Source organism: Temnothorax longispinosus, chromosome 12, assembly GCF_030848805.1.
Source record: "Temnothorax longispinosus isolate EJ_2023e chromosome 12, Tlon_JGU_v1, whole genome shotgun sequence".
Taxonomy (NCBI): Eukaryota; Metazoa; Arthropoda; class Insecta; order Hymenoptera; family Formicidae; genus Temnothorax; species Temnothorax longispinosus.
In genome coordinates, this window is record NC_092369.1 from 4,063,466 (window position 1) to 4,120,154 (window position 56,689).

The 56,689-nt window shown below is 41.9% G+C and overlaps 3 protein-coding genes, 2 long non-coding RNA genes and 2 pseudogenes across 5 annotated transcripts; 4 read left to right on the forward strand and 3 right to left on the reverse strand.

Annotated features, from left to right (window-relative positions):
- The first annotated feature begins 9,236 nt into the window (after nt 1-9,236).
- On the forward strand, nt 9,237-25,050 carry LOC139822968 (uncharacterized; annotated as a pseudogene).
- On the forward strand, nt 13,211-13,833 carry LOC139822970 (uncharacterized). Its single transcript, XR_011734660.1, has 2 exons — nt 13,211-13,518; nt 13,624-13,833. It is a non-coding gene; the product is annotated as an uncharacterized lncRNA (long non-coding RNA).
- On the forward strand, nt 21,606-23,487 carry LOC139823330 (uncharacterized). The gene is made up of 5 exons (XR_011734747.1): nt 21,606-21,878; nt 22,012-22,381; nt 22,497-22,592; nt 22,680-22,865; nt 22,936-23,487. It is a non-coding gene; the product is annotated as an uncharacterized lncRNA (long non-coding RNA).
- Nucleotides 25,051-30,037: 4,987 nt separating the features above from the next.
- Nucleotides 30,038-30,598, forward strand: LOC139822685 (uncharacterized). The gene has a single exon (XM_071794637.1). The coding sequence runs from the start codon at nt 30,038-30,040 to the stop codon at nt 30,596-30,598; it is 561 nt and encodes a 186-aa protein (XP_071650738.1).
- An 800-nt stretch (nt 30,599-31,398) lies between these two features.
- Nucleotides 31,399-32,192, reverse strand: LOC139822686 (uncharacterized). The gene is made up of 2 exons (XM_071794638.1): nt 32,068-32,192; nt 31,399-31,972 (listed from the first exon to the last, which is right to left on the reverse strand). The coding sequence occupies exons 1-2, from the start codon at nt 32,190-32,192 to the stop codon at nt 31,399-31,401; spliced, it is 699 nt and encodes a 232-aa protein (XP_071650739.1).
- A 1,489-nt stretch (nt 32,193-33,681) lies between these two features.
- LOC139822687 (uncharacterized) lies at nt 33,682-34,398 on the reverse strand. The gene has a single exon (XM_071794639.1). It carries the CDS (start codon nt 34,396-34,398, stop codon nt 33,682-33,684), a length of 717 nt encoding a protein of 238 aa, XP_071650740.1.
- An 8,389-nt stretch (nt 34,399-42,787) lies between these two features.
- LOC139823415 (uncharacterized) lies at nt 42,788-44,144 on the reverse strand (annotated as a pseudogene).
- Nucleotides 44,145-56,689: the final 12,545 nt, after the last annotated feature.

Genomic DNA, 56,689 nt, shown 5'->3' on the forward strand with positions numbered 1-56,689 from the left:
GCTAGTCATTTACACGGCGCGAGTCGCCCGTCAGTCAACCACAGCGCTAGACGCTTCACCGGCGCGAGTCGCCTATCGACTAATCACAGCGCCAGTTGCCCTCGGCAGCAGCACCGACACCTAGGCGCTTGGACGCCCTCGGCAGTAGCACACGATCGCTTGCCGCCCTCCTGGGCGCACGGCCGACCTCGGCAGTGGCGCACGGTCGCCGGCCGACTTCTTCGGCGTATAGACGCCTCCAGCAGTAGCGCGTGGACGCCTGCCGACTTCCTAGGAGCACGAACACCGTCGATGGAAACCAGCCTGAGGAAGGAAGGAATAAACGCGGCCATGCGGACCAAACGAAGAGGAGGCAGAATCATTTCCAAGCATAACGACGTTAACTACACTGACACATACACACCTGTATATATGTAAATACATATTAATAGTGTAAAATACAAACTTGGGTCATTTTCCTTGCTACCCCTTACGATTCACAACCTTTGGGCCAACTCCTACTCACGCACCAGTAGCAGACTAATTGTAAGCTAGAATAAGCCGTAACAGACTAAGGTAGATTACCGCTTTGAATAAAAGTAGGAGCGCCCATAATTATAATATATATTACATATTAATATATTACATTCTGTTTACGATTCTTGGTAGCGCGAGACAGGGAGATCGTCGCTGGTTTCGAACGCCGCAGATCATTCTCGAACGTCTTCTTTGTTACTTGACTTTGCCCATATATGGGCATTTTACTGATTCTCATTAGTTATTGGCTGAAAGGTGTTGTTTGGCTTTAAGACATTCTGCGGACGTTCGAAATAAACACTTCGCGCTCTCCCTCTCTCGACTCCTTCCAACCCGATTGACGACCTCGCGGACAGTATCGAGTCAGTCTGAGTTAAGCGATAGTCGAGAACTGTAATAAAGGACATTGCGGGAAAATTAAGTCTCTTTTGCCTAACCCACTCCGATCCAGTTATCTACACTCACGTTTCGCGAGACAATCAAGAAACCCGAGATTCTCGTGAACACATTCTGTACAACTAATTCTCATTTATAATCTATAAATAATGAAACTGCGGAGAAAATAGCAAATCTAATCGTTGCCGACTTTCCAACGGAGGTATCAAGTACGTATTATGTACCACCTATTAGAAAAAAAGGATTCAGTCTTAAAAAAAATCAATACCAGCACGTGGAAAAATATTAAATTTATGGAGAAATTGCACATTAGCTATTAAAAAGTTTGAAAGTTCAATGAAAACAATCCAGTCGACAGAATGTGATTCTGATGTAAATGGTAAGATTACTCAAAATGTATTCACAATTTGTAATCAAACAATTTTTCTTTATTTTTATTATATTTGTTCTTCAATTTTATCATATTTTTTACGTGTGTAATTTATTCACATTTCACTAGACTTGGAAGATAATCCTGAAGTACAAGAGAGCATTCAGTGGTTGTGTAATAATCAAATGCCGTGGAAACTTGTGTTGCAACACTGGCATAAAACGTTTAATATACGTAAAGAAAATATTGAAAAATCAAAAGAAAACACATTACTCGATACTTTTACCAGATGGCCTATTTTGAATTTGAAGCATTCACATGGCCATGAATTAATAATTGACGATTTTAAACATAAGTCTTTAAATGAAGAAAAAATAACAATAGATAAGTGGAACACATTTTTCCATCACATCACAAGTTGTGTGAAACCAAGTCAAAAAGATGATCAGTTAAATTTGCAGATGGAAACATTAAAAGATACAAACATTAATGAGGGTAAACTTTTTTAAATATATTGTATCTTGTTTAAGAAAAAGATAAACTTATTGTAATGTTCTTTTTCATACTGTTTTAATTATTTTAAAATATTAAATTTTTTTTCTTAGATTCTAAAGTTGCTTTACAAAAATTATGATTTTACCTTATTTGCTACCTCCAAAGAAAATGACTCGTGTAAAAACAAATTTTGGAAACCATCCATTTGGAACGCAAAGGACAGTATTATCAAGCACGCAGTGGTTAGTAATGTTTTGGTCATATTTTTATTCATGTTTTCATAATACGATTGCACTTTTTCTTTATTGCTCTTTCATCTTATTTTTTTTAATGTTGCGTTATTTTATATACATATATATTTTTTAAATGTTTTCCGTCTTGATGACAATGGCTACTCTTCACATATGTTGCAGTTTATAACTTACTGAACTAAAAATGTAAGAAGTTCTAGACCAACTACTGAATAATTTTTTACATAGAGCCAGTTAAACGCGATAAAGTCTTACTTTTTCATAACAATGTTGGAATGTTATTACTATTTTAAAAGGATAAAACGCTCGTATTATAATATTTGAGAACATTATTTAGTACTGATTCAATAATTCTGTTAAGGATACAAAGGACTCGTCCGCGTTCGCCGAAGGTGGCTCGCCCCACGCGTTAGCGCTTCGCCAATTAGAACGTTACAGCGCAAAGATCCCGGCTAAGTGGATTGTTTTGCGAAAAGCGACGCCAGTCGTCAGTATTCCGTGCCAAAAAACATTCGCACATTGTACATACACTCAAGCGCGTCGAGCATTCACGAGTAACGACGTGACGAATACGAGATCGAGCTCGGGTCCAACTTATTGCGCGATACGCGACTTTCCACGCAAGCCACCTTAGCCTCTCGCGAACGAGTCAGATCGCCGCGCGCATATGCGTCAAGTGCATCCTGCCCGAAGCGTGAACGGATAGCTTTGGCTACTCCGCTGGGGCGGTCGCTCTTCAAGCGAACGGCTTCGAAGTCGGTGGGTTCTCTCCACCTCGACCTTCACATTGTATTTAAATTTCTATCTGGACTGTTATTTAGTTAATAAACGCAGAGATTGTTAAACCTGGTGCTTGGTACATTTCGCCTATATTTTCGGTTGCGAGTCGGAACAGGAGTCTCGGTTGCCGAGTTCAAACGGCGACCTTCGCGCACACAACAAACGAAGCGACAAGGGACATATGCGTTCTCTCTGAACGGGCCCAGGGCAATTATGCATATTAATACCCCACCTGCCAATGACCTTGACCTTGACATATGTTGTCAAGGTTACCCTCCTGAGTGACCTTCAGAAAAACGTAATATTAGTCGTTTATGCCTTCCAATACTCAAAGTAACTGCTATATTTCCCAAACTTTTTTTGTTAATAACTTTTTAACGAATAACGACCGCCGGCTAAAAACTTCTGAAGGTCACTCAGGAGGGAACATATGTCAAGGTCAAGGTCATTGGCAGGTGGGGTATTAAATGCATAATTACCAAACTAATATTTATGGAATAGGCTATTATGTATCTACCCCAAGTTTGGTATGCATTTTACAGAAAAATGTTTTAGACAAAAGTAATTAAGTTACACAACAATTCCATAAGGAACGCATAATGATGAAATTATATGGTTTTAAAATATTTTCTCCACACAAATTTAAACTTGGATTTTTTTAGATAAGTACTTTTATTTTAATTACTAACACGCGTTCTATTCAATAAACTCATCAAAAAGTGGATACTTTAAGAAACATTTTACATTTGATATAAAAAAAATAAATACAATTCATTTTCAGAATTTTTATATATATTTATTGATTGCATAAGACATTTTACTGGAAAAAGTATTAATGTGACAATAATAAACAATATTCTCAAATAACACTGAAATAGTAATAATGCTCCAACATTGTCTTGAAAAAAAATTGTTTGTGTTTGATCGGCTGTATCTTAAATATAAAGTTAACTCTAATTAACCAAATTTAAAAAAAGTGTGCAAGTAGAAACTTGCACATTGCTTTCTCATAGTTTTTAAGTGTGCAAGTAGAAACTTGCACATTATTTCTTCATAGTTTTTAAGTGTGCAAATAGAAACTTGCACATTGCTTCCTCATAGTTTTTAAGTGTGCAAGTAGAAACCCGCACATTGCTTCCTCATAGTTTTTAAGTGTGCAAGTAGAAACCTTCACTCACAAAGCTCTTCTATGAGGAAACTTGTATTTTATTCGATGTATAATTATTAGTATTTAATTTGTTTTGGATTCCTCATAGAGGAAGCTTTGTGAGCGAAGGTTTCTACTTGCACACTTAAAAACTATAAGGAAGCAATGTGCAGGTTTCTACATGCACACTTAAAAACTATAAGGAAGTAATGTGCAGGTTTCTACTTGCACACTTAAAAACTATGAGGAAGCAATGTGCAGGTTTCTACTTGCACACTTAAAAACTATGAGGAAGCAATGTGCAGGTTTTTACTTAAACACTTAAAAACTATGAGGAAGCAATGTGCAAGTTTCTACTTGCACACTTTTTTTATTGTGATAAGCTTTATTGCGACTAATATCTGTTATATTAATATCTGTTACACTATTACGCGAATTAATTAAATAATTAATGTTTTTACTAAAATCCCTACTATCCAATCCAATGGCGCAACAGTCTGAATCGGACTTAGGCCTCCCCCAAAGTCATGTGCTTATGATGCGCACGTAAGTTATACATGAGCACATGGGACCGACAGTTTACGCTGGATCCGAACGGCAAGGTAGAGGGGGTTTCTAGGCAAGGGATACTCCTGACGGGCTGCCACTCCGTCAAGGAGGAGAGACAAGCGATACAATTTTATTTATTTTGGTTCTACCAGGACTGGATTCGAACCTGAGATCTTTGGTTTAGCAGACCAGTGCGCTGTCTGCTACGCTACGCTTGCTCTTATGATCCCTACTAACTACTACTTGTGGATATTTCTTATTTCTATTTTGTTCAATCGGTTAGTTAATTCTTCCACGGAAGTAATGTGCAAGTTTCTAATTTACACAATTTTAAATTATTTTTTCTAATTCCGTATCGCGTTGTATTTTGGCATTCAAGTAAGGTAGTAAAATTCTTTTATTTATTTTCATTTTGATAAAAATTTATACATTTTTATTTGATTTTAAGGAAGTTTTAATTTTTCCACAGTATAATACCTGTGGGTTTTCTAATTTCCGCAAATTTTGAGATATTGGGACATTTTTTTTTGTGTTTTGTTAGAGGTGGACTTTTTTAAATATATGAATATGTAATATTATAAAAAATGTAATATTTAAAATATTGGCAATTTTTCTAATTCTACTGTATTCTTCAGTTTTTTCTACCCCTATTTCATATATAATTCGTTAACATTTAGTTAATTAGTTGGTTAGACCCAGCTTTATAAAATTTCTATGTTGTATTTACGAATTCTCCGCAAATGTGTGTAACACGAGAATTGATCAATCAAATTTTAAAGAATTGTATATGAAATAGGGGTAGAAAAAAGACCTAAGAATACAATAGAATTTAAAAAAAATTATAATATAAAATGATCCCTACTAATTGCGGATATATCTTATTTTTATTTTGTTCAATACCAACCTTCTTTTAATGATACTCTATATAAAATTACATGTATAACTTATACATGTAACTTTTTAAGCAGAAATCGGTAACGGGCTTGGAAAAATTGGTAACTCTTCACTGATCCTCGCAAAATTCAAAACAACCTTCCCTTAATAATACTCTATATAAAATTACATGTACATCTTATACACTTTTTAAGCAGAAATCGGTAATCTCTTCACCGATCCTCGCCAAATTAAATAACAATCTTTTTTTAATGATATTCTATCCATCAAATAACTTAGGGTAGATCGAGGCGAATCGAATCAATATAAGTTTTAAGACAGTTTTTGTTAGTGTTTTATTTCAAACGAGCTATTTTATCGTGCTAATTAGTAATTCGATTCGTTTCGGTCTACCCTATATATTTTTTAAGCAGAAAGCAGTTACCCTTTTACCAATCTTCGTCAAATTCAAAACAACCTTCCTTTAATGATACCTTGTATATAAGATTACATGTATAACTTGTACACTTTTTAGGCAAAAATTGGTAATTTCTTCACCGATCATTGCCAGATTTTACACCAAGCTACCTTTAATAATAATCTATCTATAAAAAAAAATTTGGAGATATCGATCTATTTTTAATTTTATTATATTTTTCAGTTTTTTCTACCCCTATTTTATATATAATTCTTTTAAATTCGGTTAATTAGACTTAGCTTTATACGCGATCAAAATCTCCGAAATTTCAAACGTCTGTAACTCCAAAACTAATTAACCAAATCTTAATTAATTATATATGAAATAGGGGTAGAAAAAACTGAAAAATTTAATAGAATTAGATATAGATCGCTATCTCAAATATTGAGACAGCTATAGAATAAAACACACTTAAAAAAAAAAAATTCCAATAAAATCTATACCGGTCAACCGATTTTAATAAAATTTGAGGAGAACATACTTTCTATGATACTCTATTTGTGTGAAAAATTTCAACCCGGTATCTAAAAAATTGTAGAAGTAGATGCGTGTACAAAAAATCCGTACACACACACACACACACACACACACACACGCACGCACGCGCACGCGCACGCGCACGCGCACGCGCACGCACACGCGCACGCACACGCGCACGCACACGCACACACACACACACACACACACACACACACACACACACACACACACACACACACACACTTTCGGACATTTTTTACTAATACGATTTTTCGACATTTTAGAACATTTTAAACCTATTTCGACCAAAATCTAGAAACATTCTTTTTTTCACCATCACAAAGCTTCCTCTATGAGGAAGCAAAATTAAGCTTGATATCTCAAAATGTGCGGAAATTAGAGCAGTCACGTAGATTTTTTTAAACAAAAATCGATAACCCCTTTATTATTAGCAATTTTTATTAATTCTATTATATTCTTCAATTTTTTTACCCTTATTTTATATATAATTCTTTGCTTCAAAATTTGGTTAATCAGTTCTTGAGTTATAGAAATTTCAGTAAACTTGGCTGTTTTTTTTAACAGAAATCGGTAACCCCTTTATTATTAACAATTTTTATTAATTCTATTATATTCTTCAGTCTTTTCTACCCCTATTTCATATATAATTCGTTAAGATTTGGTTGATTAGTTCTGGAGTTATAGAAATTTCGGTAAATTTGGCACATACACACATACATATATACATACGGACATTTTTTAAATGCAATATTTCGACATTTTAAAACACTCTGAACATATTAGCATCAAAAACTCAAAAAACAATCTTTTCTTTGGTTTCTTCTACCCCTATTTCATATATATATTTTTTAAATTTGGTTGATTAGAGCCAACTTTATACGCAATCAAAGGTTTATATACGAATTTACGGAAACAAAGTTTCCTCTATGAAGAAGCAACTGTTCATTATTTGACCTTGAACCAAGTACATTTTTTGTTCAACAATTCGTATTATTGGATTATGACAAGGATTGAAAAATATATCAGTATAATTTTACATAAGCGTTTTTTATTCGTGATTGCACAAAATTTTTAAAAACTCTCGCATTAATTTTGTATGATTTTGGATTTCGGTGACATTGGCTAGTCCTTACATATGTTGTAGCATATTACACATGCTTGAAAAAACATGGGTGTATGAAGGCTTTTGGATCCTTGCTGGCCACTCGTCAACTCCGCATTGACAGTAGAGCCTCAGTAGTTTGTGGTAAAAGTTGAAATTGTTTCCATCAGCTTGTGTTTGGTTCTTGCTCCGAGTGTAGAAAAGGGATCGATTATATTAGAGACAACGTCTTTACAGAACACAGAAAGACTGTATTTGGACAATTTTACAAGTGTGCTAAATTGACTTTAAATGTTTTTTTATGTCTCGTTTTATTTCAAAGAATAGTGCAATTTTTCTCGATTTGATTTTTTTTTGCTTCTGACAGAATGACATACAAAATGGCCACAACGAGTATCCCTGAGCTTTAATGCAAATCCATAGAAACTTGGCAGAGCTATTCATGATGCTCATATACGAGTCATTATCAATAAACTGGTTAAGTAAATGGAATACATCTTGTGTCATCCGTGTCTCTGCAGCGGTTAATTGAATATTACATACATTTTTTAATAAGTACTAAGTAATAATTTCTATAATTGTAATAAGATACAGAACTTTTTTTTTAAGATTCCTGCGTACTCATCCTGTATATACTCCTGAGTATTATATTCGTCTATCGTGTTTGATGGCATCAGAAGCGAGAAATGGCTTGCCAAAAATTCTTGCGAAATATATTTAAAGACAAGATATATTCTCAAAATGAGGCTTGTAGTCAATTCAGCAAATTTGTAAAATGCTTCGAACATTTTCTTTTCCGTATAATAACAAATATCCATAAAATTAATGCGTCACATTACTTACCTTTTTATTTGACTTTCTTTATGTTTTCTATTATGTCAATTTTACAGCTATTTATTGTTTTTTATAAGAAAAGACAAGCATTCAATCCGTTATCACGGAACATAGGATTAATTTTGATCATGAATTCGATTGGGAGAATGTTGAAATACTAGACAGAGGAAGATTTTTAACTAAAAGATTAGTTTCTAAAATGGCGCATATTAAGTTAAAGAAGAATAGCCTTAATGCTCAAACAGATACGGATTTCCTTCACCACGCTTATGTATCCATATTAAATAAACTGTAAACCATGCTGATTGCTTGTGTATGTACTGTGTTTTAAGATGTACCACCGCTTTTATTTCTAAAAATGTTTATATTGTCGACTCTTATGTTTCATCTTTTATTTATCATGGTTGGTTACCATGACCCGTGACATGACTAAACCGAATTGACGTTAGATATTTCGTGTCCATCTTCCTGACAAGTTCGTTGATTCCATCTCTTTACATACAGTTTTATATCTTTTCGGATGACACTTTATATATTCGTAATGGCTTTGTAATACTCTCGTTCTCCTGGCTATCGGGTGAGTTCAACAATATCATTTAATTCGACGTGAATTACAGAAAACATTTTTTACAGACATTAATTTGATAGTAAATGTCGTTTTTGGATCTTCCAATCTCGAAACTCACCGAACAAGAGGGGAGAATGGGAGCAATTGTTAATTTGTAATTAATTTTTTGTACACCTCGCTGAAGACGGCTCAATCCCGAGCCGAAACGTACGAATATATACTGTTGAATAAATAAATGAATTGGAACTTTTACGCATCGATAACTGCGTCTGACTCTCATAGCCATCCTTTATCAGTTTTTTGTAATTTCGAGAGTCCAATATTTATTTTTTGATTAATAACTTTTGTTGTGTTATCTACTTTTTTTACATGTAAAATGTTGCGTTGTTTCTTTTGTTCCCGCTTGTTATTATCCATGAGTTATTTAATGAATCATATAAAATTGCAACATAAGCCGTTTATGCACAGTACCATTAAATGCAATTTCCAAAATTGTTCACAAGTTTACAATAACGTATACTGTTTAAAAAGACATATTCTGTCCAATCATATCAATAATTCGAGGCATTTGCAACGCATTAGTACGGCAAAAAATTCGGAACGAAAAGAAGTTATTATGCAACACGTGCATGGAAAGTGCCCCATTATGCACGCTACGTGTGCGTGATAGACCACTTTCCAGGCACTTGCAACATAAAATAGGGAATGTAAGTCGTGTGTAAAGATGAAAATTCTCGGGTGCGGTTATCGCACTCGCCTTCAGCTCGTGCGTAAACTCCGCACCCGGGAATTTTCATCTTACTTTACTTGTTACACAAATAACTATTTCTCAACTCACTATAAACTCGGTTCATGATTATTTGGCCCAAGAACGTATCAGTATTATTGACATTATGTCAAGTACTTGTAACGAAGGCAATAACATGGATATAGTACAAGTACGACAGAAAATTAATACAGCTGCTACTCTTGTTGTAGCGAAACTTTATGCTTACAGAACATTAAACCGTATTGTTACTAACGATATTATTCAAACTATGTCATCATTTTATAATAGTGTTTGCTTACCAATGTTGAAGATCAAATATAACAATATTGACGGTTTGCAGGATATATTGCAGATAATAGAAACCGCGTTTGATAATTTTAAAACTGAATATTCTACCTTTAAATATTTAAAGAGTATTGGTTGCTTAATAATGCCGTCGACTATAACAATAGATACATCTATTATATTTGGTCCAATTAACAAAAAGAAAAAATTGTTTACATGTCACAAAAATATTAGTATTATACCATTGAAAACAGTATTGTTCGAGATTCCGTTAACGCTGCGCCGTCAGATCAGATGGCAGCATCGATCGGGTATCGACTCCCGATCACCGTGGCAGCTTGCGCACGCACGGGCGCGCTCATCGCCAACGTCTTCCTCGCGATATTCAGAGTCGTACAAATGGCCGCGCAGTGATCAGACGCACGACGTGTGCTCTGTGCATTTTCGATTGTGACTACACATTAGAGTGCCCACCGCAATGATTACAACAGCTGCCGAGATACTGCATTAACATGTAAAGCGACCGCTCATCCAGCTCTACTCGGGTACATCAACACGACGACTCAGGCTCACATGTGCGCGAGTGCCGACCGCCACGTGTCTCACCGGCCACGGGCGATTCATCGAAGAGGACGGCAACTAATATAATTGCCTCTCATGTACACGGACTCTGTCGTTCACGGAAAGGTTGCAACACTTTTTTTTTGATAATTTTTGGAACGCGCAGAAATTTTGAGATCGCGATCCACCATCTCTGTATACACGTAGTGAACGGTTATGATAGCTGTCTAAGTGAACTATACAAGGTGGAGGTTCACGAAATGTATCTTGTGCGGCGCGGAAAATCTTAAGATATCAACTGGATACTGTAATATCGGGGTTAGTATAAAAGAATAAGCTAAATAGACAATTTTATTTTATAAATTAATTTTTATTTTCAAGACATGTGTAACATTAAAAATTAATGTAATATAACCTATTAATATAATTACTTATAATTATATTCATATATTGTGTTATATGTTATATTAATTTTAATTACATAATTAATTACGTAATTAATAACATTAAAATTAATGAATAACATATTAATTTTAATACATAATATTAATACATAATTAATATAACAGTAAAATTAACCGGTGTCTGAATTAATGTTCGGCAAGCAGAGGACATCAGTCGATCGAAGAAGCTGCCGTGGAAGACGTGGATGCTGAGACCGCGAAACCACATCACCGCTTCAAAGCCAATTCTTCTCGTCAAATAACAATGAAGTAATCTTTCTAAAAAATTACAATTATAAAAATTAATTGCAAATTCAGTTTTAGTATAAAATAATCATTGTATTATAATTATATTAAGTTGAGAAGATAGATTTACTTACATAAAATTGCCAGATCGCTGATTACTATTGACTGTTCAGTAAGAACAGATCAATCGCAATCTGTTGTCCGCTGCAATCCAGAGCGAATCTCTTGTAGAAATTCGTTGTGGGATTAAGATGCGCACGTCTTTGTTCACTCTAGTACTGGGATCTTCTCTCGGCTGCAGAGCCTCTGGACCGACATTAGGCAGGCATGTTTGGAAAACGGCGATACGTCCTCGGGTGCTGGAGAGGAGTTTGTGAGCAGCTTGAAAACCGGCACCAACCCGGGCGTTGTTATTATCAAAAGTGCCACAGAACTTGATGGGCAGCTAGGCGAGAAGGTCACGGAATCGGCAGGCCCAAAGATATTTCGGATGACTTTTGCCTTGTGCCATGTTCATTCAAGATTTTAATTCCTTCATTCGTTCATTCATTAATGAGAGTTGTTCACGTTACAATCATTCAATGTCAAACATATTATTCATTTATTCATACATCATCTTGGTGAAAAAACTTTTCACATTTTCTCAGAAATTTTACAAGAATTGGGACTTGTAAAAAATTCTAAAAAAGTATATGATATTTCTCAGATACTTTCAGAAATAATTGAAGATTTTTAGAATATTTCAATATCCGTATATATGAAAATTTCTGACAAATTGCACAGATTTTCTCATATTTATTCAGATTTCTGCAAGGATATATTAGCGAAAAATACTTTATTCTTATTTCGTCTGAGATGTTTAATTCGTATAAAAAATCTGAAAATTTTTATAGAAATTCTGATTAATAATGTGAAAAATTCTGATATTTTTTTACCAGGGCATCCATGGAAGGTCACATAGTAATAATACCGTGTGACACTTCCATATGATTCTCTATTTCTACATTTAATCTTTGGGGCATAGATGCAACTAAATTTTGGAATAACTCGTGCCTTGCGCGGAAATCTTCCCATACGATGAGAACATGTTGCGCCAATGCCTCGCGTCTACGTGGAAATTGAGGATTCCAGGCTCCTAATATGCGATAGCGCAAACCGTGCGGCGTAGATGGCGAGAACAGAGACACAATCGATATAAATCGGCTCAATATAAACAATTAACCGAACGCCACAAAGAACAACGGCTTTTGCCTTGCAGCATTTGGCACAGAAGCATGAATGGACAAATACCGTTTTCTCGAATGAGAACGTATTTTCGATGGCTGAATCTGGGCGCGTAACATTATAGAAAACGAGAGGAACAACCTACTCAGAAAATATGGAATCCTCAATTTCCACGTAGACGCGAGGCATTGGCGCAACATGTTCTCATCGTATGGGAAGATTTCCGCGCAAGGCACGAGTTATTCCAAAATTTAGTTGCATCTATGCCCCAAAGATTAAATGTAGAAATAGAGAATCATATGGAAGTGTCACACGGTATTATTACTATGTGACCTTCCATGGATGCCCTGGTAAAAAAATATCAGAATTTTTCACATTATTAATCAGAATTTCTATAAAAATTTTCAGATTTTTTATACGAATTAAACATCTCAGACGAAATAAGAATAAAGTATTTTTCGCTAATATATCCTTGCAGAAATCTGAATAAATATGAGAAAATCTGTGCAATATGTCAGAAATTTTCATATATACGGATATTGAAATATTCTAAAAATCTTCAATTATTTCTGAAAGTATCTGAGAAATATCATATACTTCTTCAGAATTTTTCACAAGTCCCAATTCTTGTAAAATTTCTGAAAAAGTATGAGAAGTTTTTTCACCAAGATGATGTATGAATAAATGAATAATATGTTTGAAATTGAATGATTGTAACGTGAACAACTCTCGTAAATGAATGAACGAATAAAGGAATGAAAATCTTGAATAGACATGGCACAAGGTAAAAGTCATTCGAAATATCTTTGGGCCTGTCGATTCCGTGACCTTCTCGCCTAGCTGCCCATCAAGTTCTGTGGCACTTTTGACAATAACAACACCCTTGGTACCGGTCTTCAAGCTGCTCACAAACTCCTCTCCAGCACCCGAGGACGTATCGCCGTTTCCAAACATGCCTGCCTAATGTCGGTCCAGGGGCCCTGCAGCCGAAAGAAGATCCCAGTACTAGAGTGAACAAAGACGTGCACATCTTAATCCCACAACGAATTTCTACAAGAGATTCGCTCTGGATTGCGATTGATCTGTTCTTACTGAACAGTCAATAGTAATCAGCGATCTGGCAATTTTATGTAAATAAATCTATCTTCTCAACTTAATATAATTATAATAAAATGATGATTTTATACTAAAACTGAATTTGTAAGTAATTAATTTTTATAATTGTAATTTTTTAGAAAGATTACTTCATCGTTATTTGACGAAAAGGATTGGCTTTGAAGCGGTGATGTGGCTTCGCGGTCTCAGTATCCACGTCTTCCACGGTAGCTTCTTCGATCGACTGATGTCCTCTGCTTGCCGAACATTAATTCAGACACCGGTTAATTTTACTGTTATATTAATTATGTATTAATATTATGTATTAAAATTAATATGTTATTCATTAATTTTAATGTTATTAATTACGTAATTAATTATGTAATTAAAATTAATATAACATATAACACAATATATGAATATAATTATAAGTAATTATATTAATAGGTTATATTACATTAATTTTTAATGTTACACATGTCTTGAAAATAAAAATTAATTTATAAAATAACATTGTCTATTTAGCTTATTCTTTTATACTAACCTCGATATTACAGTATCCAGTTGATATCTTAAGATTTTCCGCGGCGCACAAGATACATTTCGTGAACCTCCACCTTGTATAGTTCACTTTGACAGCTATCATACCGTTCACTACGTGTATACAGAGATGGTGGATCGCGATCTCAAAATTTCTGCGCGTTCCAAAAATCATAAAAAAAAAGTGTTGCAACCTTTCCGTGAACGACTGTACATCTCATTTTGTTCACCGCTCATCACTCTCAGGTCAGATTGTATCAATTTTGACGCATTAAAGACGCATTAAAGACGGCTCAGACTGTGGTCTGAGTTACACAAAAATAAAGTGAATATTTAGTTAACACCTTCCACGCGCGTCCTTCTCATCCCGCTTCCATCGCCGGGATTAATCAGCGATTTCGCGAACATTTGGTCCTTCGAGCCGGATGCGTGGAACTTAAAGTGTAGCTTGGACACAGATCATGTGAACAGGGCATGCCTTTCACGACATGCCACGTGGACATTATCGCGCGCTTCCGCGAGTGAAGTACAGACATTCTCACGCGCGCTCGCGAGTGTTACGAAAACATGTTCACGCGCTCCCGCGAGTGTAAATAGACATTTTCACGTGCTCAATACATGACATTGTAGACTCTCGATTCGCATAGTGTTTTTCTCACGCGTCTCTCGAACGGTCTCGGTTCGTGCAGCATTTCTTACACGTGTCTCGACATTTCTCAGATATTTCATCGTGCGCAGCTCAGGGACGGCTCAACATGACGGAACCCGCAAAGGCGGGTACGGGCGGTACGGAGACCACGACGCCGCTGCTCGAGGTACGACCACCGGCCCGCACATCGGAACGCCAAGCCTCACCCGTGCGCTTGTCCACGGAGCTCATCCTAAATGAACCGACTGGCGACGGTACGGAATACTGGCGAGACGCCACCGTCTTGTGCAAAGGACACGTCATTAGAGAAGATTTTCTACATCTCAATGCATCTCGAAGAGGCGAACAAGGCGTTTCTCAAGGAGCATGCATATCTTGAAGCTTCACAGCCGTCGGCGCTCATTCAACAGCAAAGCGCACGTTGACAGCTCAGCATGTGGCAGCTCAACCGGCCCGCACGGCAGCATCTAATTTACCCGTGCAATTGTTGCAACGGCACTCACTTCATTGTAATGTGTACGTAATTTAGGGATCTTTCAACAGGCAATCGACAAAAATTAGTCATACCACGGAGGCTTTGGTTCAAATGCCTCGGCCGCCACAACGGCCGCTCATGTAAAGGCTCACGGGGGTGCAAGAAGTGCACCAACCGACACGATGCTGCATGAGGCTCATCAGTCGAACTCATCAGCGAAGCCGATCACCAGCTCAGCTGCGTCAGCTCAATAGGAAGATGGTGCAATCGTCGCTCACTCATCTTTGGCCCGCTCATTACACTCAACATTACTAGCTACGGCCCTGGCTCAGATCAGCTTATCTGTTCATACTCAATGCGTATGGCCTCTCATTGATTCAGGTTCAGAACTTACCTTTGTTTCAGAATCTCTCGTTCGCCAGCTCAACATTACTTGTCATCATTCCGTCATTCTCATTACCGGAATTGGTGGCGGAAAGTCCACGCAAAACTCGAGGAGTTGAATGCTTACGCTCCGCTCACCTCACTCAAGATCAGACGTCATTATTCAAGCTCACGTTCTGCAAGCGTCAGCGAACATCCTGCCATCATTCAACGCTGCACCACAGGAATGGCCGCATCTCACCAAGTTAACCTTGGCTGATCTAGATTTTCTGACACCACGGCCAGTGGATATCGTCATTGGAGCTGACTCATATGGACAGATCATTGAGCCCAACATCATCAAACGAGATACATTGATGCCAATTGCGCAGCTCTCTTCGGATAGCTCGTTCTCGGACCTGTTAATACATCATCATCGGCAATTGCCACCGTGCATCATGCCTCCGTTCGGGAGGGAGAAGATGCTCTTGACGACTTGCTGGCGAAATCTGGATACAAGAAGAAGAGCCTGCGAGCAACAATCTTGATCTTACTCCTGACGAGCAAAGATGTGAAGAACATTTCAAGAGTACTGTTTCACGGGATTCAACAGGTCGATACACAATTCGACTTACACGGAAATCATCACTTGATACTCTTGGCGATTCGTATCTCACTGCGCATCGACATTTGAAAGGTTTACAAAGAAGACTCTCACGAGATGACAATTGTCGACGTCTGTATCATCAGTTTATGATACTCTATCGAGAGCTCAATCACATGAAGCTTCACCCGTTTCCAGTCAGCACATACAAGATTACTTGCCACATCATGGAGTGCTCAAACCAGACAGTGCAACCACAACATTACGTGTGGTATTTAATGGCTCGAGTGCATCTACATCCAGCCGCTCACTTAATGATCTCATGCACACAGGAGCCAAGCTGCATTTCGACATCACCGATGTCTTGCTCTGGATTCGACAAGTTCGGCACTTAGTTGCCACTGACATCACCAAAGGGTATAGTCAGATCAACGTGCATGAAGATGACTGAAATTTACAACGGACTCACTGGATAGATGAACAACTCAATGAAGTACCATATCATCTAACAACGGTCGATATGTTGATGACAATTCTGGAGGCGACGACACCGTTCAGCAGGTAGTCAATACTGCTCAACGGACTTGTGCATGGCGGGCGGCTTCCCATTAGCAAGGTGGCACGCGACTCATTAAGATGTACTCACTGCGGTTCAAGCAGAAAAAGACCAGGGCTCACAAACTACATTGACGATTGCGTAACCAAAAGACTCAGATTACGATGGCTTCCTCAAGAAGATTCATTCACATTCTCAACAAGGATCTCGTCGCACACTGATCATCTCACCAAACGCCTCGCTTGGTCTGAAGTGGCTCAGATACTCGATCCATTGGGCTTTGTATCACAAGTGGTGATCAAGGCGAAGATGCTCTTGCAGGAGCTTTGGCTACATGAAGCTCCAATGGGATGAACCACTGCCATCCCAGCTCTCATCACGGTGGCTCATTATCAGAAAAGAACTCACAAGCTTGATCAAGCTCTCAATACCTCGGTGGTACAACCAAGGTAGCACCTCTCAAATCACATGGAGTACCTCGTCAGTGGAATTTTACGGCTTTTCTGATACTTCTCAACTGGCAATGGCTGCAGTCGTATTTATCACCGTCCACGGCTCTAATGGCACGATTTCATTGGTGTGCTCCAAAACGAAGGTAGCACCACTCAAACAGCTCACCATCCCGAGACTTGAACTCACCGCAGCACTGCTGCTCTCAAGACTCATGCAATACGTTCAAGCCACCTTGAAGTTGAACGTTACAGCAACTCACCTGTGGACGGACTCTGTTGTGACACTCACGTGGATCAAATCTCATGCATCGCGCTGAAAGGATTTCGTGAAAAATCGAGTTTCTCAAATTCAAGAGCTCACTGCGAACGCACATTAGAAATACGTACCAGGTACGTCCAACCCAGCCGACTGCGCATCACGAGGATTAAGTACTGCTCAACTCCAAAGCCACTCATTATGGTGGACGGGACCACCGTGGATTCTCACACCTGAAGCATGGCCATCTCAACCCGCGCTTCCGGACGAGTTGAACGGTCATGAGGCTCGTCCTGGCATTGCTCAATATGCAGCTGCATCTCAGCCGGACTATCATTGAGATCTCATATACAAGTACTCAACCCTCAATAAATTATTGAAAGTAACAGCTCTCTGTTTCAGGTTTATCGCTCTCTTGAGAGGGTTCTGGGACGAGTCGTTGGACTCGCACTCTGCTTTGGAGAAAGCCAGATTTTTCTGGATCAAGGGTACTCAAGCGGCATACTTCACGTACGAGATCAAAATACTCACGGCCAACTCAAGACTACCAACTGCTCACGCATTCAGTCGATTGACTGCGTACATAGACGCTCAAGGAATCATCCGAGTTGGCGGCCGTCTCAATCAACCAACATTGGATCAAGACAACAAACATCAGGCGATTTTACCTCGCCACTCACGGTTCTCAACCTCAATCATCGCCCACGCCCATTTGCGCACCCTGAATGGAAGAACACAGCTGACATTGGCTCATGTCAAACAACAATAATGGATCATCGGCGGACGGGCTCCGGTTAAGTCTCATATCTCACGGTGTGTCGTGTGTGCTCGGCAGAGGGGGATCCGTGCTCATCAATTGATGGGCCAACTACCTCTCTCTCTCGGGTTACGCCGTCACGTCCGTTTGCTCATAAAGAAGTCGACTATGTGATTTCTGCCCAGTGCTCTGAATGTCAACGTGAAGAAATTCAAGCAAGCGCGGGTAAACGGGTAAACGGTGCACCCTGTGCCCTTTACCCATAAAACTGCTGGGCTGCTGCCCAATCCCAGGTCCTATCAGCTGGGTAACGGATGCAGCCGGTAGTACTGAACAGGGTAGCGTTCCGCGAGGCGAGCGCGGCGTGCTCGTGCGTGGGAGGTGCCCAATACGAGCGGGGTATATGGCGCACCACGTGCCGTATATTCCTAAGGCGCGTCGCTGCTGCCGAATCCCGGATCTCCGGGCAACCGATGAGCGACGCGTTAACAGTACGGGGTGACTCGTGCGATTACGTGGTAGCTGGTGGCATGGCACTAGCGACGGCGACTCGTCAAACGTGAGCTAAGATTGCTCGACACGAGTACTACGGGGGTAGGGAGCCCCACCGGGAGGCTACCGGTGCCCTACCAGATGGTGTCGGACTCGTAGGGGCAGAGGATTCGCATAGCCGAGTGAGCGGCATGGAGGGCCTAGTGTGGGTCACGCTATGAAGCTCATGTTGCGCATTACTTATAATGGGGGTGCTATGGCACCCCAACCCTGTCAGTTGGGCTGATCTAATCCGAGTAGATCACGCCCCCTGCAGGAACCCTGCTACCTGGGGAACACCACAGGTACAATAGCGAGTCATGAGTGCGTTACAGGAAACCGTACCCCTACGTTTGAAGGGTCGGCTTGTCCGGGAGTACGTAATCGTCAGGTATGGGCTCTGTAAGGGGGAAATCCCCGGTGTCGGCTCTGATTCTAGCGTGAAGGGAAGTACTGCTAATGTTGATCGCACTCCGACCACGGGGAGGATTCTGGGGGGGCTAACCGCCCCCCCAGACCCCCCGGTGCGGTCGTAACTATGACTCTCATTATAGTAGCCAAATGCCTCGTCATCTAATTAGTGACGCGCATGAATGGATTAACAAGATTTCCACTGTCCCTATCTACTATCTAGCGAAACCACTGCCAAGGGAACGGGCTTGGAAAAAAGCCGGACCGCTCACCATCAAAACATGGAAGGGACGAGGTGTGAAGATATACAAGGGAGGGATCTTCTCCACCTCCGCAATTCACCTCGAAGTAGTCAGTGACTACTTATCAGAAGGATTCATAGCAGCCTTCCGAAGATTCTCAGCTAGAAGGGGAATTGCTCAAACCATGTATTCGGACTGCGGGACAACATTCATTGGAGCAGACGCCGCGCTCAAGGAAATGTTCATCCAGGGCTCTTAAGAACATCACGGATTGCTAAAGTTTTACAACTTAATGACACAGGATAGAAGTTCAACCCACCAGGCGCTCTACACATGGGGGGCAAGTGGGAGGCGGTAGTAAAGTCTGAAGTTTCAACTGAGACGGACTATCGGGGAGGCTCTACTCACGACGGAAGAACTCACAACGTTGCTTACGCAAACCAAGGACATTCTCAACTCGCGGCACTTAGAACCGCTGAGTGACGACCCTGAAGACGTCTCAGCGCTCACACCAGGTCATTCCTCATTGGAGGTCCAATCATTACCATGCCAGAGCCATCTCTGATTGACCTAGCAACCTCACAACTATCTCGGTGGCAGCTCATTCAGCAGCATGTTCAACATTTTTGGGCACAATGGTCGGCTCATTATCTGCAACGCCAGCAGGCGATATCCAAGTGGCATCATCCTAACAACAACATCAAGATGGGTTCCATCGTGCTGCTCACCGACGAACGCTCTCCACCGTGCAAATGGCCACTCGCCAGAGTAACAGCTTTGCACCCCGGCAAGGATGGACTCACCAGGGTGGTTACCCTCAAGACGGCCACCACGACACTCACTCGGCCAAGTGCCAAGCTTGCCATATTACCCAGCTCAACCGGATGAAGGATCAAGAGTAAGGAATCATCAACAAGGTTGCTGATGGCGGGCGGAATGTTCGAGATTCCGTTAACGCTGCGCCGTCAGATCAGATGGCAGCATCGATCGGGTATCGACTCCCGATCACCGTGGCAGCTTGCGCACGCACGGGCGCGCTCATCGCCAACGTCTTCCTCGCGATATTCAGAGTCGTACAAATGGCCGCGCAGTGATCAGACGCACGACGTGTGCTCTGTGCATTTTCGATTGTGACTACACATTGAAGTGCCCACCGCAATGATTACAACAGCTGCCGAGATACTGCATTAACATGTAAAGCGACCGCTCATCCAGCTCTACTCGGGTACATCAACACGACGACTCAGGCTCACATGTGCGCGAGTGCCGACCGCCACGTGTCTCACCGGCTCACGGGCGATTCATCGAAGAGGACGGCAATTAATATAATTGCCTCTCATGTACACGGACTCTATATACATCTCATTTTGTTCACCGCTCATCACTCTCAGGTCAGATTGTATCAATTTTGACGCATTAAAGACGCATTAAAGACGGCTCAGACTGTGGTCTGAGTTACACAAAAATAAAGTGAATATTTAGTTAACACCTTCCACGCGCGTCCTTCTCATCCCGCTTCCATCGCCGGGATTAATCAGCGATTTCGCGAACAAGTATTAATAAAATTTCTTGAACTTTCTAACGTTTTCTCCACTATAAATGCCTACATTGAAAGATGTAAAAATGATAATAATATTATCACTTTAATAACTCAAAGTTTATTCTGGAAGTCTACTGTAAAAGATTCGAACAGTAAAATTGTATTGCCATTAATTTTATTTTCAGACGATATTGAAATTAATAATCCTCTAGGTTCACATAAAGGTATCCATAAGCTTGGCGCCGTTTATTGTACAATTTCATGTCCTGAAGAGTATTCCAGTAAACTAGAAAACATTTTTCTACTTCAACTCCATAATTCCGTTAATCACAAGCATGTAGGAAATAAAAAAATATTTAACAAAGTTATTGAAGTTATACTTATACAACAGATTTGGAAGTAAATGGTATACAGATTAAAATTAACGGTGAAGTAAAAACGGTATTTTTTAAATTGTGCTTTAAGGTAAAAGTACCAATGACGGGCCACTGCCCATTACCTGGCCATTGATGGGGGATTTATTTTTTATTAAGCTTTTTAAATAAAATTGGAAACGTATTTTTACTGATTAATATAATTTGACTATTTAGTTTCTTATATTAAAAATTGTGCTATTTAAAACTTTGTTTAAGATACTAAAAAAAATACTTGAATACTGATACTTAAGTGTATTGTGAGTTTCAATAGATTTCTTACGGAATGGCTAAGAGAAGTAAGATACTGGTTAAGCCTATAATTATCGAAATAATAAGTTTTTCTGTACGAGAAAAGACGATATAGAATCTTAAACATATTTATAATAAATAAAAAGTAACAAATTGCACATGTAAGTTATTTTTGTATAAATATTTACGTGGCTATCTAGTGGTACGTGGAAATCTTGTTTGCCCAATAACTAACCGACTGGCTAGTTATCGGTCGAATCGCCGCGATATGTGCTCACTCCTGTGCTGTAGTACCTAGCCGTAACATCTGTTCAAGTTCGAATGATCTGTGTGCACAGTTTTCGTACGAAAATCGTAAGTAAACTTATTTTTAACATTAGTTCTAGCAATATTATATTACATTATACATGTTTTTCAAGTTTTTTTGTTTATTTTTCTACATGTTGTATATATAACCTCCAAAATTTGTTTACTTTCTCTATTACAGAAAACGTAAGATGGGCAAGGAAAAAAAGAAAAGAAGTCGATCAAAAACAGTGTATGAAAAGAAATACACACAAGAAGATGTACGTAATGCGTTAAAAGCAGTAAAAAAGGGCATGTCGACACGAAGGGCTGCTGCTACATTCAAAGTACCAAGAAGTACTTTGTACGCAAAACACAAAGGTATCCTTCCAGTCGAAGGTGTGAAAGAGCCGAGTACCTACTTAACAGCTGAAGAGGAAAAATTGTTGGTGAATTGTGAATAGACGCAAAATGTTTAGATGTAGTCGAAGCTCGCATCGAGTCTCCAAAGCTTTCCTACTTAACAAATAATTATACACAATTTATTGATGTTAATAATCTATTGTCTGAAGGTTTGTAAACTATTATTATGTAAAATAAGTTACCAAACTTAATTTCTTATTATTTTATTTGTTACAAATGATGAGAATAAAAATGAAAAAGCAATGGAGAGTAATAATGTTACAGGTAGGAAAACTGAAGAAGCTCCAAAGCTTTGTAATCTGAAGGAGTCTATTGAACAGCCTTTTGATACTCTTGATAGTCTTGATCAATCCTTGCAAGGTTTGTACAATAGTATTAAATATAATATTTTGAAACTTGAAATCTAAATTAACACAAGTAACTTAATTATTTTTATATTTGTTATAGATGATCAGAATTCGAATGTAAGTGAAAGCGGTGTGATAACTGTAGAAATAACTGAAAATGTCACGAAAAGTCATAGCGTTATGCCTGAAGGGCTGCAACCAAATGTAAATATAGACGAGCAAATTTCCAATACCAGTCCTGTAACAGATAATTTGATTCAAAACCAGATGTCTGATGAACTTCAAGGTTTGTATACAATTCTAAGATTTTGTATTATATTAGTTTATAATTTTTTATAACAAGTTTCTTCTTACAGATGTTCATACTAAAACCAACGAAAATGGAGCAATGGAGAACATTCCATCACCATTTAGAAAATCTATGGTTTGGCCTGCAGATATTATGAAAAATAAGAAAAATAAGAAAAAGCCGGCTAGAAAAGTCTCCACCGTATTGACTTCCGAAGATTCTGTGCAACATCTGTTTTTATAAAGTTTTAAATTCATTGAATAAGTTAAAATAATAAATTAAAATAATAAGGTAAAATAAAAAATTATAATAATATAGGTATTATATTGTTCTTAGATTTAAAACTAAAAAAAACGTTTACTTATAACTACGAAATTATAAAACTGTTTACTTTTAATTTACTAAATTTATAGAAAATTGAATTATTTGTTCGAAATTATAATACATAAAAAATTGTTTATCAAACAAAATAAACATTTCTGGTGTTTATTTTATTACCTCTTAAGTGTTTGCGTTCGACAAGATAAAATTTTATTTATTAAAATTATTTTTAATACACTATAAAAGTTATGGTCAGTTACTAGGACCTCAAAAATTAGACACTGGGACACCCATTTTCGACCGGCCATGTATTGGGACATTGGGTCTATTATTATTTCTGTTTATAATTAATTTACTATCGCACAAAATATTGTTTTTTTGTGCTTGTTTGATAGAAAACAGTATAATCTTTCGATATATAGACATTTTCTTATTATAAAATTGATTTTGTGCATTACATTTAAAAAAAAATGTCTTGGTATGCTTAAACGGCCAGGTATTGGTACTTTTACCTTATTGTAGGAGATAATTTAGGGTTGAATACCATGTTAGAATTTTCTGGAAGTTTTAATTTGATATATTGTTGCAAAATTTGTCTTATTGCTAAACAAAATATTCGGAAACAGGTGCGAGAAAACGTGGACTTAATACGAACGGTTACAAATTATACAGATCACTGTAAAGAAAAGATTTTTGGAATAGACGAAGAGTGCATTTTTAATAATATTCCCAGTTTCCATGTTGCAGAGAACTTTTCTGTTGATCCCATGCACGATCTCCTAGAGGGTGTATGTCGTTATGATATTGGGAAAATATTAAAGAATTTTATCGTAACGAATCAACTATTTACGCTAAAAGTTTTCAATGAAAAACTTCGATATTTTAAGAAAACCTCTTTCGGTGAAAATATTCCTGTAATAACGCAAAATTTAATAGAAAAAGAATATTTGATTATTTCATTTTTCAAAATGAAATACCTTGTTCTAAATCTTTGTTTAATTATTGGAGATATTATTCCAGTTAATAACGTTATCTGGGAATTATATTTAATTTTACGACAGATCGTATGTATTGTTTTCTTACATGCCGTAAATAGACAAACTGTTGATTTATTGGAAGTGCTTGTTTTTGAATATCTTTCTTTACACGGCGAATTATTTCCTAATTCATTAAAATACAAACACCATAATTTACTGCATTACCCGAGAATTATGCGCACATATAAACCTTTAAAAAACATGACATGTACAAATATACACGATTTGAAGCTACAAATTAAAGACTTACAAATTAAAGAAATAAATTACACTTGTACAAATAAATTACAAGTGTAAATTACACTTACAAATTAAAGAAACAGTAAGATATGTAAAACACGAGTAAATCTTTCGTTTACACTAAGTTTAAAACACCAACTGCAACTATGCTATAGATTTCTGTGCAACCAAAGTTTTACAGATGATATTTCTGTTGGCACTACTGTTTCGAAATTGTATGTAATGAGTAATTACGACTGTTTACGAAACCTTTTGCTTCATGATTCTTTTAAAGATTATGAATGTATAACATGGATAATAGTAAACGGGAATAAATATGATTTAAATTCTATAATATGTATTTAAGTAATGATAATAAACCTGCGTTTGCCAAAGTTAAGCATATTGTTATAAGTCCATCAAAGGAAGTTTTCTTTTTATATACTACACTAATAACAGTCTGTCACAATCGTCATCTTTGTGCGTTTGAAGTATATGAGACGCAGAAGTGGAGTTTCGTTTCTCAGAAAGATCTCATGGATTGCACCGTTTACTATGTTAAAGTTATGTCAGATGAGAAACATTATATTCCTATATACTTTTAAGAGTTAGTAGTGAGTAGTCTCAGAAAAATTGAAAACCAAATATTTCTTACAAAAAAAATTTTTTGAAAAAAATTATGGTAATTATGCAGTTTAGGGGAAGCACCTTTGATGACCTTGACCTTGACATATGTTGTCAAGGTCACCCTCCTGAGTGACCTTCAGAAGGTTTTAGCCGTCGCTCGTTTTTTATTAAAAAGTTATAAACAAAAAAAGTTTCGAAAATATAGCAGTTATTTTAAGTACTGAGAGGCATAAACGACTAATATTACGTTTTTCTTTGAAGCAGAGAATACTTTATTTTGCGAGAAAGTCGCTGCTTTACCAAAACACAACATTTAAAGCAGTAAATTGTTGATAAATTGAAGTTTTTTTGTTAAAGCAGAGAATACTTTATTTTGCGAAAAAGTCGCTGCTTTACCAAAACACAACATTTAAACCAGTAAATTGTTGATAAATTGAAGTCTTTTTGTTAAAGCAGAGAATACTTTATTTTGCGAAAAAGTCGCTGCTTTACCAAAACACAACATTTAAAGCAGTAAATCGTTGATTACTAACCTACATAGGTTAGTTGACGCGCTTTAAAAGTATTTAAGTGTTTAAAACGCGTCAACTAACCTATATATGCACCTATATATGCTATATTTTCCAAACTTTTTTTGTTAATAACTTTTTAACGAATAGCGAGCGACGGCTAAAACCTTCTGAAGGTCACTCGGGGTCATGACCTTGACAACATATATCAAGGTCATTGAAATCGGTGAGGTCGCCAAACTTTTTTTTGTTAATAACTTTTTAATAAAAAACGAGCGACGGCTAAAACCTTCTGAAGGTCACTCAGGAGGGTGACCTTGACAACATATGTTAAGGTCAAGGTCATCGGAGGTGCTTCCCCTAAACTGCATAATTACCAAAATTATATATATATATAATATTATATTATTTGATTTTAAATTTATATTATATATTTTTATTCTTTTATGTAATGTGTTAAAAATTTTAGATTAGATTTGCTATTTTCTCCGCAGTTTTATTATTTAGACTCGATATTTTAATGAAGAATTAGTTGCACAGAGTGTGATTACATATATCGTATGTCATTAATGTACAAAATACACTAAATTAATATATAATATAAAAATGTAATATGGCAATTTTTAAACTGTGTATAATACAATATACATTTATATGAAATATATCTAATTTTTCTTATTAATGAGTATATTTTCTAACAATATGATTTTTTAAATAAACATATCTCACAGAAACTTTCAAGTATTTTTTTCTAACATTAAACGAAATATGTCCTTTACTACCTAGTTCTATTTAGTAACGCACCAAAGCTAAAAATCTATGTTGATACTAGTAAATATTTTCTTTGGTTCTTATAGACATTTCTTTCTCTCAACGAAATATTTTTTTCGTAACCAAAACTAGTTAACACTTATAAATAAATATTTGGTTAACTGTAGTAAATATCTGCATTAATAATAGTAAATATAATTTTATTTAAAGCAAACATTTTCTTCTTTCTACGAAATATTTATTTCGTAGCCGAAATCCATTCGACACATTAAAATATGTTGGGGATTCCTGCAATTGATTATTGTAAAAGTATCTGTCCGTTACATGTATTATACTTTTCCCCGTTTCTGCTTCTCACGCGAAATAATATGTATAAGTTCGGAAACGCCGGAGGGAGCTGATCCGCGCCGAAGGCGAGCGCGCGTCAGCATATCCCCATGCGGCTCGCCTGACAACCGGCCTCCCTCCCAACGAACCCGCCGCGCCGGGGTATTTAAGCCGGCGCTCCGACGGAAACCGGCACTTCGTCTTCACGACAGCTTTCCGCTGCTCCCGACGAAGCCTACCATCCAAATTTCCAGGGGACACACCAAACGGGGTCCAGAGTCTGAGCCCCGACCGCGAGTTCTCAGGTGTCCCCGCATTCCAACAAATTCACTCTCGACGGCCACGGCCAAGCGGGGTCGAGCGTGCTCGGCCTCGTAACGAGGGTTCTCGTTACCATAGCCCCGGGAGTCCGCACTCCTCCGCTCTACCTGTCGCGTCTCCGCCCGCGTGCAAATACCGTCCCGTGTACCGCGCCGAGTATTCTAGATAATGTTATAATACCGCATGCAGTAGCCCGCGCCGAGTGCATGGCTGTAAATTACCGCGTCCGTCGAACACTGTAATCCCGCTCCGTCACTTTATATCTATTATAGCGAATAAACGTTTTTATTGTATATTACAAGCTAATTACTGTCTCTGGGCCTTTTATCGCATCCCTGATCCGGCGAGCTAGTTCGCGTTCAAGTATAAAGCTAGGCCGCTGCACAATCGAAAAAACAAAGCGGAGCCGCACGTGAGATCTCGCGTCTTTTCTGGACGGATCCGGCGTTCCGTTCGGCGTACTCACTACGCGCCCGAACAAAATAAATATTTAGTTGATTGTAGTAAATATTTGCATTAATAGTAGTAAATATTTTCTTCAATCTACGAAATATTTCTTTCGTAGCCGGCGCCCATTTGGCATATCTAAATAAATATTTTGTTTATCCTAATAAATATCCGCGTTGACGTTAGTAAATATTTCTTTGATTCTTGAAAATAAATACTTTAGTCAACTAATTATTGTTGCTAGGATCTAGTAAATATGTTCCAAGGACCCTTTAAAGAAATAATTTTCTTGGAGCAAGTAACATTTTTTTTGCCAGTATATAGAATAACAATTAAGTAATTTAAATCGACTGACTGGCAATATATAACGTCTTTTCGATGTGACTGTTCGAGAGCACGCGGTTGCGCGAGATAGCGCGAGGTAACGAGACGACCACAAAAACAAGAAACAAGTACCGAATTTCAAAATAAACAAATATATTTAATAATGTCTAATATGTACAAGTATTTACAGTTCTTTCCCTTTTTCCAAGGAAGCCGTGGAGCGCGCACAGAAGCTACGGCTAGCGATGCGGCGAAACGTTCAAAACGCGGAACAGCGGTGTGCAAAGCGGAGTACGAAAGCGGGTTTTCTTTGATCTGCGAGCGAAATCGGTTCCGCGGCGCGGCGACGGTCCTTTTAACACCTCCGAGGCGAAACTCCCTCTCTGCAGATTTCCCAGAATTTCGGGAGGGTGATTGGCCGTCGGAGTCCTGCGTCATGGAGCTGACGTCACCGATTTCACGTGGCGACCCAACGGGGTCGTCACCTGTTTTCGAGTGCTTTGTGTATAGCATGGATTGTTCCTTTGTTCTAGCGTTGTTGTTTGACTTTATTATTGATAACAATGTTAAAGTTTCTAGAAAGCTAATCCCGAAAGATCCATGCTATACCGAATATTTTCGTGACTATTCTCATGCGACAATCTTAACGAACATTAGTTACTTTCACTTCATAAAATGTTAGACCGAAATTTACTGCAAGCGTGCATGTGCTGACATGCAGCCGAACGCGACTTCGTCGCAATGCGAATTGTTGCGATCTCAAACAGTGACCATTGAAAAAACTATGAGCCAACTCGCTTTGTCGGATTTACACAGCACTTTTTCGGATCAATCGTCAAGACATTATTAATTTCGACCAACGCTTTTGGTCAGATGATGTAATTTCTGAATTAAATAATTTTATTTTATTGCGAAATAAATTGCGAAATAAAATAAAATTATTTAATTCAGAAATTACATCATCTGACCAAAAGCGTTGGTCGAAATTAATAATGTCTTGACGATTGATCCGAAAAAGTGCTGTGTGAATCCGACAAAGCGAGTTGGCTCATAGTTTTTTTAATGGTCACATCGAAAAGACGTTATATATTGCCAGTCAGTCGATTTAAATTATTTAATTGTTAAATTTTTTTGTTTCAACGAAATTTTTTTTTTTAGGTAATTATTTTAGAGATGTATCTGATTACAGTTATTATAGATACAAATAACTTCGAGCATTATAGCTATTTCAATAACAGATATATAACAGTTCGGTAGTATATATATTGCAGTTACATTTTCAGCAATTAATATAACAGTTACATTAAATTATAGTAATTTATATAATTTCAATATAACGCGTTATATTGTTGTTATGTCCACACAATGTCACATGAGTGGGAATTTACAATTAACATATATGATGTTTGAGATCATGCAACATCACCACGGAAAATCTCGTAAATTTCAGGAAGTAAATGTAAAGTTATGAAGACATTCCAAAGTGTTCTCGCGACTCATACGCATTCGAACAATCGAAAGGATAAATTATCCAACGCGTTATCGTAATCGCATTTCAAATAGCCTTTTCAATATTACATTCGTCAGTATAGCATGGATCTTTTTATCGACCGTATTCCAGAAAGTTCGCTAATTGCCAGCAATAACATTGCCACAGCTGACCGAGTGCACAAAGTCAAGCTACCGCTCGCACACAATAGAAAGCTATAAACAAAACGTGTTTATAGCCATGCTATAAACAAAACGCGCGCAAATAACGATCCTCGGATTATCACGTGCAAACGGTGACGTCAACGCGATGACGTAGGCCGCCGCTGGCCAATCACCCTCCCGAAATTCGTAAAAATTGGCCTGGAGGGATTTCGCCTCGGAGGTGATAAAAACACCGCCGCTGCGCCGCGGGATCGATTTCGCTCGCAGATCACCGCTAGTATTTCGATACAACCGCTTTGCTATACCGCTTATCACCGCTTTACGCACTCGCTTGCCTAATTGCTATTTCGCCGCTTTCGCCGTGCTAGACTCTGTGCGCGCTCACGGCATTTTGCCTGAAAAGGAAACCAGTGTAAATAATTGTACATATTGAACATTAAAACTTTGTATTTCTGTACTTGCTGTTTCTCTCTGTTTCTTTTGTGGTCGTCTTTTACCGCGCGCTATATCGCGCTACCGCGTGCTTCAGAACATTTCTGGTCCTTCGAGCCGGATCATACCGGCAACCGCGGATTCGGGAGTGCTTCCTCATCCAACGACCGCCACCATAAGCATGGATCAGAGCGCCTTGCTGAACAGCCAATACGACATCCACGGCCGCATCTCCCGCGCCATGGACAACCTCCGGAAGCTGGGTGCAGACAAGCTCACCCTCGGCATGGTGAGCACTCGCATCCGCATTCTCGACGACCTGTGGGCCAAATTTGAGTCAAACCACGACCTCCTTTGGGCATGCTACGGGCAACTCTACAGCGAGAGTGAGTACGCCAAGACTGATTTTGTCGACACCGTCGAGAATACTTACGCGCATCAGCGCGGTTTGCTTATCGGTCTCGAAAGCAAACTGAAACCCGCGTCGCCCAGAGTGCCTGCCGGGCCGGAGCAAGCTAGCGAACACGCTCCCAAGACTTCGCTACCGCGTATTCAGTTGCGGAACTTTTCGGGCGCGTATGAGGAATGGCCGTCGTTTCGGGATCTCTTCCAGTCGCTCATCGGTGAGAATTCGTCGATTTCTAACATTGAGCAGCTCCATTACCTCCGATCTTGTCTGCGAGGGCCCGCTGAAAAATTAGTGACTTCATTAACGGTGACCGAAGACAATTACAGTTGTTAACCTATGGGCGTTTTACCCCGGGGGCTCCGAGGGGGGGTGAGGGAGGGAGGTATCGGATTTTGCGGGGGTGAAGGGAAGGGGGAGGGGCGGGGTATCGGGTTACACAGGGGTATCGGGTTACAAGGAAATAACGCGGGGGTGAGGGGGGAGGGCGGGGTATCGGATTACACAAGGGTATCGGGTTACACAAGGATATCGGATTTCAAGGATATCAGATTTCAAGGATATCGGATTTCGCGGGGAAGAGGGAAGGGAGGGGTTGACCTTGGCATTCCACCGTGATGACTCACCGGGATGAGTCACCGGAATGACTCACCCGCGCCGCGGGTCCGCGGGAGGGGAAGTCCGCGTTCGCGGTCGCGGTCGCGCCGCGGGGTCCGCGTGAGGGTCCGCGGGGGCCGCGGGGGCCTCGTTCGCAACGACACCGCTAGGCGGCGCACAATGGGTAAGACTAACTCGATAGCGCACTGCGTAGGAGCGTGTTCATCGAACCTGTCGGGACACGTTTGTCGTAAACAACATTTTTCTAAGAAAAGGGGAGGCGGTTATGGCGTAGACTAAACAAATTCGCTAAACAATCTATCTACGCAGTACGTAAAAGACATAGGAAAAAATGACGTCATCGGAACAATGATCGACCCGATAACGCATCGAACTTGTCGGAACATGTTCGTCGTAAACAACATTTGATAAAAGTTAGGTATAGGAAAAGACATGCACGCAAAAAAAATGCATCGTTCGTTTAAGTGTAAAAAAGCCTATTTATTTAACTCTTCTTTTACATAATATTATCTTACGTGCTAAAAAACTAAAGCTGCGAGCTCACAATCGATGAGCTGATTCGTATTGAACGCATCGCTAGCGTATATTGCATTCGACGCTTCCCTGAGATCCGTCACGGTGGACGCGATATCGGAGAACTGCGCAAATTTTGCATCGACCGCCGCAAGGATTCTGACCAAACGATCGAATCTCGCATCGATGCACCGATCGAGATCGAACATACGATGCAGCGTCGATTCGATCATCATCAAGCGTACGTTTACAGATTCGAGACGTATGAGTTTGACGTTATTAACCGACGTACAAACTCTCACCGTTAGCGGTCCAACGTTTATAAAACTATGGACATCTTTGAAGTCGTTGCGAAAGAAATTCTGAATATTTCGTCGTTGCTCGTAGAGTGCCTTCCACGTTTCGAGAGACAACAGCAGTTCCTTTCCTCGATGATCTCCAACGGCGATCTCCACGTAGCTCGGTGGACCCACGTTGATGCCAATTTCGAGGAATTTGTATCCCGTAGCTGTCAGCGCGTATCGTCTGCTGAGTATACGTACCGCGCGACGGTCCCCCGAAATGCTGGATAAAAGAAATGAAAATAGTTTTATTTTTCGACAGTATTACAATATGCAAAGATATAAAAACTGGGGGAGACTCTATATGTTAATTTTCTCTCAAACGAAACTTACCTATTGCATCTGGCCTCATACGTTTGAGTTTCAACGTTGTGAATCGGCACGTAATAATTCACGGCATTCACGCGTTTTGCACCGTTGTTGCTGCTGCTGCTGCTGCATCCTTCAAAGGAGAACATTTTTGCTCTCTAGACTCTGAGAAGTTGACCGTCAGTACAAGCGATCGCAACAAGACTGATCATATAAAATTAATCGAGTATACGCGACAACTCCAAAAAGTAATGATGTGGTGGTGGGGAAAGGGGGAGGGGGAATTAATGTTTATAGAACTGCGCAGTGGATTTTTTAAGAAAGAGGGAAGTAAAGCCTACTCTAACGGTGATGATGGGGGAGGGGAGGGGGAGTAAGAAAGAAAACAAAAAGTTATATATAATATATTTATTAAAAAAAAAGATCGCAAATCTTTATGGCGTCGCGCGCGACCACCAATTAAATAGTTTTATTACATTTTGTAACGCGCAATTCTTTTCATGTTTTCCGCATCGCATAGTATTGGGGTCATCTAGTTTATTCAAATATTCGATATCTTCGTAATGCGCATCCAGAGTATCGACAATTAGGTTTTTTCGCGCATAATTCTCCAGCAGATCCACAAGCCATTCTCGTTTCTGGCATCCCTTGACATACACGAGAGTCGGCATCTCGTCGTCATCGTCTTCTTCGTCTTCTTCCACACCAAGCACGGCCGATGTAATTAGGCGTTTCACCATGCTGTACGGCACGTTTTCGTCTTCTCATCGTAATCCATGGTGATAGCAAATCAACCAGGTAGCGCACGATTTGTCGGATTTTGTAAAGAGATTCCACGGCATGGGGTACGTAAAGATGTGATGCGTCAGAACGCAGCCTTTTCTCAGCACCGCCACCTCTTTCATGACAAATTTCATCCCGATGAGGAATCTTTGCAAGTCCACGAACGTTGGTACGGACATGACAAGATTTCTTTATCTCTCTATCTCCCTCATCGATGCGTCAATCGAGAGGAATGACGCGCAACTCTGCAAACCGTCTCGCGACACTCTGATTTATACTTCCCCCTCCCTTCCTCCCTTGCTCCTCTAAATAATTGTATCGGAGACTGATGGAAAGAGAGAGAGAGAGAGAGAGAAAGAGAAAATAATATTCACGTCGACGTTGGTTGCCGCGAACACTCAGACTATTTTGCGCACCACGTTCGTCAACGGGTTGTACTCAATCACGCGGTCGTGTATGATGAGACAGTACGCGGAGGTATTCGGCGGTACGTTCTCCATGCAGTCGAATTCTATTCTGACATCCACGGTAGCGTTTTTGACGGATTCGTTTTGGCGGGAGCAATCGATGATCACAAACGGGCCGTTATGTAGAAAAGTCGAAACGGTGAGACTCGGCTCGAGATATTCGTATCCGTAGTAACCCTTGCAGAAACGCGCGTACAGAATCGCCCATCTGTGTTTGCCAAAGTCCAAATTCAGATCGTCGTACAGATAAACTTTCGAGTTTAGATAGAGTTTTACGTTGGTCAAGTTGCAGTCGTCGAATCGGCTTGTGTCGGCGGACATGACGTTCTTCCGACCCGTCTGCAGAGCGAAGACGACGTATTGCGGTTTCTCGAGCTGAGTCGCGGTCTTAATGGGCCCACGAGTGCTTGGTCGTGTTCTGCAACAGGGGATACTCGTACAGATCCCACGAACGGAAACCCATACTTAGATATCGTCTGTCTTCCAAGGCGATCTCGTTCAATACCACGTGAGGCATTCGCCATTGTATCTTGAGTATTTTGATAGTAGGCTCCAACGCGAGACTTCCTACCACGGAATTGTTGTCGTTGCGCGCTCGTATCAAGATCAATTCGTGACGAGCGTTGATCACCACGCGTTTGTAATCCTCGCAAAATCCCAGTAACAAGTTGAGCGGTACGCAGAAATTGAAATATCCGTTCGGATTATTCTGCAGATCCCAGCCAGCGTTTCGCAGGATCACGCTTCTGTCGGACGATACCGTAACATAGATTTTGAGCGTGCTGGTTATTTCTACGTTTCTGCAGCGATCAATCTTCATACCGTCGAACTCGTATCGAATCTCGTCGAACATGAACGCGACGCAATTAGTACCCAATACCACGTTATCGACTTGGTCGGCTGCTCTGGTCACCGTCAATGTTCCTTCGACGTAGAAAAAACTTTCGCACGGCAACGTATACAGATCCTGCTGTTGTATGGGTATTCGTATCTCGTCGCTATAGTCAAATGTTGTGTTGGCGTACGGATTGTTCGTGTGAGTCTCGATCTTGACGATTCGATCGTCAAAGACCGGTTCGCTTTCGATGTTGAGAATTTCAGTCATCGTTCAGATGTTTCGCACCGCGAATCCCAGAGATTGTAAAAACCTAACGTTCGACGCGTTGAGCTTTTTTCTCGTCTCTTGTTCAACGCCACCGAATGTCGACTTGACGGCATCGTCGATCGGCGCAGCCGTAAAGATATTACTGTTATCTGTCGCGTGCTCAGAGTCGTTCAACACTAGCATCTCATATGTCGCGCGTACACTCACGCTCACGCATACACTGGTTGGTGCGTTATCGCTCTTGCCGTCGTACGTGCAATCTGACAGTGATCTCTTCTCCTCGAAAATCGAGCAATCGTCCGTCTTGATCAGCGACGCGTATCGTTAGATTCGTAACGCTCCGCGTGATGATCGGCAGGTAAATGATCTGCGCCGGCATTTTCGATATCTTATATTCCGGTGGTACGCTCGGTGAAAATTCGTGTATCGTATGAACGCGTTTGCCGTTGCTGTACGCACCTGCGGTCACGTTACAATCCACGCGGATAATGTTTACGTTAATAATATTAATCGGTGCGTCCGATTCGTGCCACAGTCCCGGCGGCAATATACGCGTCGACGAGAATCCCACGAGATCCGACGTTGTTCGGTTTGTTAAAGTTCACTTGGAAAGCGCACTTGATTTTGCTCTTCATCGTATTGTAATTTGCGCGAAGCACTATCGGGTATTCCGCGACCTCGTCTTCGTAGTCGTTCGCGCGAACGGTCTCCTCTCGCGCGATATCCGCGATCGACGTACGACGATCGTCGTTGGAACAAACCACGCGTCGCGGACGTTTACGTAAAATTTCACGTTTCAAAAACTCGTGTATGGCTCGTATCTCGTACGATCCCTCGGGAATCGTAATTTCCGTGTCATCCTCGTCGAAATAAAATTTATTATTCGAAGAATTCACGTTCGGAATCGTGTGATAATTCTCGAAACACGTTAGACCGAGCTCGTAGTCACCATCGCTCAGATCCACGGCGGGAAAATAGTGCTCCGCGAGGATGCTGCTCTTCCCCGTGAACGTTATAGACATGTCGGCGGAAGCTGTTCGACGGACACTGAGTCTCCACACGGCGCGTCATCAGGTTTTAAATTAGCGCCGATCGTCGTCGATCGTCCGGAGAAATTGCAAACACAATTGTCCACAGATGCTCTGATCGTATCGCTGATAAGACGTGTGATTGTACTCGATTTTCGTAACGCTCGGTCCGAAATATCGCACCAGTTCTTTCGGTGGTCGAAGATTGCCGAAACTGTCGAAATATACGACTCGATCTCCCCTCTTGGCGTACGTTACCCAATGAGTACCGGGGCCCGCTGCATCGTCCAAATTCACGATACCGCTCTCGTTTCGACGTATGCCATCGACGATCGGTAACGAATCACGCATGAAAACACCTCTGAAGAACGGTACGCGCATTTGCCTTGTCAGTCGACTCAATTGTACGTTAGTTGTAGGACCCGTGGACATATTTAACGACTTTTTTGATGTTTTTTTTTTTTAATCTTCAAGGCTACTCCTTGCCCGCGTTTGTGCGGGCCGAGATACAGTCCTTGTCCATATTTGTACGGAGCGAGATAAAGTCCGCGACCTTCTATGGCGCGATTGTAACGTTGCGTCTCTTCCAGCTGACGTCGCGCGGCTTTGCTAGCGTTCATCGCCGTTGTAATTCCGGCCGCTCCGCCGGCCAGAGAACCGAGAACTCCCAACAACGGTAGAATCGGCAACACGTCACCTCGTTTTGCTGTCGGAAGTATCCGTTTTTTCGTCGGCCTTTTCCTCGTTCGTGTTTTCAAACCCATTCCGAGCTTCGTCTTAGCCTTCATGGCCGCCCAGACGGCTGTAGCGGTAGTCCTCTCTCCGAGAGTCGAATCTCTCGCAATGACGCGTCCTAGCGCTCTCTCGGCGAGTATCTTGTCTGCCGCGTGTCTCTCGGTGAGGCCTTTGTTACGCGAATAGTCTATGTCGTGCTCACGACACGCCGCGTCCAATGGATTTACACCCGGATCACCTCTAGCCAATCGTTCTTGCAAACGAGTATCCGGACCGCAATACTGACAGCCGGGAATGTGCAGTTCGAACGGAAGTGTACCTACTGCGCGCGATTAAACAGACCTCTACCTGTTTTTAATTTTTTCGTTGACATTCGCCACAATCCTTAATCATCGGAGCGGGACCGTCGATGTGCGTTTCCTGCCACGGTTGATTATAATGTTCGTCACAGCGATGATAGGTCTGAACCTCCAAATCCATCTTTATATGCTCCGGAAGCTTGTCCCACACGTAGTAGACGTGATCACCGCACACTTGCAACAGAACGGCTTTCGGCACAAATTGTAACTGTTCGGCGCTAAAATCGCGAATGTCTAAAGATCTCGACAGCAGGACGAACATCTTTGCGACTGAGCGATTCGCGGTGGCGCGCACCTATAAATAGACGTTTGAACGAAAGTTCGATTCAGTCGTACAAAGTGCAAGAAAAAAAATGAGATTCGTGCGACAACCGTTGGCGATTCGCGTGACGAATTGCGACGACAGATCACGGTCAATGGAGGGCAACGCGGAGAACCACAGACACGGTACGATGCTGCCGACTACTATACGTGCGATCATTTGCGGTCCCTCGAATTGCGGTAAAACCAACGTTCTGATAAGTTTGCTGGAAAGTCCGCGCGGTGTACGTTTCGAGAACGTGTACGTGTACTCGAAATCGTTGCAACAACCGAATATCACATACCAATATCTGGAGAATTTATTGACATCTATCGACGAAATCGGCTACTACACTTTCCCCAATAACAGTGACGTCATTCCACCGAGCGAGGCGTGTTCAAACTCGATATTCGTCTTCGACGACGTGGCGTGCGATAAGCAAAACACTGTGAGAGAGTATTTCTCAATGGGCAGGCACTCAAGCGTCGACTGCTTTTATCTTTGTCAGACGTACGCGAGAATACCTAAACATTTGATACGCGACAACGCGAATCTGCTGATCTTGTTCAAACAGGATGGCACTAATTTGAAACATGTGTACAACGATCACGTAAATACCGACATGTCGTACGATGAATTTTGCTCGTTGTGCCACGATTGTTGTCAATGCAAGTACGGATTCGTAGTGATAGACAAGGACAGCGCGCTTTCGAACGGCCAATACAGAAAAGGATTTAACGTGTTCGCGATACCGCAAAAGCGGTCAGTCGTTGCCGATACGTCGTCGAAGGTGAAACAACGTTAGCGTTACAGAGAGAGATCGACACTCTGCTTTGTTTTTGAAGTGAAACTTCTTTAGGCACGGTAGTGAGTTCGATTCGCGACACAAAATCACGAATTTCGCGACACGAAAAGTGTAACGAAAATTTGACCGATAGGCGTACGGCGTTGGCGAGACGATTCTTCTTCTGGCACGGTAGTAAGTTTGATTATGCGACACGGAAAAGGACACGAATTTCGCGACACGAAAAGTGTAACGAAAAATTGACCAATAGACGTACAAAATGAAACTTCTTTGGCACGGTAGTAAGTTCGATTGTGCGACACGAAAAAACGTCACGAAATAATGTCACGAAAATTCGACCAACAGGCGTACAAAGTGAAATTCCTTTTGGATCGGTAAGTAAATTCGATTTTGCGACTCGAAAACGCATCACGAACATTCGATCAGACGTACGGCACTGGCGAGACGGATATAGTGAGAACTGCGTGTAACACTATATTTTCGAGTTGCAGGCGGCTTGGAGTGACTAATTCCGTTGTATTGTTTTTGTATTAATTTCAGAAAAGTTATGGCAAAGCCTTGTTTTCAGAAGTTTCACTTCTACGCGCGTGGCGTCTCGCGTACTGCGTAGATAGATTGTTTAGTCTACGCGATAACACCCCCTTTTCCTAGAAAACATTTGTTTACGACGAACGTGTCCCGACAGGTTCGATGAGTTATCGGGTCGATCATTGTCCCGATGACGTCACTTCTTCCTTTGTTTTTTACGTACTGCGCAGATAGAGCAGTTCTCCGATATCGCGTTGTGACGGATCCCAAGGAAGCGTTGAATGTAATATACGCTAGCGATGCGTTCAATACGAATCAGCTCATCGATTGTGAGCTCGCAGCTTTAGTTTTTTAGCACGTAAAATATATTATGTAAAAGAAAAGTTAAATACACAGGCTTTTTTTTACAACTAAGTGAACGATGTAATTTCTTTGCGTGCATGTCCATCCCTACCTATATTTTATCAAATGTTGTTTACGACGAACATGTTCCGATAGGTTCGATGCTTTATCGAGTCGATCATCGTCCCGGTGACGTCATTTTCTCCTTTGTCTTTTACGTACTGCGTAGATAGATTGTTTAGCCAATTTGTTTAGTCTTCGCGATAACCACACCCCCCTTTTCCTAGAAAAATGTTTACGACGAACATGTTTCGACAGGTTCGATGCGTCATTTATTCTTTTGTTTTTTTACGTACTGCGTCGTAAAAAATAGTGCGTAGATATATTGTTTAGTCTACGAGATAACACCCCCTTTTCCTAAAAAAAATGTTGTTTACAACGAACAGGTTCCGACAGGGTCGATGCGTCATCGACAAAACACGCTCCTACGCAGTGCGCTATCGAGTTAGTCTTACCTATTGTGCGCTGTCTAGCGGCGTCGTTGCGAACGTACCCCGCGGCGCAACCGCGGACCCCCACGCGGCCCGCGCGGACCCCCACGCGGACCCCGCGGCGCGACCGCGATCGCGAACGCGGACCCCCCCACGCGTGGACCCGCGGCGCGGGTGAGTCATCCCGGTGAGTCATCCCGGTGGTATGCCAAGGTCACCCCCCCTTCCCCGATATCCTTAAAATCCGATACCCCTGTGTAACTCGAACCCCGCCCCTCTTCCTCCCCCTCACCCCCGCGTTATCTCCTTGTAATCTGATACCCCTGTGTAACCCGTGTGACGTTGCACCGTGTGCACGTCACAGTCTGCGCCACTCGAACCTTTATATTGCGCGCGTACTGCCTAGTTAATAGTTTTTTGGAAGAAGCGGCCGGAGGGCCCATTTCGGCAGCGTGGCGCCATCCGCCGGTGCGGCGAAGCGCCCCGATCTAGGGGGCCGCGAGTCGAAGCCGCGGGAAGGATCCGGTACTGTAGGGTCGATCGCGAGCGTGGACGAACGTCCGGCGAGGACCTTCCCGTTGCGCCGAGAATAAGCAAGGGCGGCGGCCCTAGAAGTTATATTGAGAAGGAAGGAAGGACGATTTAAACGACCAGCAATCCCGGACATCAGGTATCGGGGAACAGCGGGGCGGATTGTCGAGTACCGTTTCGCGTTATTTTTTAGAGAGACGCGTAGGTTTGCTTGAGAGTTTCCTTACCTACGCGCCATTGCCGTGAATCCCTTGCCGGGATTATCGCCTTTCGTTTCTACGGGTAAGACATAGCCTGCCCGCTGACTCCCCGTAAGAATGGTAAAGAGGCGTCCGTTTCTTCCCGACTCGACCGGTGTGGTATGAGATTTTGCGTGTAATAAAGTAACGACGAACGACCGCGTGGCACCGGCCACGCGTCACGATTGTGGTGCGTGTTGCGTGATAAAACCTCGCGGATCGGCTCAACAGTCATTAGCGTTAGATTACCGTTTAGAGTATTTCGTATTCCGTATTAGTTTTGCGCCTATCGATTTGTTTATCGTGTAAGATATCTGCGTTTCCGTTAAAGTTAGTTTGCGTATTTCGTGATCTTAGTTCGTGCGTGCTTTCCACGCGTACGGTCATTCTGGGGCGTGCCGGCTTCTCGATACGTTAATTCCCGCGCCCGGTACGTGAAGTGTGAAGCGTCAGGGTAACGAGTCTGGACTGCGCCCTTCCGGATAATGCGTCCTAAAAACAGGCGCCATTAACGTTCAGAGATTTTGCTCCGGCTGAGAGTATTGCGCGCCCCGGGGTGAGTCAGGGGTGAGTATCACGTGCTCACGGCGTGAACCGTACAACGAGGCTTCCCGTTTCTCACGCGCCCGGTATTTGGCGTACTTCTGTAGCGGACTTAAGTCATTTTTCGAGTATCGTTCATTCTGCGAGAAACATTCATTTTTCGAGTATCGTTCATTCTGCGAGAAACATTTATTTTTCGAGTATCGTTCATTCTGCGAGAAACATTTATTTTGCGTGTATCGTTTATCCTGCGAGAAACATTTATTTTGCGTGTATCGTTCATTTCGCGAGAAAAATTCCGTTTGCGTGCAGTATTCATTGAGCGACCCATAATCCGTTTCCGAGTATTCTTTATTTCGCGCGTATTGTCATTTCAAGGATATTAATCTGCTGCGTATGATAATGGCGAATCTTCTCGCCTTGCGCGTATTCATTTTTCGGCGAATAATATTATACGAGTCACCTTGAGCGGACCCTCGTTGAAGGAGCGCGTGATCAAGACGTGACTCCCGCGTTGTAAATATTGTTCCGCATTCCGCGGCTCTAGCCCTGACGCGAACATACTGAACTGTCTCGAGGATTACGACGCATCGGTCTTGAACATGAGATTGCAACTGTCTTGATGTACAATATATACCGCTTCTCTTATGGTATCGCCTACGAATTATTTTGTGTGTATCGTCTTCGCCTAATCACCGCCAACCTCCTCTAAGAGGATTTCGAGTTCTTTGGAGCATTAAGAGTAAAGTTAGTGTAACACATTCGCGTATTTCGAGTCAAAGGTGGTGTGGCCTTTTCCACACCTGGCGCCCAACATTTTTGGAGGTTGTATTTTGCTCTGCTACTCGCTCAACATATTTGTAGCGCGGTATATTAGGGCGGTCGCGCATGACAGCCTCACGGCCGTATAAAATAGTGTCGCATCCGATACCCCGCCCCCTCCCCCCTCACCTTCGCGTTATTTTTTTGTAATTTGATACTCCTGTGTAACTCGATACCCCGCTCCCTCCCCCTCCCCCCGCGAAATCTGATACCCCCTCCCCTCATCCTCTTTCGGAGCTCCCTAGTTAGAACTTCCCTATCCTAACTACTACCATTACTAGCACATCAACGACTACCATAGATGTCGACAGATACACAATCTCTTTCCCTGTTCTTTAAACCACACCCGTGATAATGAAAATCCGTAATATCGGAAAATCATCGATTATTTTAATTGATTCTTGTTCAGAGGGATAGACTGAATGATCCTATGTGATTCATAACTTAAATTTCATAATGGTTAACATCGACACCTATAGACATGTTCCTATGAGAATTGACCTACTTACGTAGATGTTTTATCGATATCTAACGAAATATTCGTGTTTCTAAACACAAAATAAGGCCAATAAACTTTATTAGACAAAAATTGGATGATTATTTAAAAATAGGTTTAAATTGTGAAAATGTGTAATTTTGATAATGAAATAAGCAAAAAAGCATAGAGTGCCTTAGTTTAGCGTGAGATTTGATAATCTGAAGTAATAAATGCACAATGTTTATTTTTGAAGAAGTTTATTGTCATAGGTCAGTACATCGATTTTCGTACCGTAAGTACGAGATTGAAATAAACGGTGGATTTGAAATTGTAATAACTATCCGAGTTATTTAGCATTATTTTGCAAGCGGCTGATGCGTTTTGACAGCGTTTCACCAATGTTCCTGAAAAAGAGAAATTATGCGATTATTCGTGATTATTTGATTTCTGTGTATGTTTATACTTACCTGGTGATTCCTGTGATGATCCAGCGTCGAGACCGCGTACCTGAAAATAAAAAGAGAATTAGTAGAAGCAAGCAAAATAAAATCGTGAGATTGTTTGCAATGCGTTATACGTTATGTAATGAGCAGAGACTTAAGGGGTCATGCCTAGTCAGGAAGCCGAAAAATAGGTGAGTTTTAAGAATTTTTTTTGCATAAACTATAAGACTTGTTTAAAATTGGGTTGGTCTATGTGAGAGAATATATTTTTATAAATGTAACATAATTTTTTTAATAAAAAATATTAATAATTAAAAAAAATACGGCCATCCTCCTGAAGGCCTTTTTAAAAAACTGGTTTTGCGGTGACCACTACTGCTCGGATCTGGATCATCTGAAATAAAAAAACCAAAAAGATTCTGTTAGTATATGAATATATCTTGTTCGTAAACGAAGGATTTTTTGACAAAATGGCGGCCGTTTTAAGAAAACATGCAATTTTTCGGGCTCTTAATTTTTCGTTTTTCTTTAATAAAAAAAGTTTTTATTAAAAAAAAACCCTTTGTTCACGAACAAGCCCTTGATACACAGAATAAGTACGAAAAAAATTTAGGTCGATTGCTTTAACGGTTCTCGAGATATCGTGGTCACCGCACGGGACTTTTTAGAAAAATGTAATTTCGAGAAAAACGCGTTTAAAGTTTGCGGTCTAGTTATCAGTAAAGTATAATTTAATTTTTTAACTTACACAAAATCATCGATTCCAGGCCCATAAAGTAAGCCTTCTGCTGCCAAAGTCACCTCCAAAGCGTCAATTTTCTCCTGTCTACGACGCTTTCTGGCCTCTCGTGTATTTTCTTGCGCGCGGCGCTCGGCAGTGGCGACGCGTTCCTGGTCTTCGTCTCCCACGAATGCATGGGCATTTGGGCCAATAGAAATTCCCATCGCTTGCATTATTTGTAACATAGCTTTTGAGCCTTCGTTAAAAACACAAGCTGACACATATGCAGCTATTTCAATTGGTATTAAGCCGCTTGGAAGAATTTTTGGACTGATTTTCCAAATCAGTTGATTAAAACTTTCGTTGTTATTTTGCGTGAATCCACCAACACATCGATCTAATAACTCTTGTTTACTCAAGTCCTTGTAAATTGGTTTGATGGCCATCAAAACATTAGTCGGCAAAGCGTCGTAGGTGTGTATAAAACTTTTTATTTTTCGCTTCTGATTGCTTGGTAACTCTGCGTACGCGCGCTGCCATTCGCACCACGATTCCGCTCCCGCCGGGCAGAGGTCATGCTTTGGATTTTCGTTTGTTGAACTGTAGTGATCATATGTAGCCCAAATAGCTGTTTTCATATTCTCTGTTGAATCATAATTTCTACGTATAGCTAGACCATAATAAACTGTTAACTTATCGATCATTTTACCGGTTAGTTAGCCTTTGCCGCCGAGCCCTTTATTTTTCTTTTTACACTCACGTAATCGCGTGCCCATTCTCTTTTGGACGTAACCGATGCATTCTTTTTTATTTACAGTAATGTCTTCATAAGGCGCGGCATTTAAAATACCGGAGTACGTTTTTGAATCACCGTCTCCGATGTAGTTCTCGTACTTGACACCGTGCAGAGTTTCGGAACGCTTGAACATTTCAATAATCGCCTCGACCTCCATTTTACCGGATGATTCCTCGTGATTTGCCGTGCATTCGGCTTCATGATTTTCGAGCCATTCTTCATATTCAGAAGTATTTTGTTTTTTATTCCAAACTTCGCACATTTTACAATAAGCACTTTTTACCATGACATCGAGCACTTTACCGCTATAATAACCAATTATAGAAGTGACACCAAACAGATGTAAAACCTCGCTTTTTCCACGTTCTGTCCCCTGAAACAGTTAGTTTTGTATTATCCTGTCCAACGGTTTGCTCCATTTCTTCTTTAGCAGCTTTTTCAAAAAGCACATCACGAACAGTTTTGGCGCACGAGTGAATGTGCTTTAAAATGATTTCATAGGTCGTGTGATAGAAAAACTTCGGCATGTCCATGAGTCCACAAAACTTTTGAGCACCTTTTAGTCCTAAACCAAGAACTCTCATCGTAAATATAAAACGTCTATTAATTTCGTAAGAGTGATTTATAAAATTGCACGAAGAAATTTCCTGTGGCCGGCACTGATCACATAAAACAGCAATTTTAAATCCTAGTCTTCGAGTACTGGCTGTCTGAAACTTTATATCACTATTGCATTTTTTGCACTTCACAAGCATTGCGATAGCCGAAAATACAGAAACAAAATTGATAATTCTATACTCTATAGAATTATCTTGCGGCACCACGATCTTTTTCTGCAACTCGATTTTTTTTCTAGATGCACTAAAACTTACTTCGTTTATCTCCGCTGTCTTAGGGTTGAAAGATTGTTTTCGCTTCTTTGACCTTGATTTGCGCGCTCCTAGCAGTGCTCTTTTGATTCGTGTGACTTTTTTATTCGAATTCATCGTGAAAAATAAAGCAAACACGCGAAAATTAAAGCAAAATACAGCAAAATCGAAGTAGGGCCGACCTTGAGCGCGCAGCTGCTGCGCGCTGCTTGCCGCCGCGCGCTATCTGCTCTCGGAGCGGTACGTTCAAATTCGCATAACTTTGTCAATTTTCGTTTGATTGATATGGAATATCAATCAAACGAAAATTGATTTTTCAGAAAACATTCTTGAAATGGCGTACTTCTAGAATATGCAAAAACCTAAAAATCGATTTTTTCGACTTTTTTAACTAGGCATGACCCCTTAAAGTAAACTAATGTAAGAATTGATATTTGTTAGATTAACGCATTTGCAATAACGTAATTAATTAGGGTGCGTGATTATTCTACATTGATGGATCGATAATCATAGGAATAGTTTAATTAGATTTAAGGTGGTATGTCCATATAACCTATGAAAACAGATCGATGCAGTTTTTTCAGTAAAAGTAATTAAGCAACTGACGAATCTTCATGCTAAATTTGAAATGGATTGACCGTGTAGTTTCCGAGATATTATTGTCTAAAAATATGCTTTTTTCCCTATCTTAAGCATTGCGTTTATGGCGGACGACGCGTGAGAGACCGTAATTTTGAGATAAATTGATGGTAGTAAATTATAGAAAAGACAGATCAGGTTGAAAATTAGAATAAAAACAGAGGAGTGTCTTCCGAATCATATGGTACCAAAGCCAATAATCTCAACCGTATAGAATGTTCACAAAATTAGTTAAAAGACATCGATTTCAGTCCATTCCTCACTGTGATCACAAACCTTCGGATATGTGGCAACGTCGCGCTTTGAATTTATAACGCGAGTTGCATAGGTTAAAACGCGGTTGTTCGTTCATGATATAAAAGTAAATGTTGCACTTAAATAAAATTAACCTCTAAGTTTATTGCTCCGAACGATACACGTGCAACCATTTGTTTACATGAATGTTGCGACGTTGCCACATCTGAAGCTCTTCTGTACTACGCTAAGAAAATTGGACTATTTTCATTCGCCTCTTTTTTATTATTGATTATTTATTCGATTTGTGATATACAATCATTTTGAGAAATTCATTAATGAATTTAGTCGACTATGAAAGTGTATGAAATTAGAAGTTTTAAAATGAGGTTTATTTTGACTCACATAGTCGCGAATAAACCACCTTAAGGCTTACTGATAAGGCATAAGAAAAGAGAAGATCATATAGTTGTCATTTTCAATATTTAATATTTAACATTTTCAATTTCATAATTTTCGCAATATTACGTTGAGATTCAGGAAATTTCCTGTTAGCATGTTTTGATCGTAGATAAACTTGTTTACGTCGACAAGGAATGTAAAACAAGAGAGACAGCTATATGATAGAGCGAGAGGGGGCATGCCAAATGTGCGAGGCGTGTTCATCCAAGCGCCGCGGCGCGCCGGTTGCGCATGCCTGAAGCGGTAGAAGGGAGATTCCGAGGGGACTTCGTGATCTTTCTACGAGCGACCAGCGTTGCGTGCGGACGTGGGTAGAGGTCTTTCCTCGACGATCTTTCTAGAAGTGCGGACGTGATACTTAAAGAATATCGTTATTCGAGAAATCGTATAATACGCATATGAAAGACAAGTTTCGCGATAAGCGATTACTGTTAAGAAGTCTTAACACATCGTTCGTTTTCACGAATATTTAACACGATATTAATCAATAATTGATACTTTCGAGATTGTACCCGGGCAACACCCGTTAACAGTTTGTCATTCCGATGCCTTTTCAATAATAAATATTTATATTCTTGTTTTTGTTAAGGTGGTCCTTTCGCGGACCCAGCTAGTCAAGTAACAGTTTGTCATGAGGTAATTGAAAACAAACATATTGACAAACATTACACAACATCCCAATAATTATAATAATATAACATGATTTTACACGCACGATTTAATCGTATTTAATTATTTACTAATTTAAAAAATATCAATAGTAGTGCAGTTGGACTCGATTAGGTTATGTTGTGATCGGAACAACGATTGAAAAGGTGAAAATTAATTTCTAGCCACTTACTACTTGGGCTGAATTATACGGTCGCCACTGTATTTTAAGGCTCAAATACAGAAACCTCTCGAACTCGCGTGGTCCCTCTCTTCCTTCCAGCTCAATGGCCGCCGTGTTCTACGCCGCAGACGTGTTCAAGGTCGTCGACCACGCCCTTGTTTAGCGACGCGTAATCTCCGTACGTTTGGATAGGAATTTTACTGGGATCGCGATTGAAATCACTTGTTTTTGTAATAAACAAATAACAATTTATTATTCTTCTCACTACAGCAATCTCCGTGTAGGAACGGACGCGTTCGCTCGATCGCGTGTAACAATACGTCGAGTGTTCTCGAACCGCCGTCTCGTTTTCTCGAATGCGCGATATGACACAAGGAATTGATATCCCGGATCGCGCAATTGCTTCTAACAATCTTTCTCAACGGTAACTCATGCTAACAGCACAAGCAATCAACGGGATAAGTCGGCCGGACTCGTATTTTACTGCGTGGCTTCGTCGACGCTACGTAATCTCGCAACGGACTTTCCGCGTTGATATCACACGCGCTTATCGTAGGCGGTATACGGGATAAGCAAGCCGAAGTCGAATTTGTTATGCGCAACGGTATACGTGTTGACGCTTCGATATCTCACGGCGAACTGTCCACGAGGGACGGGTGTGGTTCTCCCACCTAAACGCGACGCATGCGCCGACGTGCGCAAACGGGCGCGAAGCCATCCTATTGGCCGGTCGTGCCTGAAGTGTAAATGGTACGACTCCCTGAGTACCAAAAGTGCAACGGTTCATATGCCGAGTCGTTTACGTTGACTCGGCATCTACACTTTTAGTGAGATGCCGCTCTCTAAGGCGTAAAGACGCGAATTGGCTATCGCCCGCGCGTGAACCAATCGCGCCGCTGCACCGCGAATTTCGCGTAAGCGGACACAGAGTCACTAGGCTTGCACCGAGTGACTCTCCACGTATGAAAGTCACATCGACGAATCCCTACGAAACCAGGTAAGTATGCGTATAACGCAATCGTAATTAATCTTTCTCTTTTTCTTTCAGGTATCCCGGATCGTTCAAGGAATCGTCTCATTTTGTCACCGGCGGTGATCAACGGTAAGTAAAATAGGTAAGTATAATAAAAGCGACTTAATCTATCGCACGCAATAATGAATAACATAAGTAGGAGGGTAACATATACTCCGAGCCCCAGGGATCTCGCTTGCGGTTAGCGGGGTCGGGGGGGGCTTCGCTGCCGCGGGGGGAGCGCCGTAAGCGGTGGGCGAGGGGGTCGAGGGACGGTGTAAAGGGTCACCGGAGGGGGGGCTATGCGGGGGGAAGAGATTACTGGGCGAGAGGGGAAGCGCGACGCGAGGGGAACATCGGTTAAAGTTGGGTGTGGCAGAGCCGCCAACGGGGGGGTCGGCGCGGGGCAGGGCCGCCAACGGGGGCTCGATGCGGGGACGCGGGCGTTTTCCGAGGGGGCGCTCGGAGCAGCGCTCGCGCCGTTACCGACCGCTTTGGAAAATCGCGCGCCAATTTTTTTTGTTTTTTTTCTTCGTCGTCGTCGCTCGCGCGCGTTCGGGCGCGTCCGAACTCGTTCGAACTCGTTCGAGGTCGCTCCTCTGGACGTTTCGGGGGTGGGGAGAACGACGCGTTCGAGGTGGTTCGTTTCGCGGGGGGGTCTCGCGCGCCCGTCTTCGTCGTCGTCGTTTTTTTTTACTCTCGGTCCGAAGGTCGTTTCAATCCGCGTCGCGACGGGCAGGATGTAGTTTTCTTGCCCATCCCGACGTATCGAGATCGAGGGAGATGACTCGTCTCTTCGTTTGATCGATTCGTACGATTCGCGATAATTTTTTTAACGCGCGTTCGAACTCGTTTGCGGTCGCTCTCGTCGTTTCCTCCTTTTGTTTTGTGGTTTTCCTGCCCATCCCGACGTATCGAGATCGAGGGAGATGACTCGTCTCTTCATTCGATCGATTCGTACGATTCGCGATAATTTTTTTAACGCGCGTTCGAACTCGTTCGCGGTCGCTCTCGTCGTTTCCTCCTTTTGTTTTTCTTTTATTTTTTCGGAGGATGCGGCGAGCGGTTGTCGTCATTCCGGGTTTTTTCGGAGGATGCGGCGAGCGGTTGTCGTCATTCCGGGAAAGAGCGCGTCCGGCAGGGGGGTACGTCCTCCGTTGAGATGACGAACGGGGGGGTATAAATTGAACGGGCGCGCGAACGGCGCGGCAAACGGTTTTTTTTCTACGAGGATTCTAGAGCGCGGTCGAGAGTTAATATATTTGTAAAAAAAATACGGTATGGGAACGGACGGACGCTATTGCTCGTCGATGGTGCGTTTGCTTCGCGGCAGAGAAGTCGGATTTCGAAACGTACTCGCTGGCACTGACACGTGGTGTCCCAAGCATTCTAGATCGCATATTAGTAGAACCGAACACAAGTGGTGGTGTCCCAAGCATTTCAAATCGCATATCGGTAGAACCGTACACAGGTGGGGGGCTTTGGACTCATACGTTAAAACATGTTGGTGTATGGTTCGCGGCAGCGTCCGTAACGTTTACGACGAAGGATCGACGCACGAGTTCTGTTTACAGTGTGGAGGGAATCGTAAAATAGGTTTGTAGATACTTATGATTACGCCGAAACATTAATGTGGTGGATTGAAGATGGAGATTTTTTATTTTGATATAGACGTCAACGGTGCAAATGTAGCGTCGGCGATACGTACTCGCGAATGAACGATCGCCGTTGTGATGTATTCACCTACGTTAGTAATAGGCAAACATAAGCGAAATGGCTAGTAGCACCTGGCTGCTCGGAGACAGTGCTTTCCGCAGGGTCAGAGCCGTGCCGACTCCAGGCCAGCACGCAGGCGCTCCGGCACTGCCGCTAAGCTTATCGCGCGGTATTAAATATAATTGATATTAGAATAATTAATACGAGTGTTTATTAATTACCCCTCTGCCCTCGCCCAAAACACAACAACTTGGCGACGAGGAATCCAGAACCGACGTGCGCGAGTGCAATTATACAGTAACGCAAAGACACGTGCGAAGAGCCAAGTTTCGAGACGTGAGTGCCGCACAAAAAGGAAGCGCCACTAATGGCAGAAAAGCCAAAAGGAACAGCGTGGATTCAAAATCTCAACAAAGCAGAAATTATCGAAGAGTTAGAAAGAAGAGGTGAAACTTTCGAAGAATCGGACACCTACGATAAATTGAGAGAACAATTGAGAGAATCGATCAAAACGGAAAACGAAGAGTACACGACGCCGGAAAATTCAGAACCAGAAACTGAGGCGGACGGAGAAGACAACATGGCCGATCAGAAATTCGAGTTTCAACAAAACGACGACTGGGAACTTTTCGAGGAGAAGCTCGACTGTTTGTTTATTGCCAAGAACATAACAGACAACAAAGTGAAAGTGGCCACCCTAGTGACGAAATTAGGCCTTGAGCCACATGCACTTCTCAAGCAGCTAATCGCACCAGCAAAAATCAAAGACGGCAAGTACGAGGACTTGACGAAGGCATTATCGGAACATCTAAAACCGAAGCCATCAGAAGCCATGGAGCGATGCACCTTCCACACAACAAAACAGGAATCGCACGAATCAATTACAGACTTCATAGCGAGACTAAAAAAATTGGCAATTTATTGCAATTTTACAGAATTAGACAACGCAATTCGAGACCAATTAGTGTGTGGAATCAGCGATAAAGACACCAGAATAAAGCTGTTTGAAGAAAAAGAATTAACATTGGGAAAAGCGCGAGAAATAGCGATAGCGCGAGAAGCAGCAGTGAAAAACGCCACAAATTCAAACATTACGCTGGTGAATAAAAGCGTAAGAAACGAGGTACACGTTATACAAGGTGACGAGCAGAGAGCATGGCAACGCAGAGGCCAGCGAGCGGTACGAGGGAAGGCGGCCAGCGACCAGCACAACAACAACACGCAGCAGCAGCCGAGTCAACATTCCACGGGATCACCGAAAGCGGTTTGTAATTGCTGCGGAAAGGTAAATCACTCGAGTAGCGAATGTCGTTTTCGGTATTATGTATGTAATAAATGCAATAAAAAAGGGCATTTAGCAAGAGCGTGTAAAAGCGGTAAAAACGTAGCGCAAAAGTCGAACAAAATAAAAAAATTAACCGAAGATAGCGACGAGTCAGATAAAGATAGTGAGGAAACGCGAGATCACGAAAATGAATTTTTTTCCATTAGACAAAATTATGTAACAGACTCGTGTAAAGGAAATAGCGCAGCTGGAAATAGAGAAAAGCGTAAAAGCGAACTTCGAAACGATTGTACGAAAGAGATATTTAATTACACAAGCAATAATAGAACAGAGTTACTACCCATGTATGTAGAGTTAAAAATAAATGGAGAAAAGCTTGATTTCGAGATTGACACGGGTACATTTGCAACCGTAATTTCAAAAAAAAAAACGTATAATAAATATTTCAGTAAAAGTAAAATCACGCAAACAAAAAAAGACTTAAGAGCGTACGGAGGACACGCACTAATACCACTAGGCGAACTAACTGACTTAGAGGTCACATTCAATAATACGACGAGAACACTGAAATGTTTCGTTTTGCCGGGAACAGGACCAGCGCTAATGGGCCGAGAATGGCTTACACAGTTCGGCGCGTGGCCTTTAACTATACCGAAATTCGATTCGAACATAGTAAACAAAATAGAAGGAACCTTGTGTGATTATCTAGCTCGGGAATATCCTACACTATTTAGCGATTCACCCGGATTATACAATAAGAGTAAGACTAAAATTCACGTGAAAGAAAATGCGCAGCCGATAGCGTTAAAATGCAGACATGCTGCATACGCATTACGATCAAAGCTCGAAAAAGAAATAGATAGAGTAGTCGAATTAGGACACTTAAAACGGGTGGATGTATCAAGGTGGGCAACACCTATCGTGCCAGTATTGAAGGGCAACAATGAAATACGAATTTGCGGGGATTTTAAACTGACATTAAATCCGTATCTACTAGTAGATAAATACCCGTTGCACACCATAGATGAAATTTTCGCAAAACTGCAAGGCGGTAAATATTTTTCAGAATTGGATCTCAAACATGCGTATATGCAATTTCCAGTCGACGATGAAAGCGCGGAATTGTTAACGATAATTACACATAAGGGCTTGTACAGATACACAAAAATACCCGAAGGAATCTCACCAGCACCGGCAGATATACAACGTAAAATGGACGAGTGTTTGAGTGGGATTGACGGTGTTATTGCGTATCTAGACAATATATACGTATCAGGAAAGACTGAGGAAGAGCATTCGGAAAATTTAAAAAAAGTGTGTAAACGATTGCAAGATTGCAACCTACGGCTAAATTTAAATAAATGCAAATTTATGCAATCGCGTATTGACGTATTGGGATTCGTAATAGACAAAGACGAGCTGCACAAGTCGAAATCAAAAATCAACGCAATAGTAAACGCACCGCGACCGACAAACGAAAAAGAACTTGCATCGTTGTTAGGGCTTGTAAATTTTTATGCCAGATTTTTGCGAAATAGATCGGTAGAGCTAAAGCCACTTTACGATTTACTAAACAAAGAGAAAAAGAAGTGGGACGAGGAATGCGAAACTGCATTTAAATGGGTGAAAAACAAACTAATAAGTCCGAATTTTTTAGCTCATTACGATCCAAACGAGGAACTAGTACTCGCGTGTGATGCCTCAGATTACGGATTATCCGCGATTCTGTCCCACCGATATAAAGATGGATCCGAAAGACCCATCGCGTACGCGTCAAAAAAAATACCGAAGACCGAGTTAAAACGTGCAATTATTGATAAAGAAGCAATGGCAATAGTCTTCGGGTTTAAACGATTTTATCAATTTGTGTTCGGTAAAGAAATTACGCTACGTACGGATAACAAACCGTTAGAATTAATATTAGGGCCTAGGAAAGGGATACCGCAAACGGCGGACAACAGATTGCAACGATACGCATATTATCTCTCTGGATACCGGTATAAAATCGAACATGTGAAATCCGAGAGAAATGCGAACGCCGATGCATTGTCGCGACTGCCAGTAGAGGACGATGCGGATGACTCAGACATGTATAGTAACGCGCCAGGTTTATTTTTTCGAAGACCAAGCGACGGCTTTCAATAGTAAAATGCTCGCGGCAGAAAGCAAGAAAGATAAAGTCCTTAGCGATGTGATACGTTATGTAACGGGCAACTGGCCAAATTACAACGATCTCACCGAAGAGAAAAAAATTTTCTATAAAATTAGATTCGAATTAAGCGTAGAAAAAGAATGCCTCTTCTGGGGAGTGCGCGCATGCATTCCAGAGAAAATGCGATTCGCAATATTGAACGAACTACATGCAACGCACTTCGGAGTCGTAAAAATGAAAATGTTCGCGCGTTCATATGTGTACTGGCCGGGTATAGACTCAGCGATAGAAGAAATCGCAAATACATGTAAAACGTGTTTAATAGACAAAAAAGCACCGAACAAAACACCACTAACGACGTGGCCATTTCCAAGTAAAGTATGGGGCCGCATACACTGCGATTATGCGAAATTTGAAGGCGACATGTATTTAATTGTAATCGATGCGCACAGCAAATGGCCAGAAATAATAAACTGTAAAAAAAATACGGACGCGAAAAGGCTCATAAAAGAATTTAAAACTCTGTTCACAAGATTTGGATTACCTATTCACTGCGTAACAGACGGAGGTCCGCAGTTTAGAAGCGAAGAATTTTGCAATTTCCTTAAGGCAAATAATATTGAGCATACCTTTTCACCTCCGTATCACCCAGCAACGAATGGAGCTGCGGAAAATTTCATACATACATTCAAGCATAAGGTAGCAAAAATTATAAAAGGGGGAGAGAACGAAGAAAACGCAGTTAGTAAATTCGTTTTCGACTACAGGAACTACCCGCACTGTACGACGGGTAGAAGTCCAGCAAATATAATGTACAACCGGAACCCGAGAACCCGGTTCGATTGTTTAAAACCGAGCGTATCCGCGTATGTCGAAAATCAACAAAGACGCCAAATCGTCTCACGACCGGGAAACCGAAAAGCAAATGTAAACATAGGAGATAATGTTTATATGGATGCGCATGGCGTAAGAGACGAAAATCGAATCGAAGGTAAAATTGTGAAGCAAACCGCCCCTTCCACTTATGTCGTTCAAGCGGATTCTGGAAAATTGCATAAGCGGCATATAGACCAATTAATTGTACCGCCGCGGCGATCCCAGAAACTTTTAAATAAAAAAGGGGAGAAGTTGTGATGTATTCACCTACGTTAGTAATAGGCAAACATAAGCGAAATGGCTAGTAGCACCTGGCTGCTCGGAGACAGTGCTTTTCGCAGGGTCAGAGCCGTGCCGACTCCAGGCCAGCACGCAGGCGCTCCGGCACTGCCGCTAAGCTTATCGCGCGGTATTAAATATAATTGATATTAGCATAATTAATACGAGTGTTTATTAATTACCCCTCTGCCCTCGCCCAAAACACAACAGCCGTTATCCGTCGTCCGAGGAATCGGACGACGAATCGCGCTGTCGCGAGCCCATGCCTAAGTTTTCGTCCGATTCGGACGACGAATCGGCGAGAGTCGAAGCACTGTTGTCGTCGAGCGCGCGCGCGTCGGTGGCGAAAGAGGACGCGCGATGGAATCTGGCTACCCATCATCTGCGAAGGGAAATCGGAGCGCGAACCGATCGCGAGCGAGAGTGGATAGAGACGACGGTGGCGAACCGTCAGGGCGAGCGATTATACGCGTCGCCTGCCGCTCGAGTATTATCTCTATTACGAGACGGTGTACGGAGGAGAGAGCAGGATACGTCGGATTCAAACCGCCCGGTCTCGTCGTCTTTTCGACCGAATGAAATTCAACGTTCCCAAGGGTGAACCTTTCTGGACGCGATGCGGAAGGAGTGCGACGAGTTGCTCGCCGCGGACGTCCGCGACGCGGACGGGTACCGCGCGTGGAGACGGCGATGCGACGAGTGTCTCCGACTCCTGCGGGAGCAGTGTCGAGTCAAACGCTCCGGGAAGCGAGGAAACACGGGAGTCGTGACCGCTCTGGTGGCTCTGATAGCGCGATTGGAAGGTTCGAGGGAGGATCTGCGTCGACGATTCGAACGCGCCGTAGGTGCCGGCTTGGACGGAGGGGAAGCGGCGGCAGCAGCGGCAGAGGTTTCTCGTGGATCGAGATCGACGCGGCGTTCCAACGTCGCGTGCTGACCGGCGCCGTGACGAACTCGACGTACATCGAGCCCGCGCGATTTCTCGACGACGCGAAGGGCACCGTGCTCGAAAAGGTGCGGGATAATATGACCGAACACGGGTGTCTGAAGGTCAACGTCATATTCAACGGGGAATTCGTAGCGAACGTTAAGACCGACGTGAAGAGTATCGCTACGCGGAACGAACAGCTCCTCCCGGGGTCCGATCTGGGCGAGTGGTACGATAGGCACGTGCGCGACGCGATTCTAACGCGGTTGGAAGAATTTCAGGAACGCGACAGCGGATGGGCGTTGTCGCGAATATTGAACCTAATCGTGAACGTGAACAAGTGTAATCCCATGCGCGTGGGATGAAAATACCGCTGGGTATAAGACATAAACAGGCGGTGGTCAACGTGCGATCGGAGAACGACGCGTGTTTCGCGCGCGCGGTGGTCGCCGCTCTGTATCCCGCCGAGCGGCACGCGGAACGATGCGGCTCGTATCCCGATTACGCGACGGTGCTGAATCTCGACGGGATCGATTTTCCCATAGATCTGAAAAAAATCGGAAAATTCGAACGTCAGAACGACGTATCGATCAACGTGTTTACAACTCGGGAAGGAATTGAAAAGAAGAAAGCTAAGTTCGGCCGGGGCGCCGACCACAACGCGATCGTGCCTCTGCGGTTGACCGACGATAAGAGGGACAGGCACGTAAATCTGTTGTATCTGCGCGATACGCTGCGCGGCGTCAACAGGGGCCATTTCGCCTGGATAAAGAATCTGTCGCGATTGGTGAATTCGCAATTGACCGCGAAACGGTGCGCGAAGCACGTTTGCGATCGGTAAGTAAAAAAAATGAAATGAAAAAAAAAAACACGAGGAACAAGGAAAAGACGAGGCGTTATTTTTTTTTACATACGCACAGTAATCGTTCGCACGTTATTTCGCAGATGTCTACACTATTTCTATACGCGCGATAAGTTGGCCGCCCACAGCGTCGACTGCGGCCGAATGAACGACTGCGCCGTCGTTCTCCCGAACGAGAGCGACAAGTGGCTGTCTTTCGACAATCACGACAGAAAGGAGCGACTTCCCTTCGTGGTGTACGCGGATCTGGAGTGTCTTCTCGAACGACGGGAGAGGGAAAACGTCGAGGGGGGCCCGAGAACAGAAAGATACGCTTATCAGCGTCACGTACCGTTCAGCCTAGGCTACTTTCTGTGCTGCACCTACGACGATACCGCGTCCGCGTACAGATATCGTCGCGGCGAGGATTGCGTTTCGTGGTTCGTGAACGAGCGAGCGTACGACATGTCGATGTTCACGTGATCGTCGTACACGTGTCGCAGATTGGTGCCGTCCTGCCTGAACAGGATCAGCAGATTTGCGTTGTCGCGCACGAGATGTTTCGGTATCTTGGCGTACGTCTGACAGAGATAGAAGCAATCGATATTCGAATGTCGACCCATAGAAAAGTACTCCCTCATTCTGTCCTGCTTGTCGCAGGCCACGTCGTCGAAGACGAAGACCGAGTCGGGAAGCGCCTCGTCGGGCGGAACGACGTCGCGATTGTCGGAAAACGCGTGATAGCCGATCTCGTCTATAGGCTCGAACAATCGTTCGAGGTATCGATACTTTGGTTGTTGCAGAGATTTCGAGTACACGTATACGTTCTCGAAACGGAGACCGTGCGGTTGTTCCAGCAGGCTCAGCAGAACGTTCGTCTTACCGCAATTGGAGGGACCGCAAATGATGCAACGGACGACGTTCGGAAGGAGAGGACCGTGCCGGCGCGATTCTCCGTTTCCTCTCTCGGTCGCGCCCGACCCCGCCGACGTTTTGCAATCCAG

Bases quoted from the DNA above. Each gene is read 5' to 3' on its own strand.
- LOC139822687 (XM_071794639.1), bottom strand. From the start codon at position 34,398: ATGACTGAAATTCTCAACATCGAAAGCGAACCGGTCTTTGACGATCGA.
- LOC139822685 (XM_071794637.1), top strand. From the start codon at position 30,038: ATGGATCAGAGCGCCTTGCTGAACAGCCAATACGACATCCACGGCCGC.
- LOC139822686 (XM_071794638.1), bottom strand. From the start codon at position 32,192: ATGTTCTCCTTTGAAGGATGCAGCAGCAGCAGCAGCAACAACGGTGCA. The intron at 31,973-32,067 runs GTAAGTTTCGTT...AAAACTATTTTC, and splicing joins TATGAGGCCAGATGCAATAG to ATTTCTTTTATCCAGCATTT.